This window comes from Anolis sagrei, chromosome 5, assembly GCF_037176765.1.
Source record: "Anolis sagrei isolate rAnoSag1 chromosome 5, rAnoSag1.mat, whole genome shotgun sequence".
NCBI lineage: Eukaryota > Metazoa > Chordata > Lepidosauria > Squamata > Dactyloidae > Anolis > Anolis sagrei.
The window spans coordinates 195,475,522-195,536,469 of record NC_090025.1 but is presented as its reverse complement, the minus strand read 5'-3'; the positions used below and the strand labels follow the sequence as shown (position 1 = coordinate 195,536,469).

The 60,948-nt window shown below is 45.2% G+C and overlaps 2 protein-coding genes across 2 annotated transcripts in view; both read left to right on the top strand.

The window, feature by feature from the left end:
• Window positions 1-228: 228 nt before the first annotated feature.
• Window positions 229-30,103, top strand: SMO (smoothened, frizzled class receptor). The gene is made up of 12 exons (XM_060776368.2): window positions 229-1,378; window positions 10,752-10,957; window positions 11,099-11,308; window positions 14,533-14,705; window positions 14,848-15,067; window positions 17,489-17,612; window positions 18,574-18,666; window positions 21,452-21,560; window positions 23,559-23,744; window positions 24,941-25,089; window positions 25,212-25,346; window positions 29,444-30,103. The coding sequence occupies exons 1-12, from the start codon at window positions 1,069-1,071 to the stop codon at window positions 29,986-29,988; spliced, it is 2,460 nt and encodes an 819-aa protein (XP_060632351.2). The 5' UTR covers window positions 229-1,068; the 3' UTR covers window positions 29,989-30,103.
• Window positions 30,104-44,982: 14,879 nt separating this feature from the next.
• AHCYL2 (adenosylhomocysteinase like 2) overlaps window positions 44,983-60,948 on the top strand; it is a 175,830-nt gene continuing 159,864 nt past the window's right edge. Inside the window, exon 1 of the mRNA XM_060776372.2 lies at window positions 44,983-45,534. Within this exon, the coding sequence (XP_060632355.2) occupies window positions 45,175-45,534 (360 nt within the window). The 5' untranslated portion in view covers window positions 44,983-45,174. The remainder of the gene's footprint in view (window positions 45,535-60,948) is intronic.

Genomic DNA, 60,948 nt, shown 5'->3' with positions numbered 1-60,948 from the left:
CAACAGATCTCACAACCTCTGAGGATGCTTGCCACAGATGCAGGCGAAAGGTCAGGAGAGAATGCCTCTAGAACAGGGGTCCTCAAACTGCCATAGAGCCCGGAAAAAAACCTACAACAACCCAACAACAACAAAGCCAGGAAGAAAAACCGTGCTGCATAGTATTCCACCACTACTCCTTCCTCTTCTTGGGCTGCGCTTCGCCTTGGAGGCAGGAGGGGGAAGCCTCGAGTTCTCTCCGGCGGGGCTGCTCCTCTCCTCTCCTCTCTCCTCCTCCTTCCCTCGGTTCTTTCTTCCTTTCTTCCTCCCCTTCTCCTCCTTCTCCCCTCTTTTTGGCTCCCTCCTCGGCCGCATTCTTGGGCGAAAAGGAGGGCAACAAAGGGGGCCTCCCTCCTTCCTTCCTTCCCTCCGAGGCGTGCGCCTTCGCCTCCTTCTCTCCTTCTCTTCTCTTCTCTTCTCGCCTTTTGTTCCAACCGAAGTTTGGGCAAAGTTTTTCCTCCCTTGATTTCTTGGATCCTTTTTTTGTTTGCTGGAAGAGAGCCCAGAGGAGTGGAAAACTCTCCCTCCTCCTCGCCTTCCTGCTTTCTTTCTCTCCCAACTTTTTGGAGTGTCGGGAAAGCTCTCCAAAACTCCGAGAAGGCGCAAAGGAGAAAGTTTGGACAAAGTTCTTTGGGAGGAGAAATTTTCCTTTTTTTTTGGGTTCTATTTTGGGGAAAGAGTTGGGGAAACTCGGCCGGGCCTCCATTGGTTTCCTCCCCCCGATTTTGGATGCTTTTCCTCCCCACTTTTTGTACTTTCCTCGACTTTTTTGGGGTGCCCCCAAACCTCTCCAAACTCAGAGGAGGAGAAAACGCACTCCGGAGAGGGATTTGGAGGCGGAATTCCGAAAAGGAAGAGAGGAAGGGGACTCGGGGGAGGATGGCGTCGGAGCCTCGCCTTCCCTTGGGCCACTTCACCCCATCGCTGCCCCGTTGGGTGGGTCGCAGAGCCCCCTTTTGTCCCCCGACGCGACTCTGTGCGCCCTAAGGAGGAGGAGGAAGCGCCAGGGAGCGAGGGAGGGAGGGAGGGATGGGCCGGCCGTGGGGTCTCTTCTCCCTCGGGGTCGTGGCCTGGCTCTGCCTCTGCCTCTGCCCGGGGCCCCTCGCGTGGAGTGGGGCCGGGGGGTCCTCCGTCCCGGCCAATGGCACCTCCGGGCGGGCTGCCCCTTCGAGGGAGGAAGGAGAGATGGAGGCGCGGTGCAAGCGGGAGGCGCCCTGCGAGCCTTTGGAGCAGAGCCTCTGCCTGGGCTCGCCGCTGCCCTACGCCGCCACTTCCACGCTCCTGGCCGAAGACTCCGACACCCAAGCCGAGGCCAGGCACAAGCTGCTCCTCTGGTCCGGTAAGGAAGGCACCCCCCCCAAAGAGCCCTTTCTCAGCCCCCCAAAAAGGCTTCTTCCCTGCCCTCCACTTAGAAAGAGACACTTGGAAAGAGCTCCTTGCCCCACCCCAGCCATTCCACAGATATATAAACCCATTGTCCTAATTCCAACAGACCTCACAACCTCTGAGGATGCTTGCCATAGATGCAGGCGAAACGTCAGGAGAGAATGCCTCTAGACCATGGTCATACAGCCCGAAAAAACCTACAACAACCCAGTGATTCCGGCCATGAAAGCCTTCGACAATACTTGGAAAGAAGTTTGCTTTGGGCAGCTTCTTTCCTTTCCTTGCATGCCTCCAAGCAGGGAAATCTCATCCAAGCCTCCCCAATGGATGGCCATGCAACCTCTGCTTAAAAGCCTCCAAAGAAGGAGCCTCCCTCCACCACACTCTGGGCAGGCTTCTTCCCCCCAAAGGAGCCCTTGCTCAGTCCCCAAAAAGGCTCCTTCTCTGTCCTGCTGCACTTGGAGACACTTGGAAAGAAGTGAGCCTTGGGCAGCTTCTCTCTTTTCCTTGCATGCCTCCAAGCAAGGAAATCCCATCCAAGCCTCCCCAATGGATGGCCATCCTGCCTGTTACAAAGCCCCCAAAGAAGGAGCTTCCATCACACTCTTGGACAGGCTTCTTCCCCCCAAAGGAGCCCTTGCTCAGCCCCCAAGGCTTCACCCCCAAGAAGTCTCCTTCTCTGCCCTGCTGCGCTTGGAGACACTTGGAAAGAAGTTTGCTAAGCTCCTTCTCTGCCCTCCACTTGGAAAGAGACACTTGGAAAGAAGTGAGTTTTGGGCAGCTTCTTTCTTTTCCTTGCATGCCTCCAAGCAGGGAAATCCCATCCAAGCACCCCCCAAGAGATGGCCATCCTGCCTGCTACAAAGCCCCCAAAGAAGGAGCTTCCACCACACTCTTGGGCAGGCTTCTTCCCCCCAAAGGAGCCCTTTCTCAGCCCCCAAAGCTTCCCCCCAAGAAGTCTCCTTCTCTGCCCTGCTGCACTTGGAGACACTTGGAAAGAAGTTTGCTTTGGGCAGCTTCCCTCTTTTCCTTGCGTGCCTCCAAGCAAGGAAATCCCATCCAAGCCTCCCCAACGGATGGCCATGCAGTCTCTGCTTAAAAGCCTCCAAAGAAGGAGCCTCCACAAAACTGCAGGGCAGAGAGTTCCACTGCTGAACAGCTCTGACTGTTCTTTCTTTTCCTTGCATGTCTCCAAGCAGGGAAGTCTCATCCAAGCCTCCCCAATGGATGGCCATCCTGCCTGTTTCAAAGCCCCCAAAGAAGGAGCTTCCACCACACTCTTGGGCAGGCTTCTTCCCCCAAAGGAGCCCTTTCCCAGCCCCCAAGGCTTCACCCCCAAGAAGTCTCCTTCTCTGCCCTGCTGCGCTTGGAGACACTTGGAAAGAAGTTTGCTAAGCTCCTTCTCTGCCCTCCACTTGGAAAGAAACACTTGGAAAGAAGTGAGTTTTGGGCAGCTTCTTTCTTTTCCTTGCATGCCTCCAAGCAGGGAAATCCCATCCAAGCACCCCCCAAGAGATGGCCATCCTGCCTGCTACAAAGCCCCCAAAGAAGGAGCTTCCACCACACTCTTGGGCAGGCTTCTTCCCCCCAAAGGAGCCCTTTCTCAGCCCCCAAAGCTTCCCCCCAAGAAGTCTCCTTCTCTGCCCTGCTGCACTTGGAGACACTTGGAAAGAAGTTTGCTTTGGGCAGCTTCTCTCTTTTCCTTGCATGCCTCCAAGCAGGGAAATCTCATCCAAGCACACCCAAGAGATGGCCATCCAGCCTCTGCTTAAAAGCCTCCAAAGAAGTAGCCTCCACCACACTTTTGGGCAGGCCTCTTCCCCCCAAAGGAGCCCTTTCTCAGTCCCCAAGAAGGCTCCATCCCTGCCCTGCAAAGAGACACTTTGTGTGAGCTTTGGGCAGCTTCTCTTTTTTCCTTGCATGCCTCCAAGCAGGGAAATCTCATCTAAGCCTCCCCAATGGATGGCCATCCTGCCTGTTTCAAAGCCTCCAAAGAAGGAGCTTCCATCACACTTTTGGGCAGGCTTCTTCCCCCAAAGGAAGGTGAAGCCTTGGGGGCTGAGAAAGGGCTCCTTTGGGGGGAAGAAGCCTGCCCAAGAGTGTGGTGGAGGCTCCTTCTTCTCAGCCCCCAAAGCTTCACCCCAAAAAGTCTCCTTCTCAGCCCTGTACTTGGAAAGAGACACTTGGAAAGAAGTGAGTTTTGGGCAGCTTCTTTCTTTTCCTTGCATGCCTCCAAGCAGGGAAATCTCATCCAAGCCTCCCCAATGGATGGCCATCCTGCCTGTTACAAAGCCCCCAAAGAAGGAGCCTCCACCAGACTCTTGGGCAGGCTTCTTCCCCCCAAAGGAGCCCTTGCTCAGCCCCCAAAAAAGGCTCCTTCTCTGCCCTGCTGCACTTGGAGACACTTGGAAAGAAGGGAGCTTTGGGCACCTTCTTTCCTTTCCATGCATGCCTCCAAGCAGGGAAATCCCACCCAAGCCTCCCTAATGGATGGCCATCCAGGCTGTTTCAAAGCCTCCAAAGAAGGAGCTTCCACCACACTCTTGGGCAGGCTTCTTCCCCCCAAAGGAGCCCTTTCTCAGTCCCCAAAAAGTCTCCTTCTCAGCCCTGTACTTGGAAAGAGACACTTGGAAAGAAGTGAGCCTTGGGCAGCTTCTCTCTTTTCCTTGCATACCTCCAAGCAAGGAAATCCCATCCAAGCCTCCCCAATGGATGGCCATCCTGCCTGTTTCAAAGCCTCCAAAGAAGGAGCCTCCACCGCAGTCTTGGGCAGGCTTCTTCCCCCCAAAGGAGCCCTTGCTCAGTCCCCAAAAAGGCTCCTTCTCTGCGTTCCACTTGGAAAGAGACACTTGGAAAGAAGGGAGCTTTGGGCAGCTTCTCTCTTTTCCTTGCATGCCTCCAAGCAGGGAAATCTCATCCAAGCCTCCCCAATGGATGGCCATCCTGCCTGTTACAAAGCCCCCAAAGAAGGAGCCTCCACCAGACTCTTGGGCAGGCTTCTTCCCCCCAAAGGAACCCTTGTTCAGCCCCCCAAAAAAGTCTCCTTCTCAGCCCTGTACTTGGAAAGAGACACTTGGAAAGAAGGGAGGTTTGGGCAGCTTCTCTCTTTTCCTTGCATGCCTCCCAGCAGGGCAATCTCATTCAAGCACCCCCAAGAGATGGCCATGCAGACTCTGCTTAAAGGCCCCCAAAGAAGGAGCCTCCACCACACTTTTGGGCAGGCCTCTTCCCCCCAAGGAGCCCTTGCTCAGCCCCCAAGAAGGCTCCTTCTCTGCCCTGCTGCACTTGGAGACACTTGGAAAGAAGTGAGCTTTGGGCAGCTCCTCTCTTTTCCTTGCATGCCTCCAAGCAGGGAAATCTCATCCACACCTCCCCAATGGATGGCCATCCTGCCTGTTTCAAAGCCTCCAAAGAAGGAGCTTCCATCACACTTTTTCGGCAGGCTTCTTCTCCCCAAAGGAGCCCTTTCTTAGCCCCCCAAGGCTTCCCCCCAAGAAGTCTCCTTCTCTGCCCTGCTGCACTTGGAGACACTTGGAAAGAAGTTTGCTTTGGGCAGCTTCTCTCTTTTCCTTGCATGCCTCCAAGCAGGGAAGTCTCATCCAAGCACCCCCAAGAGATGGCCATCCAGCCTCTGCTTAAAAGCCTCCAAAGAAGGAGCTTCCACCACACTCTTGGGCAGGCTTCTTCCCCCCAAAGGAGCCCTTTCTCAGCCCCCCCAAAAGTCTCCATCTCTGCCCTCCACTTGGAAAGAGACACTTGGAAAGAAGTGTGCTTTGGGCAGCTTCCTTACTTTCCTTGCATGCCTCCAATCAGGGAAATCCCATCCAAGCACCCCCAAGAGATGGTCATGCAGCCTCTGTTTAAAAGCCTCCAAAAAAAGGAGCCTCCCTCCAACACACCCCAGGGCAGAGAGTTCCACTGCTGAACAGCTCTGGCTGTTCTTTCTTTTCCTTGCATGCCTCCAAGTGCTGGAAGCCCCTTTTTGTGTGTGCCATAGAATTAAAACACCATAGAAGTCTTTTAAACCACTAAATTAAAAGAGACCCCCAAAGGGCATCCAGTCCAACCCCTTTCCAAAGCCTTCATGCAGGAAAAGCAACAATCCTAAAATCCTAGAGTTGGAAGAGACCTGGTGGGCCACCCAGTCCAAGCCCTTTCTGCCAAGAAGCAGGAAAATCTCATTCAAAGCACCCCCAACAGATAGCCATCCAGCTTGTACAATGTGAGTGCATCCAAAATTTTCTCCCAACGTTTTGGAAAGCAGGAAGAGGAAGATGACATATTGTTGTTTTTTGCATTGGTTTTCAGTGCCAGATATTTTGGGCTCTGTGGGCTTGCATGGAGAGCTGCATTCATTCCACAGTGCAGAGGCACCCTCATATTATTATTATTATTATTATTATTATCATCATTATTATTTGAAACACAACAAGATCACTCTGCTCGCTGTCGGACCCTTCCCAAATGTCTAGGACTGTGTGATGTATCGACTATTAATGCGTGCAGATCCCAGTAAGGTGGCCTTCTGCAGCTGGCAGGTGGTAATCTTGTCAGCGCCTATTGTGTTCAAGTGCAGGCCAAGGTCTTGAGGCACTGCACCCAGTGTGCCGATCACCACTGGGACCACTTTTCCTGGCTTGTGCCAGAGTCTTTGCAGTTTGATCTTTAAATCCTCATATCGTGTCAGCTTTTCCAGTCGCTTGTCATCAATCCTGCTGTCACCTGGGATTGCAACATCGACAATCCATACTTTGTTTTTTAACACGATTGTGAGGTCAGGAGTCTTGTGCTCCAAAACTCTGTCTGTCTGAATTCAGAAGTCCCAGAGTAGCTTATACAATCATAGAATCCTAGAATCAAAGAGTTGGAAGAGACCTCCTGGGCCATCCAGTCCAACCCCATTCGGCCAAGAAGCAGGAATGTTGCATTCAAATCACCCCTGACAGATGGCCATCCAGCCTCTGCTTAAAAGCTTCCAAAGAAGGAGCCTCCACCACACTTCAGGGCAGAGAGTTCCACTGCTGAACGGCTCTCACAGTCAGGAAGTTCCTCCTCATGTTCAGGTGGAATCTCCTCTCTTGTAGTTTGAAGCCATTGTTCCATTGCGTCCTAGTCTCCAGGGAAGTAGAAAACAAGCTTACTCCCTCCTCCTCCCTGTGGCTTCCTCTCACATATTTATACATGGCTATCATATCCCCTCTCAGCCTTCTCTTCTTCAGGCTAAACATGCCCAGCTCTTTAAGCCGCTCCTCATAGGGCTTGTTCTCCAGACCCTTGATCATTTTAGTTGCCCTCCTCTGGACACATTCCAGCTTGTCAATATCTCTCTTGAATTGTGGTGCCCAGAATTGGACACAATATTCCATGTGTGGTCTAACCAAGGCGGAATAGAGCATAGGGAGCATGACTTCCCTAGATCTGTTGATGCAGGCCAACATCCCATTGGCTTTTTTGCCGCCACATCACATTGTTGGCTCATGTTCATTCTCGTGTTCATTCTCTGAAACTTTTTCCGGCTTGTGATCCCACCCGTTCTTTGTCGCAGACAGTGGTATTTGTGGCACAAGTTCCAATGAGTCGTCTGAGCAAGGGTGTTGTGCCTCTGCTTGGAGTCTGTCTGCGCAATCTTCTTGCAGCAGCTGAGGATGGGATCTGTTGTTTCATCTGCTTCCTTGCAGAGTCTACACTTGGGATCTGTCGTTGACTTTTCAATTCTGGCTTTGTTATTATTAATATTAGGTTTATTTATAGCCCTGCTTTTCCTCTCTGCAAAAGAGATGCATCTCCTTTGATCAATACATCAATTTTCCCTTGAAGACTCTTCAACCCAAAGCCAAGAAGAAATGGAAATTAGTTGAAATCAGAAACATGCAAAGGGGAAATGGAGTTCAGGCCATTATCTGGATTCGGAAGAAGGTGTGATCAATGCACTTTGAAGCACGGCTGCTTCTAAATGCTTGAGGAGAAAGGGTGATGAAAAGGGCAACGTGTCCTCAAAACAGAGATATAATGACTGGGGATGATGGGAGATAATAATAATCATAATAGAATCATAGAATCATAGAATCCAAGAGTTGGAAGAGACCTCCTGGGCCATCCAGTCCAACCCCAATCTGCCAAGAAGCAGGAATATTGCATTCAAATCACCCCTGACAGATGGCCATCCAGCCTCTGTTTAAAAGCTTCCAAAGAAGGAGCCTCCACTACACTCCGGGGCAGAGAGTTCCACTGCTGAACGGCTCTCACAGTCAGGAAGTTCTTCCTCAGGTTCAGATGGAATCTCCTCTCTTGTAGTTTGAAGCCATTGTTCCATTGCGTCCTAGTCTCCAAGGAAGCAGAAAACAAGCTTGCTCCCTCCTCCTCCCTGTGGCTTCCTCTCACATATTTATACATGGCTATCATATCTCCTCTCAGCCTTCTCTTCTTCAGGCTAAACATGCCCAGTTCCCTAAGCCACTCCTCATAGGGCTTGTTCTCCAGACCCTTGATCATTTGAGTCGCCCTCCTCTGGACACATTCCAGCTTGTCAATATCTCTCTTGAATTGTGGTGCCCAGAATTGGACACAATATTCCAGGTGTGGTCTAACCAAAGCAGAATAGAGCATGGGGAGCATTACTTCCCTAGATCTAGACACTAGGCTCCTATTGATGCAATAATACTAATCTTATTTCTTATTGCCTCTCCTCGTGGCATAATAGTAATCATAATAATACATAATTATTTTATTTCTTATCCACTTCTCCTTGTGGCTCAAACCAGGTAACGACATCACTGAAAACACGTAGTCATTATGTCAAATGCACACATTAAGCCATACTTCTACAAAATACACAAGAGTAAAATACACAGGACAATGATTAAAATATGGACACAACTGTGTCCAGAGGAGGGCGACTCAAATGATCAAGGGTCTGGAGAACAAGCCCTATGAGGAGCGGCTTAAGAAGCTGGGCATGTTTAGCCTGAAGAAGAGAAGGATGAGAGGAGACATGATGAGGGCCATGTATAAATATGTGAGAGGAAGCCACAGGGAGGAAGGAGCAGATCAGGGGTCTGGAGAACAAACCCTATGAGGAGCGGCTTAAGGAGCTGAGCATGTTTAGCCTGAAGAAGAGAAGGCTGAGAGGAGATATGATAGCCATGTATAATAAATATGTGAGAGGAAGCCACAGGGAGGAGGGAGCAGATCAGGGGTCTGGAGAACAAACCCTATGAGGAGCGGCTTAAGGAGCTAGGCATGTTTAGCCTGAAGAAAAGAAGGCTGAGAGGAGATATGATGATAGCCATGTATAAATATGTGAGAGGAAGCCACAGGGAGGAGGGAGCAAGCTTGTTTTCTGCTTCCCTGGAGACTAGGACGCTGAACAATGGCTTCAAACTCCAAGAGAGGAGATTCCATCTGAACATGAGGAAGAACTTCCTGACTGTGAGAGCCGTTCAGCAGTGGAACTCTCTGCCTCAGAGTGTGGTGGAGGCTCCTTCTTTGGAAGCTTTGAAACAGGCTGGATGGCCATCTGTCAGGGGTGATTTGAATGCAATATTCCTGCTTCTTGGCAGAATGGGGTTGGACTGGATGGCCCAGGAGGTCTCTTCCAACTCTAGGATTCTAGGATTCTATGACATTCTTCAAATCACATCTAGGGAATGTTCCTTTTGGAAGGGACTACGGTGTTGCACTCCAGACCAGGAAAAAGCCCTCTGATCTTAAACATCACACAGTTGAGTAGGAAAACAATCATTTTTAAAGATAATTAAAAATCAGAAAAGTAAAAAAGCACTTTAAAGGAATAGATAAATCCAATTAGGTAGGAAGATAAGCCGGAACAAAGTAGTCCAAGGTAATAATCCATCAAAGTCCATGAAAAACAAAGACAAAAACTTCTCCAATAAAATCCAAGGAACCAGGAAACATGAATCAAAGCATGAATATAAAATCATGTTGTTGTTCATTCGTTCAGTCGTCTCCGACTCTTTGTGACCTCATGGACCAGCCCACGCCAGAGCTCCCTGTCGGCCGTCACTACCCCCAGCTCCTTCAAGGTCAGTCCAGTCACTTCAAGGATGCCATCCATCCATCTTGCCCTTGGTCGGCCCCTCTTCCTTTTTCCTTCCATTTTCCCCCATCATCATTGTCTTCTCTAGGCTTTCCTGTCTTCTCATGATGTGGCCAAAGGACTTAAACTTGTCTCTAGTCTCCTTCCCTCCAGTGAGCAGCCGGGCTTTATTTCCTGGAGGATGGACTGGTTGGATCTTCTCGCAGTCCAAGGCACTCTCAGAACTTTCCTCCAGCACCACAGCTCAAAAGCATCTCTCTTCCTTCGCTCAGCCTTCCCTAAGGTCCACCTCTCACATCCGTAGGTGACTACAGGGAATACCATGGCTTTGACTAGGCAATGGATCTTTTGTTGTAATAAAATCATAGAATCCAAGAATCAAAACCATGAAACAAGACACTTAAGCAAGAATCTTTCCAAGCAAAGCTTCCATGAAACAAGGAAACAAGGACTTAACTTGGACTTAACCATGAAACAAGGACTTAACTTGATTCCAAACGATGCTTCATCTGACTACATCTCCTGTACTTGAGACTTTTATCTCCTCGTTAAGCTATGTCCCAAATGCACAGAAATTGGTTTCGTTTTAGTTTAGAGTCGCTTATCTTTCTCTCTCTGAGCCTGGTGGAACGCCGAAGCCACTGTTCGGCTTTTCTGTTTTGACTAATCTCCTCCCGTATATCTATTTGCTCATTAATTTCTGCAGCTGGGCCAGGTGCCGAGGTGTTCTCAAGCCCCAAATCCTGGGAACTCTCTGATAGCAATTCAGGGAGTACACCATCATCCCCACACCCTTCAGGGACACTCTCATGGGAAACTACACTTTGAACAGGGTCAAGAGACCTCATGGGCCATCCAGTCCAACCCCATTCTGCCAAGAAGCAGGAATATTGCATTCAAATCACCCCTGATAGATGGCCATCCAGCCCCTCCTCTGTGCTGTTCCTACCTAATTGGATTTACCTATTCCTTTAAAGTGCTTTTTACTTTTCTGCTTTTTAATTATCTTTAAAAAATGATTGTTTTCCTACTCAACTGTGTGGTGTTTAAAATCAGAGGGCTTTTCCCGGTCATTCTCTGCATCAGTATCATTGACCAAACCATTGCCATCTTGAAACTCGTTGTCATCACTCCCCACATCTCAAGCACCCTGGTCCTTAAACACAATCAAAGGCTGAGCTCCAACATACGATCCTCCTCACTGCTATATAATGCATATGTCTTTGCTGGAAATCATTGTGTTTGTTGTTCTCTCCCCTTTCTTTGCAAGGCCTGCGCAATGCTCCCCGTTGTTGGGACGTGATCCAGCCCCTCCTCTGCGCCGTCTACATGCCCAAGTGCGAGGGCGGCAAGGTGGAGCTGCCCAGCCAGACCTTGTGCCAAGCCACACGTGGCCCTTGCACCATCGTGGAGCGGGAGCGCGGCTGGCCGGACTTCCTCAAGTGCTCCACTGACCGTTTCCCGGAAGGATGCCCGGTAAGGAATCACTATTACTCCCCCATTGCACAGGGATCATAGAATTGGAAGGCACCACTTGAGGTTATCTAGTCCAACCCCTTCCTCTAGGCAGGATGACACAATGATGTTGACGTGGGTGCTGCCGGCTTCCTCTTGCAGAACGAGGTCCAGAACCTGAAGTTCAACACCTCAGGGCAGTGCGAGGCGCCCCTGGTCCGGACGGACAACCCCAAGAGCTGGTACGAGGACGTGGAGGGCTGTGGCGTCCAGTGCCAGAACCCCCTCTTCACCCTCTCCGAGCACCAGCAGATGCACCGCTACATCGCCGCCTTCAGCTCCCTCACCATCTTCTGCACCTTCTTCACCCTGGTGAGATCCACGGGGACTGCATTGTTGTTGTTGTTATTGTTGTTAAAAGTATGGATTCTCATGGTTTAAAACAGGATGCATGTTCCTTCTGCTGTTGCTATTATATGTTGTTGTTGTTGTTGTTGTTATTTTAAGCATGGTTTCCCATGGTTAACAATGAATGGGATGCATATTGCTTTTGCTGTTATTGTTATATATTGTTGTTGTTGTTCCTTCAAGCGTGGTTTCCCATGGTTAACAATGGGACGCATGTACCTTCTGCTGTTGCTGTTATATGTTGTTGTTGTTTTAAACATGGTTTCCCATGCTTAACAATGAGATGCATGTTACTTCTGTTGTTGCTCTTATATGTTGTTTTTGTTGTTGTTTTAAGCATGGTTTCCCATGGTTAACAATGGGATGCATGTTCCTTCTGCTGTTGTTGTTATATGTTGTTGTTGTTGTTGTTCTTTTAAGCATGGTTTCCCATGGTTAACAATAGGACGCATGTTGCTTCTGCTGTTGTTGTTATATATTATTGTTGGTGTTGTTGTTGTTTCAAGCATGGTTTCCCATGGTTAACAATCGGATGCATGTTGCTTCTGCTGTTGTTGTTATATGTTGTTGTTTTAAGCATGGTTTCCCATGGTTTAAAACAGGATGCATGTTGCTTCTGCTGTTGCTGTTATATGTTGTTGTTGTTGTTTTAAACATGGTTTCCCATGGTTAACAATGGGATGCATGTTGCTTTTGCTGTTGCTGCTATATGTTGTTGTTGTTGTTTCAAGCATGGTTTCCCATGGTAAAAAATGGGACGTATGTTCCTTCTCCTGTTGTTGTTATATGTTGTTGTTGTTGTTGTTTAAGCATGGATCCCCATGGGTAAAAACGGGATGCATGTTCCTTCTGCTGTTATTGTTATATGTTGTTGTTGTTGTTTTAAGCATGGTTAAAAATGGGATGTATGTTCCTTCTGCTGTTGTTATATGTTGTTGTTGTTCTTTTAAGCATGGTTAAAAATGGGATGCATGTTGCTTCTCCTGTTGTTGTTATATGTTGTTGTTGTACTTTTAAGCATGGATCTCCATGGGTAAAAACGGGATGCATGTTCCTTCTGCTGTTATTGTTATATGTTGTTGTTGTTTTAAGCATGGTTAAAAATGGGATGCATGTTGCTTCAGCTGTTGTTGTTATATGTTGTTGTTGTTGTTCCTTCAAGCATGGTTTCCCATGGTTAACAATGGGGTGCATGTTGCTTCTGCTGTTGCTGTTATATGTTGTTGTTGTTGTTGCTTCAAGCATGGTTTCCCATGGTTAAAAATGGGATGCATGTTCCTTCCGCTGTTGCTCTTATATGTTGTTTTTGTTGTTGTTTTAATCATGGTTTCCCATAGTTAACAATGGGACGCATGTTCCTTCTGCTGTTGTTGTTATATACTGTTGTTGTTGTTGTTGTTTCAAGCATGGTTTCCCATGGTTAACAATCGGATGTGTGTTGCTTCTGCTGTTATTCTTAAATATTGTTATTGTTTCAAGCATGGTTTCCCATGGTTAAAAATGGGACGCAAGTTCCTCCTGCTGTTGCTGTTATATGTTGTTGTTGTTGTTCTTTTAAGCATGGATCCCTATGGTTAAAAATGGGATGCATGTACCTTCTGCTGTTGTTATATGTTATTGTTGTTTTAAGCATGGAATTCTATGGTTAAAACGGGATGCATGTTGCTTCTGCTGTTGTTATGTATTGTTGTTGTTGTTTTAAGCATGGAATCCCATGGTTAAAAATGGGACACATGTTCCTTCTGCTGCTGTTGTTGTTATTGTTGTTTTAAGCATGGTTTCCCATGGTTAAAAACGGGATGCACGTTGCTTCAGTTGTCGTTGTTATATGTTGCTGTTGTTTTAAGCATGGTTTCCCATGATCAACAAACTTCACGACTTCTGAAGATGCCTGCCACAAGTGCAGGCGAAACGTCAGGAGAGAATGCTTCCAGAACATAGCCATATAGCCCGAAAAACCTACAACAACCTACAACAACCCAGGAATGCATGTTGTTTCTGCTGTTGATGTTATATGTTGTTGTTGTTGTTGTTATTTTAAGCATGGTTTCCCATGGTTAAAAATGCGACGCATGTTGCTACTGCTGTTGCTGTCACTATTACCGTATATGTTGCTGCTGCTGTTGCCATTATTATTATTATTGTTATTATTGTTGTTGTTATTATTAGCATGGTTTTCCATGGTTGCAAATGGAACACATGCTACTCGTGTTGTTATATTATTATTATTATTATTATTAACCATTCTGTAGCTGTGATTATATTATTATCATCCATGGTTAAAATTGGATTATTATTATTATTATTTGCATGGTTTTCCATGGTTACAAATGGAACGCGCATGCTACTCCTGCTGTTATATTATTATTATTAATTATTCTGTAGTTGTGATTATATTATCGTCATCGTCATCATCCATGGTTAAAAGTGGATTATTTTTATTTATTTATTTAGAGCTTTAATACCCGGTCTACTCGACCTCCAAATAACAACAGAGAATCAATATACAAATAAACTAAAGCATAATAACATCATGGTACATTAATACATTAAAACACAGTAAAATACAGATCAAGAATTTCTCATGGTTAAAAATACTACAAATGTTGCTGCAGAATTTTGCTGTTGTTGTTGTAATATTATTATTAGTACTATTAATAATATCTGTTTCCCATAGATGAACAAGGGATCTGTGCTGCTGCTGAATTCTGCTGTTGTTGTTGTGTTATTGTTATTGTTATTATTGTTTGCAGTTTGATAAACTTTTTTCATTTTTAATGATAGAACTAATTAGGAAAGACATCGTATGTGTTTAATTCTGTTTTAATGTTTGCATTTTTGTATATTTTTAAATTGTATACTAATACTTTTATGTCAATATGCCAAGCCACTTTGAGTCCCCTTCAGGGGAGATAAAATGGGATACACACACACAATAACAACAACAACAACAACAATAACAACCCAAGAACAGAACTCGTGTTAGATAGTGTAATAATAAAAACAGTAAGGGTTGCTGTGAGTTTTTCGGGCTCACAGCAACCCAGTGATTCCAGCCATGAAAGCCTTTGACAACACAATACTACTACTACTACTACTACTACTAATAATAATAATAATAATAATACGATAATGATTTGAAAAGGAGAGGGGAGAGCAAATCTTGGAGCCTGTCCTTTCGCCCTTAGGCCACTTTTGTTGCCGACTGGAAGAACTCGAACCGCTACCCGGCGGTCATCCTCTTCTACGTCAACGCCTGCTTCTTCATGGGGAGCATCGGCTGGTTGGCCCAGTTCATGGATGGCGCCCGGATGGAGATCGTGTGCCGCGCCGACGGGACCATGCGCCTCGGAGAGCCCACGTACGTCCCTCCTTGCCATAAAACCATACAAGCCAGACGGGGCCCCCAGAGGCCATCTAGTCTAACCCCTGTTCTGCCAGGCAGGAAGGCACACTCTAAGCCCTCCTAACATCTTGACCAATCCTTCCCTTCTTCCCTGCAGCTCCAACGAGACGCTCTCCTGCGTCATCATCTTCGTCATCGTCTACTACTCCTTGATGTCGGGCGTCATCTGGTTTGTGATGCTGACCTATGCGTGGCACACCTCCTTCAAGGCGCTGGGCACCACCTACCAACCGCTGCTGGGCAAGACCTCCTACTTCCACCTGATCACCTGGTCCATCCCCTTCGTCCTCACCGTCGCCATCCTGGCCGTTGCCCAGGTAAAGCTCTATCAGTGCAATCCTGCATGCATGGCTTCATCCCCTTTACACACCGTAGAATCCTGCATGCATGGTTTCATCATATTTATACAACATTTAATCCTGCATGCATGGCTTTGTCACCTTTGTACACCATGCAGTCTTGCATTCATGGTTTCATCACTTTTACCCATGATGCGATCATGATTTCATCACCTTTACACACCATGCAATCCTTCGTGCATGTTTTTATCACTATTACACACCATTCAATCCCCTTTGTCCTCACTGTCGCCATCCTGGCCGGCACCCACGTAATGCTCTGTCAGTGCAATCCTGCATTCAAGGCTTCATCCTCTTGACACACCGTGCAATCTTGCATTCATGGTTTTATCACTTTTGCACACCTGTTGCTACTCAGGGCAGTTTTCACCTTGTGCTGTAGGTTTGGAAAATGCCAATGTTCCTGAAATTAGTGAGGAAGGAACTTCTGTAGATTTGGAAAATGAAAGTACCAGTGTTCATGAGAATGTTTCAGAGGGAAGCCATGACCATTCCCTCCCTTCTGCACCTGTTAACTGTAATGACAACAGAAGGGGCCAAATTTGGGAAGACAGAAGTAAATCACTCAGTTTGCGTCGATCCTCCCGAATTCAAGAATTAAAAACATTGGCTTCAAAGAAGAAGGGCGGTTCACGGAACCAATTCTTGAGCTTTAATTGCCTTACGCTGGGCTGACTGTCTCAGTTCAGGCATCGTTTCAGAATTGATGAAGACCTTGCCAGTTCTCCCGGTTCCCTGGCCATAGTTTGGGAAGATTTCTAGGATATCAAGTACGGTTAGTGGATTGCTAACAGGTTCCAGTATTTCCCAGTGAGGCTTTTGGTTTTGCTTTGTCCATTTAAATTCATGTTTGCTGATTTTGCTGTGGCTTTTGACTTGCATTTTTCCTTTATTTTGTAACCATTTTTCTTCAATAAAAAAGGATTGTTTTTCACAGCCAAGTGTGGTGGATAGTTATCTTAGGGCCTTGTTCCCTGCTCTGGATTGCAACACCTTGCTCCAGACACCACCACACCAAGGCTGTAGGTTTTTGTAATTATTGAGAAAAGCAAAATCAAAACAAAGAAATAGAAATGCAAAAGCTCCATAGGCAAAACAGAGACTTAAATGTAAAGGCAAAGTTCCTAAGATCCGAAGACAAAAACATGAAGCATGATCCTTTAGCAATGGTCAAACAAAAGTCCATGGTAAACAGTTAAAAACAAGACCCAAATCCCAGACTCAGGAAGCCAGAAGCATGCTGCTAAAAGACAAGGAAAATCTCCAGAAGTTAACATGGGAAGAGAAATGTTGAACTGACAATAACTGCCTGTCAGCTACAAGACTAAATACCCTTTGTGAACATGAAAGCATTGCATTGACCTTGGGCACCTTTGGCTTCTCGCTTGCTGGCCAAGCGAGTGCTTCTCCGAATCCTTAATTGAAAACGATCTTGTCTGCTCATTAATTCATTATCTTCAAGGCTATACAATCCTTTATCTGGGTCCAGCTGGGACGGATCCTCCACCTGGCTGTGTGGGATTTCACTCTCGCTATCAGTCTCTCTGATATCAGTCTCTCTGATATCAGTCTCGGTGGCGCAGTGGGTTAAAGCACTGAGCTGCTGAGCTTGTTGATCGAAAGGTCGCAGGTTCGATTCCGGGGAGTGGCGTGAGCTTCCGCTGTCAGCCCTAGCTTCTGCCAACCTAACAGTTCGAAAACATGCAAATGTGAGTAGATCAATAGGTACCGCTCTGGCGGGAAGGTAACGGCGCTCCATGCAGTCATGCCGGCCACATGACCTTGGAGGTGTCTACGGACAACGCTGGCTCTTCGGCTTAGAAATGGAGATGAGCACCACACCCCAGAGTCAGACATGACTGGACTTAATGTCAGGGGACTACCTTTACCTTTACCTTTATCAGTCTCTCTAACTAAAGGAACATTCCTTTCCCCGGGGAACTGACTTGTAGTTTCTCCTTCAGCAGCCACACTATCAGCCCCGCCTGAAACATGTACAGGAATCTGTAAACCATCAGCCTCCTCGTCATCCTGCAGGAAGTCAGGCTCAGACCCAAAGTCAGGCTCAGAAGACCCAAACAGCTCAGCTTCAGACTCAGACAACACACCATGCAATATTGCATTCATGGTTTCATCCCCTTTATACACCATGCAATCCTGCATTCATGGTTTCCTCACCAAACTGCAAATCCCAGGGTTTGATAGCATTGAGTCCAAGTGGTGCCAAAGTGCTCTGCGTTACAAAGAGTAAATGTCTTGTTTTTTACTGATCATCTGCATGGCACATTTTCTTTCCCTGAACTCGTAAAACGTTATCTATGTGTGATTTTCTTTCCGCCACAGAGCTATCTAACACTTCTCAATCTCTGACCTCCGCAGGTGGATGGAGATTCAGTCAGTGGCATCTGTTTTGTCGGGTACAAGAACTACCGCTATAGAGCTGGCTTCGTCCTGGCCCCCATCGGCCTGGTGCTTCTCGTCGGGGGCTATTTCCTGATCCGAGGTGGGCTTCGTTCCCCTTCCTGTGACCCTTCCACCCTAATGGTTGGCCCTCTCAATTGGCAGGTTTATGTTTTGCTACGTTCAGCAGACATTGACCATAACGTTATGCTGAAGGACCTAGAACGTCCTAGGGATAATACTTTTCTAGGTATTTGTAGATCCTCCACTGAGATTCTGTGGTCCGTATCCAACAGAAGTTAACCATAGAATTGAACTGGAAGACCCAGAGATTCCTAAGGAGTTCACTCGGCAACTTTGCATCCTCCAGTATGGTTGTATGGTCTACTTCTTGCCAAAGTTCATCACAATATGTTCAGGGACCTAGACATTCCTAGGAAGAACAGTTCTCTAGACATTTGTTGGTCCTCTAGAGCGATCCTATGGTCCACCTCTTGCAGAAGTTGACCATAGAATACTTCTCTAGGCATTTGCGAATCGTCCATTGTGATTCTGTGGACCAAGTTCAACAGAGCATTTTGAACCCCACCAATGATAGAATTGAGCCAAACTTCCTACACAGAACTCCCATGATCAACAGAAAATACTATATGGTCTTCGACGACCCCTCTGACACCCCCTCGCAACCCCCACAGGGGTTGCGATCCCCAGGTTGAGAAACACTGTGTTAGCCTCTGAATCTGCCGCTAAGTGAAAATCCACTGCTGGCCTAACATTCCCAGTATCCCCAGCTCCATCAGCTACAGAACCACCCTCCTGTGCATCTACAGAGGCTTGTTCAATGTCCTCTGAAACCTCAGGCAGAGAAACAATCACAGGATGAACCACAACACTGTGAATGAACTCTGCTATGTTTTGCTTGCCTTTGTGGCATTGTGTCTGTCCAGTGTGCAGTTTTTCAAGGAGGGCATGATTACAAAACTCTTAAGTCACGCACCTATCTTGTGACAGTTTGCATAATGTGGACTAGGGGCTAACCAGATGTTTTGTCACCTTCGGTCTAGGTGTGATGACGTTATTCTCCATTAAGAACAACCACCCGGGCCTTTTGAGCGAGAAGGCTGCCAGCAAAATCAATGAGACTATGCTACGCCTGGGTAAGTGGGGCTGATCTACACTGCATCTATTTATTTATTTACAGTATTTACTTACTTACTTACTTAGGCGATCCCTCGCTTTCCGAGGATGATTGTCTTCCAATGTTCTTGTGGGTCCGTATGTGGCTGTGGAGCCCTATTCTTGCTCTGCATCTTCTTCCGCAGGGAGGGCATTGGTTTCCAGGTGGAAGGCGGTCTCGGCCGGGGTTGGCTTGACGTGCCTTCCTCTTGGCACGTTTCTCTCTTTCACCCTCCACTCGTGCCTCCTCAAATTCTACAGCACTGCTGGTCACAGCTGACCTCCAGCTGGAGCGGTCAAGGCCAGGGCTTCCCAGTTCTCAGTGTCTATGCCAGAGTTTTTGAGGTTGGCTTTGAGCCCATCTTTAAATCTCTTTTCCTCTCCTCCAATATTCCGTTTTCTGTTCTTGAGTTCGGAGTAGAGCAGCTACTTTGGGAGATGGTGGTCGGGCATCCGGACAACGTGGCCGGTCCAGCGGAGTTGATGGCGGAGGACCCATCGCTTCAATGCTGGTGGTCTTTGCTTCTTCCAGCATGCTGACGTTTGTCCGCTTGTCTTCCCAAGAGATTTGCAGGATTTTCCGGAGGCAGCACTGATGGAATCGTTCCAGGAGTTGCATGTGACGTCTGTAGACAGTCCACGTCTCACAGGCATATAGCAGGGTTGGGAGGACAATAGCTTTATAAACAAGCACCTTGGTCTCCCTACGGATGTCCCGGTCCTCAAACACTCTCTGCTTCATTCGGAAAAATGCTGCGCTTGCAGAGCTCAGGCGGTGTTGTATTTCGGCGTCGATGTTGACTTTGGTGGAGAGGTGGCTGCCAAGGTAGCGGAAATGATCAACATTTTCTAATGTTACACCATTAAGCTGTATCACTGGCATTGGAGAGGGGACAGCTGGTGACTGCTGGAACAGCACTTTGGTTTTCTCGATGTTCAATGACAGGCCGAGCTTCTCGTATGCTTCTGCAAAGGTGTTTAGAGTGGCTTGTAGATCTTCTTCTGAATGCGCACAGATGACGTTGTCATCAGCATACTGGAGTTCTATAACAGATGTTGTTGTGACCTTGGTTTTTGGCTTTCAGTCTGCTGAGGTTGAATAGCTTGCCATCTGTCCGATAGATGATTTCCACTCCGGTGTATTTATATTCTGACTTTCTCACCCCGCAGGGGACTCAGGGTGGATTACAATTCACATATACACGGCAAACATTCAATGCCATAGACACACAACATATATAGACAGACACAGAGGCAATTTGTTGCAATCCAGAGCAGGGAACGAGGCCCTAAGATAACTATCCACCACACTTGACTGTGAAAAACAATCCTCTTTTATTGAAGAAAAATGGTTACAAAATAAAGGAAAAATGCAAGTCAAAAGCCACAGCAAAATCAGCAAACATGAATTTAAATGCACAAGAACAAAACCCAAAGCCACACTGTAAAATACTGGAACCTGTTAGCAATCCACTAACCGTGCTTGATATCCTAGAAATCTTTCAAGACCATGGCCAGGGAAACCGGGAGAACGGCCAAGGTCTTCATCAATCTGAAACGATGCCTGAACTGAGGCAATCAGCCTGGCGTATTGCAATTAAAACTCAAGAATTGGTTCCGTGAACCGCCCTTGTGTTTTGAAGCCAATGTTTTTAATTCTTGAATTCAGGAGGATCGACGCAAACTGAGTGTTTTACTTCTGTCTTCCCAAATTTGGCCCCTTCTGTTGTCATTACAGTTACCAGGTGCAGAAGGGAGGGAAAGGTCATGGCTTCCCTCTGAAACATTCTCATGAACACTGGTACTTTCATTTTCCAAATCTACAGAAGTTCCTTCCTCACTAATTTCAGGAACATTGGCATTTTCCAAACCTACAGCAGTTTCTTCCTCACTAATTTCAGGAGCATTGGCATCAAAAGGTACATTTCCACTAGCATCAGTAAATATACTTTCATTAGCATCAGGAGGAACAAACAGAGAATTAGGTTCAAGTTCAAACTCAGGCTGAACCCCAACAATGGCAAACATTCAATGCCATAGACACACAACATCTCCAGCTCATCCCTTGTTTGGGTGACATCTCCAGCTCATCCCTTGTTTGGGTATCAGCCAGCACGTCAACGACTAAAATCTAGAAATAGTTTTCTAAGATCTACAGAGACACTCGTTGGATCATCTCAGCAAGCGCGAGTCCAAAAGTGGCAGGCTCAAACCCAGAACCTCAATCAATGGCTGATACCAAATGAGAGACTCCTTCCCAGGCACGCAGAAGACTGGGCGACTTGGAAGGCGCTGAACAGACTGCGCTCTCGCACCACGAGATGCAGAGCCAACCTCAAGAAAGTGGAATCCTCGACATGCGAGTGCGGAAAAGCGCAAACCACTGACCACCTGCTGCAATGCAACCTGAGCCCTGCCACATGCACAATGGAGGACCTCCTTGCAGCAACACCGGATGCACTCCAAGGGGCCAGATACTGGTCAAAGGATAACCCAGGAACAAAAATCATAGTGTGACGTAGTGCATGGTAGACTTGAGATGATGTTGGAGGCTCCATTTGAAGACCATGGCACAGTCAAAGCCCTCTTGACAGATGGCCATCCAAACTCTGCTTTAAGATAAAATCCCAGAGAAAGAGATTTTACAGGACTCAGTTTGACAGATGCACGCTGAGGATAATTTGCAGCCCTTTCCTTGACCATCCGTGCACTTGAATGCCTGACCGTCTCCTTTTTCCTCCCGTTTGTCTCTCTCTCTCTCTCCAGGGATCTTTGGCTTCCTGGCTTTCGGCTTCGTCTTCATCACCTTCGGCTGCCACTTCTACGACTTCTTCAACCAGGCGGAATGGGAACGCAGCTTCCGGGAACATGTTTTGTGAGTAGTTTCAGGAGGAGAGAAACACTGCTTTGAAGGGATTGTGTCCGCTCTGGGTTCTACTCCAAACTTTACAAATACATCATCCGAGATCAACCGAACTCAGTCCTCTCATACATCATAAGTGGGTTTGAGTATTACCAGTACGCTGATGACACTCAGCTTGTGCTGAATTTATTTATTTATTTATTTATTTACAGTATTTATATTCTGCCCTTCTCACCCCGCAGGGGACTCAGGGCGGATTACAGTGTACACATATATGGCAAACATTCAATGCCAATTTTTGACATACAAACATATACAGACACACACAGAGGCTATTTAATTTTTTTCTGGCCGCCAGGGGAGCTGTCGCTTTCATCGTCCATCTGCGACGCTGATGAAGCACTTCCACATTCCCCGCATGCTTCCCCGCTGGAATGCTTTGCTGGAGTCTTCCTTATGGCCTCATAAATCAGTTAATTTAGCCTCCCCACACTTTAAGGTGGTACCTAATTTTCCTACTTGATAGATGCAACTGTCTTTCGGGTTGCAAAGGTTGACAACAGGCTACACAATTGGTTGGAAACTCACTCCAAACCGGGCTGGCTTCGAACTCATGACCTTTTGGTCAGAGTGATCTTAATGCAGCTGACACTCAGCCAGCTGCGCAACAATTCTGAAGTTGGAAGGCCGACTGGACTCTGTACCTGATTGTTTCCATCAGTGCCTCATTGAGGCCGTGACTGGATGGCTGCGTGCCAGCAGGTTGAGGGTGAATCCGGCAAAGACAGAGATCCTATGGCTGGGTCGACCGGGCAGTGGGGACATCCAGCTGCCTACCCTGGATGGCGAGGCGCTATGCCCGTCATAGTTGGTAAAGTGTCTGGGAGTCCTTTTGGACCCTCTGCGGACAATGGAGGCCCAGGTCTCCGCCGTGAGCAGAACCGCCTTCTTTCACCTGCGGCTGGCCCCCTCCCTGTCCAGGGACAACCTAGCTACGGTGATCCAGGCCACGGTCATCTCAAGACTGGACTACTGTAACGCCCTCTACATTGGCCTCCCTCTGTCGGTGATCCGTAAGCTCAAGTTGGTACAAAACGCAGCTACTCGGCTTCTTGCAGGAATTCCAATGAGATGCCACATCACCCCAATCTTACTACAGCTGCATTGGTTACCAATTGAGCACCGGATCACTTCCAAAGGGATGGGACTCACCTTGAAGGCCTTGCATGGTCTGGGGCCGATGTACCTGAGGGACCGCCTCACCCCCTCCCAACCCCAGAGATCCCTCCGTTCTGAGGACCAAGATTTGTTGGAAATTCCCAGTGTCAAGACCTTGCGTCTAACAGCAACCAGACGCAGAGCCTTCACAGCAGTGGCACCATCACTCTGGAATACTCTGCCACCTGAAGTCTGTGCCTTGTGGGACCTATCAGCTTTCCGCAGGGCATGTCAGACATCTCTGTTTCGACAGGCCTTTGATCTTTGATATTGCTGTTTTTAAATTGTTTTAAATTGGTTTTAAATTGTGTTTGATTTTAGCTAATCTTGTAAGCTGCTCCGAGCCCCAGGGGAGTGGCCGCATATAAGTTTGAATAATAAAATAAATAAATAAGTAATTATAAGCAATTACTAGTAATTTGCTTGTGGAGAGAAAAAGTGGGGTATAACCAGGAACAAAAAAAATGTGTTACATAGTGTAATATATAGGTTCAATGTTAAATCGATCCTAAAGGTTTTTTTTATTGCTCTATAAAGTAACCTAAAGGCCATTTACACTATAGAATGAACGCAGTTTGATTTTAAGTGCTATGGAATCTGGAAGCTGTAGTTTGCTGATTCACCAAAGAGAAGGATAAGGACCTTGCAAAACTATAACTTCCAGGGTTCCATCGCATTGAGCAATGGCAGTTGAAACAGTACCAAACTGCATTCATTCCACAGTGCAGAGGCACCTTTGGAGAGAGGAAGGATTCCATTCCCAGCCATGTTTTCCTTTCTGTTGGTCTGCAGGTGCGAGGCCAACGTGACCATCGCCACTGAGACCAAGAAGCCAATCCCTGACTGCGAGATCAAGAACCGTCCCAGCCTCTTGGTAGAGAAGATCAACCTCTTTGCCATGTTTGGGACCGGCATCTCCATGAGCACCTGGGTCTGGACAAAAGCCACAGTGCTCATCTGGAAGCGCACCTGGGGCAGGTAAGGGAAGCACCTGGGGCAGGTAACGGACACACCTGGTGCAGGTAATGGAAGCACCTGAGGCAGGTAATGGAGACACCTGGGGCAGGTAATGGAAGCACGTGAGGCAGGTAACGGACACACCTGGGGCAGGTACGGGAGGCATTTGAAGCAAGTAAGGGAAGCACCTGGGGAAGGTAAGGGAAGCACCTGGGGAAGGGAAGGGAAGCACCTGGGGCAGGTAATGGATGCATCTGGGAGACAGGTACGGGAAGCACCCGGGGCAGTTAATGGATGCATCTGGGAGACAGGTACGGGAAGCACCCGGGGGAGTTAATGGATGCATCTGGGAGACAGGTACGGGAAGCACCCGGGGCAGTTAATGGATGCACCTGGGGGCAGGTAAGGAAGCACTTGGGGCAGATAACGGACACACCTGGTGCAGGTAATGGATGCACCTGGGGGCAGGTAAGAGAAGCACTTGAGGCAGGTAATGGACACACCTGGTGCAGGTAATGGAAGCACCTGAGGCAGGTAAGAGAAGCACCAAGGGCAGGTAATGGATGCACCTGGGGGCGGGTAAGGAAGCACTTGGGGCAGGTAGGGGAAGCACCTGGGGCAGGTAAGGGAACCATTGGGGGCAGGTAAGGGAAGCACCTGGGGCATGTAATGGATGCACCTGAGGCAGGTAAGAGAAGCACCTGGGGCAGGTAACGGAGACACCTGGGGCATGTAAGGGATGGGGCCTGACGCCCAGGATCGGGGGGAATCCTTGAGTTACAAACAAGATATATCCTACAAGTTTGTTCTTAAGTCAAGTTTTACATAAGTCAGAACAGGCACCTTTTTGAAGTGTTCAGAGTTCAAGGATGATCCAAAGTCCATAGTTAAGAGTCAGTCCAGGGGTTCAAGGTGCATCAAGTTCCACACAAGGTACAGAAGCAAACAGTGTCCACAAGAGGATCCTCACCAGGTTCCAAGGTTCATCAAGGAACAGGACGCCAAGAGTTCATAGTACAAGTCGGGATACCACAATCCACGCAACCTGGGGGAAAAACCATCAGCATCCACAAGCAGATACTTTTCTCCCAGTCCTGACCTATGTTCCCCATCTCAAAACAGCCAAGCATTCCATATACTAGTCACCATTAAGTGCGGGACATGACACGCATGTCCTTTGCCGGCCCTCCTCTGCCCGTGTCTTCTCCTTCTTCCAGGCTGACGGGACGGAGCGGGGACGAGCCCAAGCGGATCAAGAAGAGCAAGATGATCGCCAAGGCTTTCTCCAAGAGGAAGGAGCTGCAGAACAACCCCAACCAGGAGCTGTCCTTCAGCCTGCGCACCGTCTCGCACGAGGGTCCCGTCGGTAAGTGGAAGGGAATGGCAGGTGGGACACCGTGCCTATCTTGCAGGTAACAAGAATATTAAGGACATTGAGGAAATTAAAAAATCACTCAAATCTCTTCCCTTCCTGTCTCCCAATTCCAGCTGGTATGGTTTTCGATATCAACGAACCATCAGGAGATGTTTCCTCAGCGTGGGCGCAACATGTCACCAAGATGGTGGCCAGGAGAGGGGCCATTCTGTCGCAGGACGTCTCCGTGACACCTGTCGCCACACCTGGTAAGGCATTTCATATAATCATAGAATCCTAGAGTTGGAAGGGACCTCATGGGCCATCCAGTCCAACCCCATTCTGCCAAGAAGCAGGAATGTTGCATTCAGATCACCCCCGACAGATGGCCATCCAGCCTCTGCTTAAAAGCTTCCAAAGAAGGAGCCTCCACCACACTCCGGGGCAGAGAGTTCCACTGCTGAACGGCTCTCATAGTCAGGAAGTTCTTCCTCGTGTTCAGATGGAATCTCCTCTCTTGTAGTTTGAAGCCATTATTTCATGTCCTAGTCAATCTCCATCTACTTATCTATCTATCTATCTATCTATCTATCCAATCTCCATCTACTTATCTATCCATCCATCCATCCATCCATCCACCCAATCTCTATCTATCTATCCATCCATCCATCCATCCATCCATCCATCCATCCAATCTCCATCTACTTATCTATCTATCCATCCATCCATCCATCCATCCATCCATCCATCCACCCAATCTCTATCTATTGATCTATCTATCTATCTATCCATCCACCCACCCACCCAGTCTCTATCTATCTATCTATCTATCTATCTATCTATCTATCTATCTTGTCCATTCTATCTCTAGTATCTATTGTCTGTCTTTCTGTCTGTGTGTTGATCTATCCAGCCTCCATCTATCTACCCATCTATCATAGAATCATAGAATCAAAGAGTTGGAAGATCCAACCCCATTCTGCCAAGAAGCAGGAATATTGCATTCAAATCACCCCTGACAGATGGCCATCCAGCCCCTGTTTAGAAGCTTCCAAAGAAGGAGCCTCCACCACACTCCGGGGCAGAGAGTTCCACTGCTGAACGGCTCTCACAGTCAGGAAGTTCTTCCTCATGTTCAGATGGAATCTCCTCTCTTGTAGTTTGAAGCCATTGTTCCGTGTCCTAGTCTCCAGGGAAGCAGAAAACAAGCTTGCTCTCTCCTCCCTGTGGCTTCCTCTCACATATTTATACATGGCTATCATATCTCCTCTCAGTCTTTTCTTCTTCAGGCTAAACATGCCCAGCTCCTTAAGCCGCTCCTCATAGGGCTTGTTCTCCAGACCCTTGATCATTTTAGTCGCCCTCCTCTGGACACATTCCAGCTTAGAGTCAATATCTTTCTTGAATTGTGGTGCCCAGAATTGGACACAATATTCCACGTGTGGTCTAACCAAAGCGGAATAGAGCATGGGGAGCATGACTTCCCTCGATCTAGACACTATGCTCCTATTGATGCAGGCCAAAATCCCATTGGCTTTTTTTGCCACCACATCACATTCCTGGCTCATGTTTAACTTGTTGTCCACGAGGACTCCAAGATCTTTTTCACACGTACTGCTCTCGAGGGAGGCGTCCCCCATTTTGTATCTTTGCATTTCGTTTTTCCTGCCAAAGTGGAGTATCTTGCATTTGTCCCTGTTGAACTTCATTTTGTTAATTTTGGCCCATCTCTCTAAGATCATTTTGAACCTGCTCCTGTCCTCTGGAGTATTGGCTATCCCTCCCAATTTGGTGTCGTCTGCAAACTTGATGATCATGCCTTCTAGCCCTTCATCTAAGTCATCAATAATGATGTTGAACAGGATGTTGAAAATGTCAAGATTCTATTTTCCTCAAACTCCACAAGTATACACATTTGGGCATATTGAGTATTCTTGTAGAGTTTGATGGATCTGGACCAAACTCATATTCCAGCTTGTCAATATCTCTCTTGAATTGTGGTGCCCAGAATTGGACACAATATTCCAGGTGTGGTCTAACCAAAATGGAATAGAGCATGGGGAGCATGACTTCCCTAGATCTAGACACTAGACTCCTATTGATGCAGGACAAAATCCCATTGGCAGTGTTTTGTGTCCAGAGTGTCTTGTGTCCAAAGTGTCTTGTGTTCAAAGTGTCTTGTCTCCCAGTGACTTGTGTCCAAATTTGGTGTCAAATCATCCAGTGGTTTTTGAGTTATGTTAATCTCGCAAACGAACATTATGAAACCACCTTCCACACAGGAGGCAAAAACCCGCGAACCAGCAAGTCCACAAAAAGCGAACCGCGGAGGGAACACTGTATTTTAGAAATATTAACACATTGTTGTTAACATTCCAGACAATTTCACCCTAGGTTCACCAATTTCACCCAGGTTACTCACAAGAACGCCCATGAAATGCCATATCACACCAGTGCTGCAACATTTACATTGGCTGTATTGTCGAAGGCTTTCATGGCCGGAATCCATGGGTGGTTGTAGGTTTTTCCGGGCTATATGGCCATGTTCTGGAGGCAATTTTTCTCCTGACGTTTCGCCTGCATCTATGGCAAGCATCCTCAGAGGTAATGAGGTCTGTTGGAAGTAGGAAAAATGGGTATATATATATCTGTGGAATGACCAGGGTGAGACAAAGGACTTTTGTTTGCTGGGGCTAGCTGTGAATGTTTCAGCTGATCACCTTGATTTCAAATCAAATGGACTGCAAATTCCATTTGGTCATTCCACAGATATATAAACCCATTTTTCCTAGTTCCAACAGACCTCACTACCTCTGAGGATGCTTGCCATAGATGCAGGCGAAACGTCAGGAGAAAAATTGCCTCCAGAACATGGCCCTATAGCCCGGAAAAACCTACAACAACCCATTTACATTGGCTTCCAACTGAGTACCGTGATCTGTCTAAGATGCCAGTTCTGACCTTTAAAACTCTTTACAGCCAGGGTCCATTGTACCTTAGGGACCGCCTCTACTTCTCCCATCATCGGAGGTCGCAACGACCAGCCCAACGTGACTTACTCCATATACCGGGTCCTAGAGAAGTGCCCTTGGAAAGGACCAGGCACAGGTGGGCTTTCTCCATCTCTGCCCCTGCCTTGTGGGATTCCTTGCCGCCCTACATGAGAGCCATGCGTGACTTAGGGCCTTTTACTCTCGCACTTAAGACACCTGGCTTTTTACTCGAGCATTCGATCTCTGTTGATTTTTAATTTTTGTATGTATGTATTTTATCTTTTGTAATTTAGCTGTAAATCGCCTGGAGCATTCTCTTAGCCTGAAGAAGAGAAGGCTGAGAGGAGATATGATAGCCATGTATAAATATGTGAGAGGAAGCCACAGGGAGGAGGAGGGAGCAAGCTTGTTTTCTGCTTCCCTGGAGACTAGGACGCAATGGAACAATGGCTTCAAACTACAAGAGAGGAGATTCCATCTGAACATGAGGAAGAACTTCCTGACTGTGAGAGCCGTTCAGCAGTGGAACTCTCTGCCCCAGAGGGAGTGTGGTGGAGGCTCCTTCTTTGGAAGCTTTTAAACAGAGGCTGGATGGCCATCTGTCAGGGGTGATTTGAGTGCAATGTTCCTGCTTCTTAGCAGAAAGGGGTTGGACTGGATGGCCCATGAGGTCTCTTCCAACTCTTTGATTCTATGATTCTATGACTTATTCTTCAAATCACATCTAGGGAATGTTCCTTTTGGAAGGGACTACGGTGTTGCACTCCAGACCAGGAAAAAGCCCTCTGATCTTAAACATCACACAGTTGAGTAGGAAAACAATCATTTTTAAAGATAATTAAAAAGCAGAAAAGTAAAAAAGCACTTTAAAGGTAATAGGTAAATCCAATTAGGTAGGAAGATAAGCCAGAACAAAGTAGTCCAAGGTAATAATCCATCAATGTTCCTGCTTCTTGGCAGAATGGGGTTGGACTGGATGGCCCAGGAGGTCTCTTCCAACTCTTTGATTCTATGATTCTTTGATTCTATGATTCTATGGAGGGCGATTAATAAGTTATTAGATGATGATGATGATGATGATGATGATGATGATGAACAACATGTTTTTTAGGTTCTTGTGGGTTTTTTCGGGCTATAGAGCCATGTTCTAGAGGCATTTCTCCTGACGTTTCGCCTGCATCTATGGCAAGCATCCTCAGAGGTTGAGAAAGACCTTCTCAACCTCTGAGGATGCTTGCCATAGATGCAGGCGAAACGTCAGGAGAAATGCCTCTAGAACATGGCTCTATAGCCCGAAAAAACCCACAAGAACCTAGTGATTCCAGCCATGAAAGCCTTCGACAATACATTGAACATGTTTTTTCCCTCCGCAGTGCCTCCAGAGGAGAGGGCCAGCTTGTGGCTGGCAGAGGACGAGCGCCGGAGGAAGAAAACGAGCCGCAAGGCGAAGAAAACCAAGCGGCGGAAGAGGAAGGAAGTGTCTCCCTCGCGGACGGCGGCGGAAAACGGCGATCCATACGGCGGCCTGGACTTCTTCGTCAGCTCCGTCCCGCGGCTGCCCCGTCTCCCAGAAGCCAAGCGCTTCGTCTCCAGTCCGTGGGAGTCGCAAGCATTGAATGCGGTTTTGGCGCCTGCAGCCCACCATTGCCCAAACGAGCGAGTTCCGATGGATCATTTCACCCGGAGGAACCCCATCAGCCACCCGTTCTGCCCCGATGACGTGGGGCAACCAGAGGAAAGTGGTGCGTGGCTGTTCACCGGGAATCGGCAGCCAACGACGAGTCGGGGTCCCCTTCCACAACACCCCTCCACCTCCTGGTTCCAGCAGACGCAAGCGAGGAGAGGCCCGTTGCCTCCCATCCATTCCCGGACAAACCTCATGGACGCCGAAGTGCTGGACCTCGATTCCGACTTCTAAGGACGTGCCGAGAGGTCTCTGTGTCCCAATACGCTCAGGCATGGGCCAACTTCGAGCCTCCCTCCAGGTGTTTTGGACTCCAACTCCCACAATTCCTAACAGCCGGTAGGCTGTTAGGAATTGTGGGAGTTGGAGTCCAAAACACCTGGAGGGAGGCTCGAAGTTGGCCCATACCTGCAATAGGATGTAGTCTTTGCTATGTCCATCGCTCTAATGTTGGACTTTGTCCCTCCGCGGCAAAGCATTACAAACTACAACTTCCAGGATTCCATAGCATTGAGAAGTCGAACTACATTCATTCTTGTGTCGAAAGCACAGCCATAATTATTGTGTTATTGTGTGGTTGTATGGCCAAGGTGTTCTCGCAACATTTTCTCCTCCTGACGTGACACCTGTATCTTCAAAGGATCCCTTCATTCTTGGTTGTGTTTCCTTCCAAGGAGTTTCTCCATGCCTTCCTCTTGAGGCTGAGAGAGTGTGAACTGCTCACGTTCAACGATATGGGGACCCTGCTTGTTGTTGTTATTGTTGTTGTTGTTTTATTGTGTTGTTTCCACACTACAGCAACCCTATGCTAGGGTTTCCTTGGCAAGATGTACTCAAGAGGGAGTTGGCCAATGCCTTCCTCTGAGAAAGTGTGACTTGAGTGTGAACTTTGGTAGAACTATCCAAGGTGCTGAATCCTTGTTATGTTTTGCACCTTGGCTGGAAACTCGAAGCGGGTTGGCACAGAGACGCCCGGCATGAAAAGTCAATAAGATCTTTGCCATTTCCTCTCAGTTTCCTTCCTGGAGGTCTCTCCTGTCTCCAGCTTTTACTGAACGGTACATAGGTATGAATCCTAAAGTTGGAAGGGACTCCAAAGGCCATCTAGTCCAACCCCTTTTCTGCCAGACAGGAAGGCACAACCTAAGCCCTCCTGACAGATGACCATCAAGCCTTTGCTTTAAAATATTTATTCCAAGTGAGGTCTTTCCAAAGCAGAATAGAGTGGGACTACGAGGGTTGAATGAAAAGTAATGCCTCCACCTTCGTAACTCCTCAACAGATGGCAGTACTGGTATGCGGTAGGTACTGGCTTGTTCAGTAGACTCTCCTCTACAGTTCCATTTTGGCGGGAACCCTTAGCATTGAACAATTGTGTTGTTAAAGTGAAAAGTAATGCTTCCACCTTCGTAACTCCTCAACAGATGGCAGTACTTGTATACAGCAGGTACTGGCTTGTTCAGTAGACGCTCCTCTACAGTTCCATTTTGGTAGGAAGCCTTAGCAGAAAAAGTAATGCCTCCACCTTCATAACTCCTCAACAGATGGCAGTACTAGTATGCGGCAGGTACTGGCTTGTTCAGTAGACACTACTCTACAGTTCCATTTTGGTGGGAAGCCTTAGCAGAAAAAGTAATGCCTCCACCTTGGTAACTCCTCAACAGATGGCAGTACTGGTATGCGGCAAGTACTGGCTTGTTCAGTAGACGCTCCTCTACAGTTCCATTGTGGCAGGAAGCCGTAGCAAAAAAAGTAATTCCTCCACCTTCGTAACTCCTCAACAGGTGGCAGTATTGGTATGCGGCAGGTACTGGCTTGTTCAGTAGATGCTCCTCTACAGCTCTGTTTTGGCAGGAAGCCTTAGCATTGATTGGTTGTGTTGTTAAAGTGCAAAGTATGGAACCCTGTGCAGACGGTCTGTCAATGTGACTTAAGCAATGTATGCGGCAGTTACTGGCTTGTTCAGTAGATTCTCATCTACAGTTCCATTTTGACAGGAAGCCTTAGCAGAAAAAGTAATGCCTCCACCTTCGTAACTCCTCAACAGATGGCAGTACTGGTATGCGACAGGTACTGGCTTGTTCAGTAGACTCTCCTTTACAGTTCCATTTTGGCAGGAAGCCTTAGCACAAAAAGTAATGCCTCCACCTTCGTAACTCCTCAACAGATGGCGGTACTGATATGCAGCAGGTACTGGCTTGTTCAGTAGACGCTCCTCTACAGTTCCATTTTGGTAGGAAGCCTTGGCATTGAATGGTTGTGTTGTTAAAGTGTGAAGTATGGAACCATGCACAGATGGTCGATCAAAGCCATCTAGTCCAACCCCTTGTGCCAGGATTGTGCCAGGAAGGCACAATCAAAGCCCTCCCGACAGATGGCCATTCAGTCTTATAGACATTTAGAAGGTTCATGCAAGTAAACAGAGTTATTGAATCACGGGATCTTGAGAGTTGGAAGGGTCCCTTAAGGCCATCCAGTAAAAAACCCCTTTCTGCCAGGCAGGAAGACACAATCAAAGCCCTCCCGACAGATGGCCATCCAGCCTTATAGACATTTACAAAGTTCATGTCGGTAAACAGAGTTATTGAATAATAATATCTTGGAGTTCGAAGGGTCCCCAGGCTACCTCTATCCAGATACCCTCACTAATTGACTTTGCAAACTTCATGGCGACTCAATGTTATTTAAGTTTGCTAACTGCAAGTGTGAATGTTGCAAGTGACACTTCCCAAACAGAGGATGCCTCCAGGCAACAGAGGCCAGGCTACCTCTATGCAGATACCCTCACTGATTGACTTTGCAAACTTCATGGCTACTCAATGCTATTCAAGCTTGCTAAAGTGTGAATGTTGCAACGAACACTTCCCAAACAAAGGATGCCTCCAGGCAACAGAGACCAGGCTACCTCTATGCAGATACCCTCAGTGATTGACTTGGCCAACTTCATGGCTACTCAATGCTAATTGCAACATTCACGCTTGCCAGCCAACAACATGAAAAGGATCCCAAAGCTTTCAACGTCAACTCAAGAAGGAGACTCTATGTTTCACCCTTCCGTTGGTTGCTTTTTGTATCGGCGTTTGCACCGAGCCTTGCACGGACTGTATATAGTGTGACCTTTGTTGTCATTTGCAATGGACATCTATTTGGTCAACCAGCCCAGGCTGACCCTTTTGGACATTGGCACCACAACAGTGTTTTCCTACTTTGTAGAGGAAAAAGAGTTGTATTTTCAATATGCGGTTTTCAAATAAATATACGGCATTGTTTTATACTCCCGGTTCATTGCAAAGACTTGCACAGAAACCCCTTGCTGGAAGGGGCCCTTTGCGTTGTCACGTGCTGGGCCTGTAATAATTGTCTTTTGAACAAGACGTGCACTTTGTGCCCAGCGGGAAGCCAGGGTGCCTTGATAGAGGGGCCCTAAGGATTTTCCCCTGGAAGAGTCTTTAGAGGCTTGAAAGGTTTAACAAAGTCCTTTATTATTGAACAAATTAAACAAATACTTCTTCAGTTTTCAACGACAATCATACAAATGACTGATGGCTTTCTTAATCTTGTCCACAAGGGACAGGCAACAGGCTTTGAGAACTGTTTCTTTTCTTTTGAAAGGAAACCCTTTTTTAACCTCTCCCACGCAATCTACTATCTAGGCTTTGCTGATGTGGGTCCTACTACCGGTTCCAAACTACGTCTTGTGTCCCGAGTAGATCTACCGGTCAAGGCTTTGTAGATTCTCCAGCTGGAGTTCTTTGGGTTTGCAAAACTGTTTCCCCCAAATACTGCAAGGCTGAGAGGCTGTAAGTTCCCAGCCAGAGCTTTGGGACTATTTCTCCCCGGAAGCTGTAGGAAATGAAGCTTTTCTGCAGGTGGAGCTGGTCCACGTCCTGTAGCTTAATTTCCTTGTGTAAGACTGAACTAAAAATGGCTCCCTCTCCTCCCTTGGCCCTGGGGAAAGGGGTGGAACCATAACTTTAAAATGATTGATAGGTCATTGGCCCTGTTCTGTCACTTGCTGGACCTGTAATAATTGACTTTTGAAATAGGACGTGCACCTTGTGCCCAGCAGGAAGCCAGGGGCGCCTCAAAAAAGGCCTTTAAGGATTTTCCTGTAGAGATAGTCTTTAGAGTCTTTAATGATGTAACAAAGTCCTTTGTTATTGAACAAATCCAACAGATATTTCTCAAATCTTCAATAGGTCAAACAAATGCTTCAAGGCTTCGAATTAACTGGTGACTTCCTTAATCTTGTCCACGAGGGACAGGCAACTGTCTTCATTAACTGTTCCTGTACTTTAGAGGAAAACCCTTTTTTAACCTCTTCCAGGCTGACTATAATCTAATCCTTACTGATGCGGGTCCTACTACCGGATACAAACTGCGTCTTGAGCACCGAGTAGACCTACTAGTAAAGGCTTGCAGATTCTCCAGCTGGAGTTCTCTGGGTCTGTAAAGCTGTTTTCCCTTCGGAATTTCTTAGAGACTTCAGTTTCCCTGGATGGTCTTAAGAAATGAAGCTTTTGTGCAGGTGAAGCTTGTCCACGTCCTCTAACTTAGCTTTCCTCACTAAGACTAACTAAAAATGGCTCCCTCTTCCCTTCCCATCTCCCTGGGAGAAGGGGCGGATCCAAACTTAACAATGATAGACAAGTGGCTTGCCCTATGACTGCAAACCAAAGGAAGCCACCTCTTTGCAGAATCCCTGCATGCAAACACTTAATAGAAAGAAAATAAAGTTGGAGCTCCCGGTACAGACGTACCAGCACAGGTCCTATAATTGCAAACCAAGGGAAATCACTTTTGCAGAATTCCCGAAACCTTGGAATGCATGCTGACATTAATAGAAAGAAAAAGAAGCTGGAGCTCCTGGTACAGTCGTACCAGGACACTCTCCAAAGGCCATCTAGTCCAACCTCCTTCTGCCCAGCAGGAAGGCACAATCCAATCCCTCCCGACAGAAGGACATTTGGACACATTCCATTTTGTCTGATTCTATACACTGAATTGCTTTGTTGAAACTGGACACGGGGCTGTTATTCCAGGGGAAAAGTCCCAAGCAAAACTATTAAATATACGGCATCATATCTTACAAGAGACGTTGGCTTTAAGAGGCAAGCCCTCCAACTATTGTGCCATCCTGGGAAACTTTGATTATTAATTATGGTTAGCAATGCTTGCCAGGCAGACTTCCTCATTCTATTGGGGTCAAAAATCCGTATCATCATCACAACATTTTAAAAAAAGCAATACGATTTGAAACCTGCAACATATAAATATCTATTGAAGCCATTTAAGAAATATTTACAACAATTAAACAACAGTATACAGCAATGTTTTGTCGAAGGCTTTCATGGCCGCAATCACTGGGTTGTTGTAGGTTTTTTTCGGGCTATATGGCCATGGTCTAGAGGCATTCTCTCCTGACGTTTCGCCTGCATCTATGGCAAGCATCCATGTCTGTGGATGCTTGCCATAGATGCAGGCGAAACGTCAGGAGAGAATGCCTCTAGACCATGGCCATATAGCCCAAAAAACCCTACAACAACCCAGTATACAGCAACTCAGCTGCTCATTCTTTTTTCAAAGCTTTCTTTAAAAGCCACAGGAAATTCTGCAAAAGAAACGCAAACATACAAATTGAATGTAGGATCAATTCCCAATTATTATTGTTGACACAGTGAATCGCAGCGCTCTCTGGGCAAACTGGGTTTTTGTTTAGTTCATCTCTGCCTCTGTAAGGGCAGACCATCTTCCAAAAAATCGGGTGCCCTGACAAATTTGTGAACATCCTGCGGCTCCTCCATGATGACATGATGGCAACAGTTTTGGACAGCAATGGCTCCCAAAGTGACCCATTTAAGGTGGAATCAGGCGTCAAACAGGGATGTGTTATTGCCCCAACTCTATTCCCCATCTTCATCACTATGATACTTCACCTTGTTGATGAGAAACTTCCCACCGGAGTGGAAATCATCTATCGGACAGATGGCAAGCTATTCAACCTCAGCAGACTGAAAGCCAAAACCAAGGTTACAACAACGTCTGTTATAGAACTCCAGTATGCTGATGACAACTTTGTCTGTGCACATTCAGAAGAAGACTTACAAGCCACTCTAAACACCTTCGCAGAAGCATACGAGAAGCTCGGCCTGTCATTGAACATCGAGAAAACCAAAGTCCTCTTTCAGCAGACACCAGCCAATCCCTCTCCAATGCCAGAGATACAGCTTAATGGTGTAACTTTAGAAAATGTTGACCATTCCGCTCCCTTGGCAGCCACCTCTCCACCAAATACAACACCGCCTGAGCTCTGCGAGTGCAGCATCCTTCCAAATGAAGCAGAGAGTGTTTGAGGACTGGGACATCCATAGGGATACCAAGGTGCTTGTTTATAAAGCTGTTCCCCTCCCAACCCTGCTATACGCCTGTGAAACGTGGACTGTCTACAGATGTCACATGCAACTCCTGGAACGATTCCATCAGCGCTGCCTCCGAAAAATCCTGTAAATCTCTTGGTAAGACAAGTGGACAAACGTCAGCGTGCTGGAAGAAGCAAAAACCACCAGCATTGAAGTGATGCTCCTTTGCCATCAACTCCGATGGACTCAACACATTGTCCAGATGCCCGACCACCGTCTCCCAAAGCAGCTGCTCTACTCCGAACTCAAGAACGGAAAACGGAATAGGTTCTTGTATGTTTTTTCGGGCTATAGGGCCATGTTCTAGAGGCATTTCTCCTGACGTTTCGCCTGCATCTATGGCAAGCATCCTCAGAGGTAGTGAGGTCTGTTGGAATTAGGACAATGGGTTTATATATCTGTGGAATGACTGGGGTGGGGCAAAGAGCTTTTCTCTGCTGAAGCTAGGTGTGAATGTTTCAGCTGACCACCTTCATTAGCATTTGAAGGCCTGACTGAGCCTGGGAAAATGTTCTGTTGAGAGGTGTTAAGATGTGCCTGGTTGTTTCCTCTCTGCTGTTTTGTTGTTGTTATTTTAGAGTTTTTTAATACTGGTAGCCAGATTTTGTTCATTTTTATGGTCTACTCCTTTCTGTTGAAATTGTCCACATGCTTGTGGATTTCAATGGCTTCTCTGTGTAGTCTGACATGGTGGTGTACAGGAAAAGAGATTCAAAGATGGGCTCAAAGCCAACCTTAAAAACTGTGGCATAGACACTGAGAACTGGGAAACCCTGGCCCTTGAGCGCTCCAGCTGGAGGTCAGCTGTGACCAGCAGTGCTGCAGAATTTGAAGAGGCACGAATGGAGGGCGAAAGAGAGAAACTTGCCAAGAGGAAGGCGCGTCAAGCCAACCCCCACCAGGACCGCTTTCCACCTGAAAACTGATGCCCTCACTGCGGAAGGGAGAAGATGCTGGTCATCTACGTACCCACTGTTGGCATGTAGCAGAGAATCGCAGAAGCTCAGAATAATTGACTCTGGAGTCTCCGGTAAAAAGCAGGTTTTAGCTTTACTAAAGCAGCTCAAAACAGACAACATACACCATCAGCAGACAGACGTGAAGAACACAAACCGAAAGAGATAGGAACTAATGCAAACTGCAGCTGGAAGGGAGTTTATCTCTGGCACTCTCTAATCTTGCACACAGCAAGAACTCAGGGTCACATTCTCACAGCTTGTTACTTTGCTGTTTAAGCCTTCTGTGTGAAACTACATCCTGGCAATACAATTCTATTACAGTCACAATCCTACTACATAAAATTGCATTTAAACGTACATCATACATAAATCATACACTGACACCCACTGCCAGGACACCGAACTTACTCGGACAACGAGGGATCGCCTAAGTAAGTAAGTATTTATTTATCGTGTCAGATCAACCAGTCAGTTATATTACATTTCTAACAGAACAAAGCAAACAGATAAAATACAGCATTTGTGAGTTTGGTAGTTGGTTAAATGTCCTTTGACCAGTATCTGGCCCCTTGGAGTGCCTCTGGTGTTGCCGCAAGAAGGTCCTCTATTGTGCATGTGGTAGGGCTTAGGTTGCAGGTGGTCAGTGGTTTGCTCCTCTTCACACTCGCATGTCGTGGACTCCACTTTGTGGCCCCATTTCTTGAGGTTGGCTCTGCATCTCGTGGTGCCAGAGTGCAGTCTGTTTAGCGCCTTCCAAGTCGCCCCGTCTTCTGTGTGCCCAGGGGGGAGTCTCTCATCTGGTATTAGCCATTGGTTGAGGTTCTGGGTTTGAGCCTGCCACTTTTGGACTCTTGCTTGCTAGGGTGTTCCAGCAAGTGTCTCTGTAGATCTTAGAAAACTATTTCTAGATTTAAGTCGTTGACATGCTGGCTGATACCCAAACATGGGATGAGCTGGAGATGTCTCTGCCTTGGTCCTTTCACTATTGGCTGCTACTTCCCGGCAAATGTCAGGTGGTGCAATACCAGCTAAGCAGTGTAATTTCTCCAGTGGTGGAGGGCGCAGACACCCCGTGATAATGCGGCATGTCTCATTAAGAGCCACATCTATTGCTAGGACAAGACGTCGATAGGGCCTACAGGGTTCCAACCGGCTACGCCAGAAAGCATAATACACCTCGAGATGTAGTGATCAGCTTTTGTCGCAAGAGCACAAGAGATGAGATCTTAAAAGAAAGCGCAAAAAAATCTGTATGCTATAAGGACCAAAGAATAGTCATTATGAAGGAAATTACACAACAGACACTGGCGAGGCGGAGAAAATTCTCCTTCCTGACTGAAGAACTAAAGAGGAAGAAAATAAGGTTCAGGTGGGAGAAAACCGAAGGCGTCACGGTCACGTTGAATGATACGCGATACTGGCTCAAGACGGAGGCTGAAGCAAGAACTTTCTACAACGACCATATTAAAGACAAAGTAAGGGACCCTCCCCAAAGGAAATTCCATAACAACAAGGGAAAAGAACACCATAAGGATAAAAAGACAGAACGTGAGACAAGAAGAGACCGGGAGGATGACGATGACGGGGAAGAAGGAACGTTCAATTGGTCAAAGGCCACACTGGAGGAAAGAGAACGAGAGCAGAAGAGACTGAGGGAGATCTCTCCCGAAAACTATCAATTAGTTCTGCCACAGGAAATAATACAATGGGAAATGACCGAGTGCAATCAGGCAACTAATCAGGAATCCAACAATAAATAAAAACATAAAAATTTACTCAAATAATATCAACGGGTTAAACTCCCCCACTAAGAGAAAAAAGGTATACAACTTCCTCTACCAAAAGAATATAGATCTCATCGCAATCCAAGAAACCCATGTGGCAGATAGACATACGAGACTCTTAAGAAACGAGAAGTTGGGTAAGGAATTTTTTGCATCTTATAAAGAAAAAAAGAGAGGCGTAGTGATATACGCAAAAGAATGGTTAAACCCGAAGCAAGCATTTAAGGATACGCAAGGAAGATATGTTGGGATTATAATTGAAATAAAGTGCCAAAAAATTCTTTTTTGCAATGTTTATTGTCCTAACGGCCCCAAGGTCAAATTCATTAAAAAATTAAAAAAAGAAATAGATAAATGTGACTTTGAGGATCTGATCTTAATAGGCGATTTTAACGGAGTGGTTGATAATGAGCTAGATAAATCCCGAAACAGTAAAAGGAAAACAAAAAAACCCAGTAAAGTAGGCCTACTCCCCAAGGAATTTATAGCACAATTAGAAGCATTAAACTTAAAGGATCTGTGGAGATACCATAATGAAACAAAAAAAGATTTTACGTATTACTCGGGCAGACATGAGTCTTGGTCCCGCATTGATATGGTGTGGACCACGATCTCACTCAGTGTTATGATCAAACAGCTGAAAATAATCCCAAGGACCATGTCAGACCATTGCGCCCTTGAGTTGACAATCAAAGGGGAGTCAAAGTCCTTTAGATGGAGACTAAGTGAGAATCTACTGAGAAAAGAAGGGGATATTGAAAGAAATAGGAAACTTTTACTGGAATACCTAGACTTAAACAAAGGGGAGGAAACATCAAAAATCACACAATGGGAGGCGATGAAAGCCGTGATGAGGGGTTACATGATACAACAGGAGGCAATAAAAAGGAAAAGCAAAATCAAAGAATATACAGAAATAATGGAAAAAATAAATAAAAATGAAGATTTATTGAAAAAAACCCAAGTGATAAAAAATTAATCCTCACCTCAAAAGCCCTCAGAAAACAACTAAGCATATTACAAACAGAAAAATTAGAGAAACAAATGAAATTGGTTAAGGTAAATTACTTTCAAAACGCAAATGGTTGGCTAAAAAAATTAAAAAACGTAAACAACGGCAAATTATTTCTAAAATACATTCACAAGGGAAAACATATACAGAAACACAAGATATTGCAAACCAATTTGTACAATTCTATAAAGAACTCTATAACAAAAGGAAGGTCCCAATGGAGGATATTATAAAATACCTATGTAGCTCGAATATTCCTAAACTAAACGAAAATCAACGGGAAATTTTAAATGGACCAGTTTCCACACATGAAATTGACATAGCCATCAGCAAATTAAAATCAAATAAGGCACCGGGCCCGGACGGCTATACAGCCGTTTTCTATAAAGTATTCCGTAACGAATTAACTCCCCTATTAAAAGATATAATAAATGAGGCCTTAGAAAACAAAGTTATTCCAAAAACATGGGAAAAAACAAACATAACTTTAATCCAGAAGGAAGGAACGGACTCGACGGACGTTAGAAATTACCGCCCGATTTCGTTGCTTAATAGCGACTATAAAATCTTCGCCATCATTATGGCGGAAAGGCTTAAAAAATTCCTGAAAGACTGGATCTCCAAAGACCAAGCGGGTTTCCTTCCAAATAAACAAATAAAAGATAACACTCGGATATTAATTAACACATTAGAATATTACGAAAGGCACAACGAAAAACAATTGGCCCTACTATTTATAGATGCGGAAAAAGCCTTCGACAAGGTTAACTGGGACTTCCTGTTATCATTAATAAAGGAAATGGATATAGGCTACCACATGCAAAACGCAATAGAAGCAATCTACACGCGACAGGAAGCAACTCTTATAATAAATAATCAAGAAATTAAAAAGCCGATAAATATCACACAAGGTACACGGCAGGGATGTCCTCTGTCCCCCCTCCTTTTTATATTAGTTCTGGACGTGTTGATTAGAAACATAAATAGAGATTCAAATTTGAAAGGTATGAAAATTTATAAACACCACTTTAAATTGAGGGCATATGCAGATGATGTAGTATGCATAGTGGAGGATCCAATAAACAACATTGAAAATTGGCTGGAAAAAATAGAAGAATTTGGAATCCTGGCCGGATTTAAATTAAATAGACAAAAAACAAAATTCCTGGTAAAAAATATGGACCAAAAGGCCAAAACCACACTACAAGAAATCGCGGGAATCAAAATAGAAAATAAAATAAAATATCTAGGAGTCTACATAACGAAGAGTAATGTATCCCTAATTAAAAATAATTACGAGCCACTCTGGAAAAAAATAAAAAAGGACATGGACAATTGGAAATACCAAAATATATCCCTATTAGGCCGCATTGCATTAGCGAAAATGATAATACTCCCCCAACCACTATTCTTGTTTCAAACTCTCCCTGTAATTAGAAGCGACTTTTTATTTAAGAAATGGAACTCAGATCTCTCTAAATTCATTTGGAAAAACAAAAAGGCAAGAATCAGCATGAAAATACTAACAGACGACAAGAAAAGAGGGGGACTGAGCCTTCCAAATTTTAAAGCCTACTATGAGGCATGTAATTTAGTCGCCATAAAAGAATGGGTCACATTAGAAGACACTCAGCTCCTAGCATTAGAGGGCCACGATATCAGGGCCGGCTGGCACGGATATCTTTGGCAAAATAAGAGAAGAGTGGAAAAGGGCTTCAGCGACCACTATATTAGAGCGGCACTGCTGAAAACATGGGAAAAATATAAACCCAGACTCTGTAATGGAACACCACTATGGCTGTCGCCGGTCGAGGCTAAACACAAAAGGGAGCTAGGAGTGGAGAACTGGATGACATATCAACAATTACTGACAAAAAATGCGGAGGGCAACCTAATATTAAAACCATTAGTAGAAATTCAAAGTATAAATAAAAATATATCATGGCTAAACTACTATCAAATACAACAAGATTATAAAGAAGACGCAAAAATAGGTTTTAACCAGGCTCAGGGAGTATGGGAGAAGATATTAAACAAACGGAAGAAACTAATTAAGATACTTTACCAGCAGTTGCTGGCCTGGGATACAGAGGAGGAACAGATTAAAAACTGTCAGATAAAATGGGCAAAAGATGTGGGCCATACCATATTGCTAAGTGAATGGGAAGAAATTTGGAATCATAAATTAAAATATGTTGAAGCCAGCGATCTACGTGAGAACTGGTACAAGATGTTCTATAGGTGGCACTACACACCAGAAAAATTATCTAAATTCAATAAAACTATAACAGATAAATGTTGGAAGTGTAGAAAGGAAACTGGAACTTATTTCCACCAATGGTGGGCATGCAAAAAGATTAAAAAATTCTGGAAGGAAGTACACCAAGCCTCCCAAAAAATCTTGAAAATCAACTTCCCGCAGGTGCCCGAAACATACTTACTGGGAATCACAAATATAAAAATGGACAAGAACCAAGATAAGGTACTCTTTCTTCTGGGCACTGCCGCAAGACTAGTCCTCGCAAGAGTCTGGAAATTACAAGAAACACCAACCCTAGACGACTGGACTCTAAAGGTTTTAGATATTATTCAAATGGACAGTCTCTCGCAAAGATTGAAAGATACAAATAAAAGAACAAACTGGTTGGGATTCAAGGACTTTATCCAAACAAGGGAGATCCCATTGCCGATAGATCTGTCTAGCATATAAACCATGAACTTTAAAAGAAATTCGACTGGCAAGAAAACAGAAAGACACGAGATGAAGATGTCTGGAAGGTTTTTGGGAAGTCGGGACACTCCCCCCCCCAACCTCACCCCCCCTCCCCTCTCCCCCCCCAATCTCATCCCCTTACCACCCCCCCTCTTTCACACCCCCCCCACTCCCTTCCTCCCTACCCCGTACATAACCCTTTGTATATTCACAAAATTTCAATAAAAACTTATTTTTTTAAAAAAAGAGCCACATCTATTGTTTTAGCGTGGTGAGATGTGTTCCACACTGGGCATGCGTACTCAGCAGCAGAGTAGCATAGCGCAAGGGCAGATGTCTTCACTGTGTCTGGTTGTGATTCCCAGGTTGTGCGAGTCAGCTTTCGTATGATATTGTTTCTAGCACCCACTTTTCACTTAATGTTCAGGCAGTGCTTCTTGTAGGTCAGAGCACGGTCCAGAGTGACTCCCAGGTATGTGGGTGCGCTGCAATGCTCCAGTGGGATTCCTTCCCAGGAAGTAAGTAATTATTGTGGTTGGTTATGATTATTATGTTTATTTATATTCCACTTTTTTCCTCTGGAGGGGAAAGTTACTTTTCCATAGTTTGCATTGGCCAGAGTTGTTCAAGCCGACATAGTTGTGCTGGTTGGGGGATTCTGGGAGCTGGAGTCTGGAAAATATTAGGACTAATCTATGATTGTTATTAATTAATTGACTAATAATAATAATAATTGAGGCAGGGCTCAACTTTGTAAAGCAGAGAGATAAAACACAAGACTATCAAAGTGCATCAATCACAGGTTAAATGAAGGTTAAAATTCCCAAATAAGATTTTCCTTGCTAGCAAAGAGTCTACCGACAGGTGGCGCTGGAGATAGGCTTGCAATTTCGCTTTTCCTCGTTTGCCCAGCAGATGGCGCTATACAGCCAGAGGAAGCTCTCTTTTAGTGTCGCGCATGCGTACTATTCCTGAGGCGGCTCTGTGAGGCATTCTCTAATCATACTTTTGGCCACGCCTTTGGTCATCGTGGGCGGGGCATAGTTGCTGCGCATGCGCACTATCCTGAAGAATACTCTGAGGTAACCTTTTCACATCTTGGTCTGTGTGGGCGGGGATTTTGCCTTCGCGCATGCGTACTATCCATGTGGGCGGGGTTTTGTCTATACCTAAGACTTCGGCAAGCCGGGAATCTTCTTTAGTCACGCCCCTAGGCCGTGCTACGGGTCTGAGTGGGCGGGGTTTGGCCGCGCGCATGCGTACTATTCCTCAGCCGAACCAGATACTGATATAGCCACGCCCACTATACGCTTTGATTACACTGTAGCCACGCCCCTGGGCCGTCCATCCGGGTCTATGTGGGCGGGTTTTTTTCTCCACGCATGCGTGCTACACTCAGGCGAGCTTGATATTAACATGGCCACGCCCACTATTCGCTTTGATTATAATAGCCACGTCCCTGGGCCGTGCATCCGGGTCCGTATGGGCGGGGTTTTGTCTTTGCGCATGCGTACAATTACTGAAGCGCCTAAGGCGAGTCCTGATTCTTTAGCCACGCCCCTGGGTCGTTCACCCGCGTCTGTGTGGGCGGGGCTTTGTCTACGCGCATGCGTACAATCTATGGTGTGCCTAAGGCGTGTCCTGCTCATTCCTTAGCCACGCCCCTGGGCGGTACATCCGTCTCCGTGTGGGCGGGGCTTTATCTTTGCGCATGCGTACTATCCCTGAGGCGCCTAAGGCGTGTCCTGATCATTCTTTAGCCACGCCCCTGGGCCCTACACCAGGGTCCGTATGGGCGGGGCTTTGTCTTTGCGCATGCGTACAATCCCTGAGACGCTTAAGGCGTGTCCTAATCATTCTTTAGCCACGCCTCTGGGCCGTTCATCCGCGTCCTTGTGGGCGGGGTTTTTGTTTATGCGCATGCGTACCATCCCTGAGGAGCCTAAGGCGTGTCCTGATCATTCTTTAGCCACGCCCCTGGGCCTTTCACCAGCGTCCATGTGGGCGGAGTTTTTGTCTGCGCGCATGCGTACCATCCCTGAGGCGTCTAAGGCGTGTCCTGCTCATTCTTTAGCCACGCCCCTGGGCCGTTCACCCGCGTCCTTGTGGGCGGGGCTTTGTCTTCGCGCATGCGTACTATCCCTAAGGTGCCTAAGGCGTGTCCTGATCATTCTTTAGCCACGCCCTTGTGCCGGCATCCGGGTCTGTATGGGCGGGGTTATGTCTTAGCGCATGCGTACTATCCCCGGGGAGGCTCTGAGGCGAATCCTGATCACCCTTTAGCCACGCCCCCCGACCAATCCGACGCTCCCCGCGCGGTGCCTGCCGGGAAAGCGAGTCCTTTCCTCGCCTGGGCTGCGTTGCCAGCGTTGGTTCAAGGACTCCGCTTCCCGTGAGGCGCCCGGGTGCGTGTGGGCGGGGTTTGGTATCCGCGCATGCGTGCTGTCTCCTCCCCCTTGAGGCGCCTGTGTGAGGCGAGGAGCAGCCGTCGCCGAGGGAGTGTGCTGGAGCAGAGAGGACGACGACGACGAGGATGATGTCGGTGCGGGTGGCAGCGCCGCCGGCCGTGGAGCTGAAGGAGCTCGGAGGAGGAGGAGGCGGAGGAGGAGGAGGAGGGGGAAGCAGTGGGCCTTGCGTGGCCTCGGCTTCGGGGGCGCCCTCCGCCGAGCCCGCGGCCCCGCTCCCGGCCCCCAAGGCGCCCCAGGCCTCGGCCATGAAGCAGCGCAGCCCCACCGAGGCGCCCTCCGCCCTGGCCACCGCCGCCTCCTCCTCGTCGCAGGCCTCGTCCCGCCTGGGCGCCGCCGACGGAGGAGACCCCGGGGGGAGGCTGCTCGGAGAGGCCCTGCCCAGCCCCGGAGGCACCGTCACCGAAGCCCCACGCACCGTCAAGAAGGTAGGGCACCAGGAGAAGGGGGAGAGGAACCCTCACAGGAAAGAGGAGGAGGAGGAGGGGGAGCCAGCAGCCTAGACACAAGACAATCATAACAACAACAACAATAATGAGAAGTCACCACGCTAGCAAGAAGAAAAAGCAATAACACATAATAATAATAATAAGTCATAATAATAAGTCATAACAATAATACTGATAATACTAATACTAATGGGAAGGAATAATTAGGAGCAGGAGAAGAAGGGGGAGCCAGCAGCCTAGTCACCATACAGTCATAACAACAACAACAATACCAAGAATAATAAGCAATAACAAATAATAATAAGTCATAATAATAATAGGAAGCCACCACACGAGCGAGAATAATAAGCAATAACAAATAATAATAATAAGTCATAATAATAATGGGAAGCCACCACACGAGCGAGAATAATAAGCAATAACAAATAATAATAATAAGTCATAATAATAATGGGAAGCCACCACACGAGCGAGAATAATAAGCAATAACAAATAATAATAATAAGTCATAATAATAATGGGAAGCCACCACACGAGCGAGAATAATAAGCAATAACAAATAATAATAATAAGTCATAATAATAATGGGAAGCCACCACACTAGCAAGAATAATAAGCAATAACAAATAATAATAATAATAAGTCATAATAATAATGGGAAGCCACCACACTAGCGAGAATAATAAGCAATAACAAATAATAATAATAATAATAAGTCATAATAATAATGGGAAGCCACCACGCTAGCAAGAATAATAAGCAATAATAATAATAATAATAATGGGAAGTCACTACCCTACCAAGAATAATAAGCAATAACACATAATAATAATAATAATAATGGGAAGTCACCACTCTACCAAGAATCAGAAGCAATAACACATAATAATAAGTCATAATAATAATTCTGATCATACTAATACTAATGGGAAGTAATAATGAGGAGGAGGAGGAGAAGGAGGAGCCAGCAGCCTAGTCACAATACAGTCATAATAATAATTCTGATAATACTAATACTAATGGGAAGTAATAATTAGGAGGAGGAGGAGGGGGAGCCAGCAGCCTAGTCACAATACAATCATAACAACAACAACAATAATAATGGGAAGTCACCACACTAGAATCATAGAATCATAGAATCAAAGAGTTGGAAGAGACCTCATGGGCCATCCAGTCCAACCCCCTGCCAAGAAGCAGGAATATTGCATTCAAATCACCCCTGACAGATGGCCATCCAGCCTCTGCAAGAATAATAAGCAATAACTAGCAAGAATAATAAGCAATAACACATAATAATAATAAGTCATCATAATAATTCTGATACTACTAATACTAATGGGAAGTAATAATTAGGAGGAGGGGGGGGGGAGCCAGCAGCCTAGTCACAAGACAATCATAACAACAACAATAATAATGGGAAGTCACCACACTAGCAAGAATAATAAGCAATAACACATAATAATAAATCATAATAATAATTCTGATAATACTAATACTAATGGGAAGGAATAATTAGGAGGAGGAGAAGGAGGAGCCAGCAGCCTAGTCACAATACAATCAAAACAACAACAACAACAATAATAATGGGAAGTCACCACACTAGCAAGAATAATAAGCAATAACACATCATAATAATAATAAGTCATAATAATAATGGGAAGTCACTACACTAGCAAGAAGAATAAGCAATAACACATAATAATAAGTCATAATAATAATGGCAAGTAACAATCCTAGTAAGAAAAATAATGGGAAGTCAGAATTCTAGCAAAAATATATTACTGCTACTGCTAATAATAATAATAATAATAATAATAATAATAATAATGGGAAGTAATAGTAATGGGAAGTAATAATAATAATAATGGGATGTAACAGTCCTAGTAAGAAGATTAATGGGAAGTCACCATCCTAGCAAGAATATATTAATTCTACTACTGCTACTAATAATAATAATACTAATGGGAAGTAATAATAATAATAATAATAATAATAATAATGGGAAGTAATAATAATAGGAAATAATAATAATAATAATAATGGGATGTAACAATCCTAGCAAGTGTATATTAATAATAATAACAATAATGGAAAATAATAATAATAATAATGGGAAGTAACAATTCTAGTAAGAAGAATAATGGGAAGTCACCATCCTAACAAGAATATATTAATGCTATTACTATATTAATATATTAAGGAGAAGGGGGAGGTACCATCCTAGTCAAAATACAATAATAATAATAATAATGGGAAGTCACCATCCTATTAAGAAGAATAAACAATAACAAATAAAAAGTAACAATCATAGTAGTAAGAATAATCAATAAGTACTTATAATACTAATAATAATAATGGGAAGTAATAATCATAGCAAGACTAATAAACTTAATAATAACAATAAGTAACAATCATATTAAGAAGAATAATAGGAAGTAACAATCATAGTAAAAAGAATAATGGGAAATGACTATCCTAGTAAGAATAATAAACTAATAATAATAATAACAACAATAATAATGGGAAGTAACACTCCTAGTAAGAATAACGGGAAGTTACCATCCAAGTAATAAAAACACACAACAAATATAAGTAACAAACAACAATAATAATCAACAAGTAACAATAATAGTAAGCAGCAATCAGTAGTAATAATAAACAACAAATAGTAAGAATTAGAATAATGGTAAGTAGCATGCATAGCAATAATAATCAGTAAGTAAGAATCATAGTAGGAATAATAATAAGCTACAATAATAGTAATAATTATTATAAGTAATAATAATCTTCATCATAAGTAACAATAGTTGTAAAAATATGGTAAGCGATAATAATAATAATAATAATAAAAAGAATAAGTAACTATCATTATTATTTATTATTAACTTTATTTGTACCCTGCTAACATCTCGTGAAGGACCCGATGCGGCTTACAAAGGCCAAGGTCTCAATAAAACAACAGCATAACAATACACATAACATTATAAAGCAAATCAAAACGTTAAGCAATCATGGTAATAAGTAACAATAATGGTGATAATAATAAACAGCAACAATAACAACATGCTGCTGCTATTACGAAAATATTAATTGTTTGATTGCTTCCTCTCTCTCTTGAAACAACAAGGCCCACAATCCCCAGCTTTGCTAGTAGAAACTATTCTGGAAAATGTATAGATTTCGGAAATTGCAATCAATATAGCAATTATTGGCGATGTAAATTCTAGTAGCTGTAGTTTAAGGAAGCCTCAACCTGGTTGGAAGAGGGGTTTTGCCCTAAGGCAACAGACCAGGGGATTTTGGGAGCTGCAATGCAAACAAATATCTTACATTCCATTCGAAAATGTACTAAAGAGAATCAGGAGGGTTTCCAGAAAGCAGATACATCTAAATATTTGAGAAACATCTACCTATGATTTTTAAAATTGCATTTTATTAGTACTAGTGTTTTAACATTTGTTTTCTGTGTGTATGTATGTATATATTATGGCCCTCTGTTTTATCTATGCATTTTTAATAATGTTCTTTCCTGCTGTGAGATGTGAGGAGAAGTGGGTAACAAATAGCATAATATTATTACTATTTACTGTTATTGCTACTTGACAAGTTGACAAGTAGGACAAGTTGAGTATCCTTTGTCTGAAATGCTTGGGACTAGAAGTGTTGTGGATTTTGGAATACCTGTATTTGCATATCTGTACATATATTTGTGTTTCTTGGGGACGGGACTCAGATCTCAATGCAGAAGACATTTATCTTTCCTATACCTCTTATACCAGTGGTTCTCAACCTGTGGTTCCCCAGACAGCTGGTAAACTGCCAGGGATTTCTGGAAGTTGTAGGCCAAAACACCTGGGGACCCACAGGTTGGGAACCACTGCCTTATACGCATAGTCTGAAGGTAACTTTGTGCACAACATTTTTACTAATTTGCGTCATGAAATAAAGTTTGTGTAATTAACAATCAGGAAGCAATGGTGTCACAATTTAGAATTTCAGGATAACGGGACGTTCAAACTATACCAACAAGGAAGTCCTCTACCCCACAAGTTCTGCATGTGCCTGGAGGGTGGTAAGATTTGTCCTTTATTACCTGAAACATTTCAGAAAAGGATGAGGAAGAAGACGAGGAAATGGAGAGAAGACTTGCTTGTCAAGTTCCTTGTTTGGGTTAGAGGTCACAGATTCTCGTGCTGTGTTTAGAGTAGAGTTTCCAGAATCGTCACCAGCTAAGATAGAATCCTTAGAAGTGTATCTTCCTCTTTTCCACCCTTTGCTCATTATTTTTTTATTCCAAGGCAACAGATTGAGAATCTTGTACTTTGAATTTTTCATTCTTGTAGTTTGATTTCCATTGATTTTTTGTGGTTGTACTCCCTCCCTTGCTGGTGAATCCGGCATTGCTGGGCTGGTTAGTGGTTTTTCTTCGTTGAGTTTCTGAGGCTGTTGTGGTATCTGCTCCTTCACAATCTTGGCTATTCTTTGAGGTGAAGAAAATGATACAGGCAGTTGTGTGGGTTCATCATCATAATTTTATATACCATATGTACTTGAGTATAAGACAAGTTTTTCAACCCTTTTTTAAGCTGAAAAAGTCTTCCTTGCCTTATACTAGTCAATTTTATTTATTACTAGCTGTCCCCTGCCACGCGTTGCTGTGGCCCACATGGGGGTTCTGTGTGGGAGGTTTGGCCCAATTCTATCGTTGGTGGGGTTCAAAATGCTCTGTGATTGTAGGTGAACTATAAATCCCAGCAACTACAACTCCCAAATGTCAAGATTCTATTTTCCCCAAACTCCACCAGTGTTCACATTTGGGCATATTGAGTATTTGTGCCAAGTTTGGTCCAGCCATCATTGTGTGAGTCCACAGTGAACTCTGGATGTAGGTGAACTACAACTCCAAAAGGAAGGGATACTGCCCACCAAACCCTTCCACTATTTTCTGTTGGTCATGGGAGAACTGTGTGCCAAGTTTGGTTCAATTCCATCATTGATGGGGTTCAGAATGCTTTTTGATTGTAGATGAACTATAAATCCCAGCAACTCCAACTCCCAAATGACAAAATCAGTTTTTTTGAGTGAAGGACATACATTGGGTTGTTACATGTCTTGTGTCCAAATTTGGTGTCAATTTGTCCAGTGGTTTTTGAGTTCTGTTAATCCCACAAACGAACATTACATTTTTATTTATATAGATTTATTTGTACACTAGCTGTACCCTGCCACGTGTTGCTGTGGCCCTCAGATAAGAGAGGAATTCCAGTTGAAGCAATAGACAGAAGGGACAGATAGAAGGGACATTGATAGATGGAACAGAAGGTAGATAGAGAGAACATAGATAGGTTGGTAGGTAGTAGGTAGATAGATATGTAGATGGAGTGATTGATGGATTGATGGATTATTATTATTATTATGGTATATATATAATTTGGAGCAGCAGGAAATTGCAGCGTAATGAACTAGCTTTTCGGTTTTATAGACCATTTCCACGTGACTGAATGCAGAACATAAAAATCATAAAGGGAAAAGTGTTTGAAAATGATGCTTCCAGTATCAAAGAGATCTGTATCACTTGCTGGGAAATGTGAGAGGCAAGGCTCAGTTGACCTCCTGTCCTGCAAGTGAACTCCCCAGAGGCAACTTCCCAGCCCTGTGTGAAACGAAGGCTGGGCCACATAGACTTTTGATCCAGCATTGTTCTTGCATTGCTCTTAAAGATCATGTAGGGGCTTGACAGCTCAGCGTTTAGTTTTCAGTTCGAATATCTAACCTGAGGGAAAGTCTGTAAATCTGAAAATATAACCCCCATATCACCCATGGAAGGGTCTCTCACGCTTTCTGTTTAGGAGAATATGAAAGTGGTATGATGCTAGAGATTTGTTGCTGTGAGTCTCCCAAGTCAACTTTGACTCATTGCAACTTTGTCCTAGGGATTTCTTGGCAAGATTTCTTCAGAAGAGGTTTGCCATTGTCTTCCTTTGAGGCTGAGAGAGTGTGATTCAAGGCTGGGCAGCAGTTCGAACTCTCATCTCTTTCAGTGCTAGCCCAACACTCAAATCACTAGGCCATGTCACCTTTGCTTTACACTTTACATCCCCCTCGATGGACTGTCACCTTGTCGTGGTGAGGGGGCTTACGTGTTCCGATGAACCTGTAGGCACAACAACTGGAGTCGTGCACTCCCAGGAGTGGCTGCGGGGGAAGTCCCAGACCAAGCACAGTCCGAAGACCCAAAGACCTCAATGGCGGAGCAGGCGGAGGATAACATGGCACATGTTACAACGGCTGCGAAGGCGGAAGAAGGCTGCAACAGACTGAGAAGCCACGGTCATTGTGTTAAACTACATCACCAGTGGAACCTCACTCTGTGAAGACTGTGTGTTGATCAGTTGTGCACTGACCTCCACACATTAAAAAAAACCACGCACAGGCGTCTTCCAAAGAAAATAAAAACAAACCAACCAAAGTCCCATGGCGATCAGCGAGTGGCGACGGGGGCAGGACTGTGAAATCTGGAAGCCCCTAGTCACAGACTGGCACATGGGCGGTGGGTACGGACTCAGTCGTTCTACCTCAAGGTAGTTCGGCCGTGTGTATCCGCGACTGAGCAGCCCTATTGAGGACCCACTCTGCTCACCCCACATGGGGAGGGGCTAGAAAAGGTGCCCTAAACATAGTCTGCCTCTCTCATCCCTGACTGGACTGCCGCGTCCAGTGGGGTCACCATCCTGTGGCCAAAAAAGAAATATGAACTTCGGTACATGGAATGTGTGAACACTGATGGACAACAGTGACAGCAAACGTCCTGAACGCAGAACTGCCATCATTGCAAGGGAGCTGGGACGCTTTAACATCGATATAGCAGCCCTTCAAGAGACCCGGAGAGCAGGAGAGGGACAGCTGAAGGAAGAAAAAGGAGGCTACACCTTCTTCTGGAAGGGACTGCCTGAAGAAGACCAAAGACTGCACGGAGTTGGCTTTGCTATCAGGAATGATCTGGTGAAACATCTGACCGAAGCAACTGAAGCTTTACACTGGACTATTTTGTTGTTGAGTGCCTTCAACTTATTTTCAACTTATGGTGAACCTGTCCTTGGTGTTTCGTTTGCAAAATTGTTTCGTGGGGCTTTTGCCTTTGCTTTCCTTTGAGGTTGAAAGTGTGACTTGATTGGGGTTAACTGATGGTCTCATGGTTTCACTAGGATTTTGACTCATGATCTCACACTGACCTAATCCAATGCTCAATTTACTATACTATTCTGGCTCCTCTTTAAAACACACTTTCATTCAAGTGATGTTGCCCAAAAGTTGGTTTCCCAATCGGTGTCTTGTGTTGTGTGCAAGTCAAAGTGGAACCTGGGAACGTGTTGGATGGGTTAAAAATGATGTTATTTAGAATTCATGACTGATATCTGCTGTATCTCTTCCTGTTGCTGAGAGCCGTTGGGAGATTTGCATCTGCGTGTCTTTCTGACACTCTGCAATTTGGAAATACAGTGTTCCCTAACTTATTGCTGGTGTTACGTTCCAGGACAGTTACTTACTTACTTAGGCGATCCCTCGTAGTCCGAGGATGATGGTTCTCCAAGAGTAGTCACCTGGTGGTGGGTCCATAGGTGGCTGTGGAGCCCTATTCTTGATCTGCATCTTCTCCCGCAGTGAGGGCATTGGTTACCAGGTGGAAGGTGGTCCCGGTCAGGGTTGGCTTGATGCACCTTCCTATTGGCACGTTTCTCTCTTTCGCCTTCCAGGAGGAGGCAACAACGGCGGCAGGAGTAGCCACACAGACCTCAGCTCAGCCTAGTAGTAGTGTGAACGGTATCCAAGGGGCCTCCGAGGAAGAAGAGGGGAGCCAGGTGCTGGGCCTTACCCTGGGGTTTGTCTCTGGGCTGGACCTCAGTGTAGCCTTCTTCGGTGGTGGCCTTCTCCTCCTCGCCACCACCACTGCTCCCCACTCGTAGCCTTCTTCAGTGGTGGCCTTCTCCTCCTTGCCACCATCACTGCTCCCCACTCCTTCTCGGACGCCCCTTGGGTGCCGTTGATGCCACTACAGGCGGCAAGAAAGAGGAGGCTACCTCCAAATGTGCCGAGGCCCAGCCTGGAGACAAGCCCCAGGATAAGGCCCAGCTCCTGGCTCCCTCTCCTCCTCCTCCTCCTGGTTGCTCCCGGGAGGAGAAAAACCCCCGCGAAACAGCGAATTCGCAATAAGCGAACCTCAAAGTAGTGAGGGAACACTGTATTCGAAAGCCGGTACAGTATTCACTTCTGAAACTCTGTGCTCTGAGAGATTGCTGTCTCTCCATTATTCAACTTGCTGTGACCAAAACACTGACCCATACAAATGTATGAGTTTCTCCATGGAGGAAGCAACTTGGTGCCTTCCAGATGATTTGGACGACGTCTTCCATGCTGCTTGGTTCAGATTGAAATCAGTCTAAAACATTGAGCAGAGAGAAGGTTGCCTGCCCCTGTTCTACACTGTATACCCATTTGGTCTTGGATGTTTTTACTGAGACTCTGCTGGTTTCCTGCCCCATTTGGAATTGGCTGTTTGAAATATTTAGCAGCATTATTCACACTTGGAGGAAGTTGCCCGTTGGAGTTGTGCTTAAGTTGCTGTTCTGAGATTGCATGTTTGGTCAGAAGTCCAGTTCATGTGGAAACTTGACATTTATTGTTGAAGGCTTTCATGGCCGGAATCGCTGGGTTGTTGTAGGTTTTTTCCAGCTATATGGCCATGTTCTAGAGCAGGGTTCCTCAAACTTTTTAAACAGACGGCCAGGTCACAGTGCTCTCTGGATGTAGGTGACCTACAACTCCCAAATTCAAGGTCAATGCCCACCAAACCCTTCCAATATTTTCTGTTGCTCATGGGAGTTCTGTGTGCCATGTTTGGTTCAATTCCATCGTTGATGGAGTTCAGAGTGCTCTTTGATTGTAGGTGAACTATAAATCATATTTTTTGAGTGATGGTCACTCTTTGTGTTGTGAGACATGTTGTTGCCAAATTTGGTGTGATTTTGTTCATTGGTTCTTTTGTTTTAAGGTACTCATTATGCACAGAGCATTTATATATATATAGATGTGCTTGCCAGTCTTGCCAAACCGTGGTCTAGGACTAATGAGGCTTATTAAATGTTAAACATACCGAGAGAGAGGCCTTTGCTTGAAAAGACTTTGTGTCTTGGCAGCGTTTCTGCATTAACATATGCTTGCTCTCTCCCTCTCCCCAAGTGCAAGTGGGTGAGTCTCTCTTAATGGCCTCAGAACTCCACACTGTCCTTTCTGCTCTTTTAATATGGTCAAAATATCAAAATATTCTAGCCATAGACTAGAACAAGCATTTTCCATAGCTAGAGCCTCTGTGTTTCAATGGCACCTGCAAAAATGAGCTTTATTATTAAGTTGGTTAGGCACAAGGCAAAAGGAGGCCACATGTAACACAGTGTATCATGTAACAGAGATTAGCCCCTTAATTAAAAAGAGTGCTTGGTGCATCTTAATCTATGAGGTGGTAAATACATTTATTTCTTCTGAATCCCTTTGTTTATTTAACCCAGGCTCTTTTTTCAATATGGGTTTGAAGATGAGTCACAGCACAGATGAAAGCTATATACAGCTTTAAAACAAGCTGTTCTATTCAAAATAATGCCAATTTAAAACAGATTAAAATATTCCAAAATAGCACAGAGAATAAAAATGTTCCTACTTGATACCATATGGACTTTGACTTACGGCAACCCTATGAACGAGAGACCTCTGGCACTCCCTTTAGAAGACTTTTCTGCAACAATTAGTTAATCCCAAAAGAACAAGAACAGATAACCTAGGTTTCTGGAAGAACGAGTCCCCCTCGGGGTGATAAAGGTGGTATACAAATATTGTAAATACATAAATAAAATCTTGGGAACAACCACCAAGAATGCCTCTTAGGTTTGCACATCAAGTGGATTTGTGAGCAAGATGGGACAGAGAGAAAGGGCTCTGCCAAGGATCTAAATTTTAGATAAAGATCACATCAGGCAGACTGAGTCTAAGCCAGTCGTTCTCAACCTTCCTAATGACGTGAACCCTTAATACAGTTCTTCATGTTGTGGTGAGCCCCAACCATAACATTATTTTCATTGCTATTTCATAACTGTCATTTTGCTACTGTTATGAATCATAATGTAACTAAATATCTGATATACAGGGTGTATTTTCATTCACTGGACCAAATTTGGCACAAATACCCGATATGCCCAAATTTCAATACTGTTGGGATTTGCAGGGGGATTGATTTTGTCATTTGGGAGTTGTAGTTGCTTGGATTTATATTTCACCTACAATTAAAGAGCATTCTGAACTCCACCAACAATGGAATTGAACCAAATTTGGCACACAGAACTTCCATGACCAGCAGAAAATACTGGAAGGGTTTGGTGGGCATTGACCTTGAGTTTTGGAGTTCACCTATATCCAGAGAGCACTGTGGACTCAGACAATGATGGATCTGGATTAAACATGGCACAAATACTCAATATGCCGAAATGTGAACACTGTTGGAGTTTGGGGGAAATAGACCTTGATGTTTGGGGGCTGTAGTTGCTGGGATTTATAGTTCACCTACATTCAAAGAGCATTCTGAACCCCACCAGTGATAGAATTGGGCCAAACTACCCACAGAGAACCCCCATGATCGACCAAAAATACTTTGTATTGTCGAAGGCTTTCATGGCTGGAATCACTCAGTTCTTGTGGTTTTTTTTCGGGCTATAGGGCCATGTTCTAGAAGCATGCTTCTAGAACATGGCCATATAGCCCGAAAAAACCCACAAGAACTGACAAAAATACTTTGTTTTCCGATGGTCTTTGGCGACCCCTCTGACACCCCCTCATGACCCCCAGGTTGAGAAACTCTGGTCCAAGCTGTCATGGCCAGATTTTGAATTGTTGATTGGTAAGCCTTTTGTCCTTGGACTGCCAGAAGATCCAACCAGTCCATACTCCAGGAAATAAAGCCCGTCTGCTCATTGGAGGGAAGAATAGTAAAGGCCAAGATGAAGTACTTTGGTCATATCATGAGAAGAAATAAAAGCTTAGAGAAGACAATGATGTTGAGTAAAGTGGAAGGAAAAAGGAAGAGGGGCCGACCAAGGGCAAGATGGATGGATGGCATCCTTGAAGTGACTGGATTGATCTTGAAGGAGCTGGGGGTGGTGACGGCTGACAGGGAGCTCTGGCATGGGCTGGTCCATGCGGTCACAAAGAATCGGAAACAACTGAATGAATAAACAACAACAACAAGCCTTTTGCAACTGAGTTATGAGTTTCCTGTAACCAGCAGGGAACATAAAAAGATGATAAAACCAAGTATGATAGCTGTTGTATTTCTTTACCAAGGAAGGGGGTTAACCACCAAATCCATCTTGCCGAGTTGTTGAAAATGGCAAGTTCGGAAAAGGAAACCACAGTTTTGATTATTTCGGTTTGTGGGGAAAGAGTCAGAAAAATTGATTTCCCTCAGTTGCAAATGAATTTTGACTATGTGCTCACTCAGTTTTATTCTAATGGTTATCTCTATTTTTTATCACATGTGTATGTTTTATTTCTCCTTGCACTGAATCCCTAAGTGCTATCTCATGAGTTGGGTTGACTAGTGGAATCCTAACAAGATCAACAATCCTGACAATCACATCCTGCCTCAGCATGCAGAGACTGTCCTCTTTCAAAGATATGCAGGTTATTTTTATGCACTATCCCTGATGCATTTGCCACTGGGTGAACAGACTCTGGGAAGCAACCACTTTTCTTCTCCCTGTCACTATATGAATATAAAGCCTTTTAAGATGGGGAGATGCATATGGATAGGAAACGGAGGCTGAATCTGGATATCATTAGAAGTGTCATAAGTGCATAATTAGATATCTTGGAGATGGGACCCAAATCCAAATGTTAAAACCATTTTTGTTTTATATACACATAATCAGAAGATCATTTTAGCATTTTTAGTATCTTAGTTTTTATCTTGCACATGCGGCCCGCTCAGTGTTATGTTATTTTACTGTGTATGATTTTGCTTTATCGTCTTTGTACTCATATATTGTATGTATTTTACTGTGTTGTTATTGTGTTTTGGTTTTACTTTATTGTAATATGCTGTTGGGCTTGGCCTCATGTAAGCCGCCCCGAGTCCCCATTGGGGAGATGGTGGCGGGTATTCAATAAAGATTATTATTATTATTAATCTCTCACAACCTCTGAGGATGCTTGCCATAGATGCAGGCGAAACGTCAGGAGAAATGCCTCTAGAACATGGCTCTATAGCCCGAAAAAACCCACAAGAACCTAGTGATTCCAGCCATGAAAGCCTTCGACAATATATTATTATTATTATTATTATTATTATCATCATCATTTTATACAATATTTTAATAATGTTGTGTAATAAATGAAGTGTATGTACATTGAACTATCAGAAAGCGAAGGTGTCATTATCTCAGCCAGTTATGATCATTTTCGATGTCCTGAGTATTTTCAATTTTGTAGTGTTTTTGATTTTGGAATTCCAGATAAGGGATGCTCAACCTGGAATAAGATGGCCGGGGCAAAATAAACATGAAGGGCAATGCAAGCTTCCATTTATATCACCTGATTTCCGAAGGCTATATGGATCTCTAATATATCTTTTGCAAATGTTAAAAAGGACAAGTGAATAAATTGCAAAGATACAGAATGGGGGCAATGCCTAGCTTGAGAGCAGTACGTGTGAAAAAGATCTTGGAGTCCTCGTGGACAACAAGTTGAACATGAGCCAGGAATGTGATGTGGCGGCAAAAAAGCCAATGGGATTTTGGCCTCCATTAATAGGAGCATAGTGTCTAGATCCAGGGAAATCATGCTCCCCATGCTCTATTCTGCCTTTGTTAGACCACACCTGGAATATTGTGTCCAATTCTGGGCTCCACGATTGAAGAGAGATATTGACAAGCTGGAATGTGTCCAGAAGAGGGCGACTAAAATGATCAAGGGTCTGGAGAACAAGCCCTATGAGGAGCGGCTTAAAGAGCTGGGCATGTTTAGCCTGAAGAAGAGAAGGCTGAGAGGAGACATGATAGCCATGTATAAATACGTGAGAGGAAGCCACAGGGAGGAGGGAGCAAGCTTGTTTTCTGCTTCCCTGGAGACTAGGACGCAAAGGAACAATGGCTTCAAACTACAAGAGAGGAGATTCCATCTGAACATGAGGAAGAACTTCCTGACTGTGAGAGCCGTTCAGCAGTGGAACTCTCTGCCCCGGAGTGTGGTGGAGGCTCCTTCTTTGGAAGCTTTTAAGCAGAGGCTGGATGGCCATCTGTCAGGGGTGATTTGAATGCAATATTCCTGCTTCTTGGCAGAATGGGGTTGGACTGGATGGCCCATGAGGTCTCTTCCAACTCTTTGATTCTATGAAAAAGGCACGTGAAAGAATTAAAATGTGTGTGGAATTTAGTATTTACAAAAAAAAATTGCTTCCCTTCCTTAGCTCAGTTACTCTGAAATAGTTGCTCATGATTTTGCAGTTCTTTTATAAAATCATTCCTATACTCATATATACTCATAGTCTTCTGAAACTGACATTTGTTGTTGTTTCATACAGGGAATGTGCTTGCTAAATTTTAATTGGCTGCCTGCCTTAAGTTCTTCAGTTAAGAGTGTGCCATTTCCTTTTTGTGAATAAAGAGCTTTTAAAAGCATGAGCATGGCTTTATTGGTCTCTTTAACCCAATATCTTGTCTCTAACCGTTGCCTGCAATATAATCAGTAGGGATAATGACAAACAATTCAGTGTTTCCGCTGTAATAATCATATGTTGCTCTTATTTCCCCGTGGTTTAAAGTTGGGGGACATCTGCAGAGAAAAGGATATGTGTTGAGAGACGGTCTTGTTTAGCGATTATGCTTCTATTTTACTTGTCTTGTGCACTTACTTATTTAATTTATATGCTGCCTTTTCCATAAAGTGGGACCCAAGGCAGCTCACAGACAAAGAACATAAGGGAACATGGAAAGCCATTGAGCTGATAGAAAAACAATGGGCAATACCCACATTCCTAGTTCCTGACAGATCTCACAACATCTGAGGATGCCTGCTTACGTAGGCGATCCCTCGTTGTCCGAGTAGGATAATCTTCCAGGGTGGGTCCGTAGGTGACTGTGGAGCCCTATTCTTGACGTGCATCTTCTCCTGCAGTGCGGGCATTGGTTTCCAGGTGGAAGGCAGTCCCGGTTGAGGTTGGCTTGATGCGCCTTCCTATTGGCACGTTTCTCTCTTTCGCCCTCCATTCATGCCTCTTCAAATTCTACAGCACTGCTGGTCACAGCTGACCTCCGGCTGGAGCACTCAAGGGCCAGGGCTTCCCAGTTCTCAGTGTCTATCTATGCCAGAGTTTTCAAGGTTGGCTTTCAGCCCATTTTAAAATCTCTTTACCTGCCCTCCAACATCCTGTTTTCTGTCCTTGAGTTCGAAGTAGAGCAACCGCTTTGGGAGACTGTGATCTTTGGGCATTCAGACAACTTGGCTGGTCCAGCGGAGTTGATGGCGGAGGACCATTACTTCAAAGCTGGTGGTCTTTGTTTCTTCTAGCATGCTGACATTTGTCCACTTGTCTTCCCAAGAGATTTGCAGGATTTTCCAGAGGCAGCGCTGATGGAATCATTATAGGAGTTGCATGTGATGTCTGTAGACAGTCCACGTTTCGCAGGCATATAGCAGGGTTGGGAGGGGAATGGCTTTATAAACGAGTACCTTGGTATCCCTACAGATGTCCCAGTCCTGATGCAGGCAAAATGTCAGGAAAGAATGCTCTGGAACAAGAGATTTGCAGGATTTTCCAGATGCAGCACTGATGGAATCTTTCCAGGAGTTGCATGTGATGTCTGTAGACGGTCCACGTTTCGCAGGCATATCGCAGGGTTGGGAGGACAATAGCTTTATAAACAAGCACCTTGGTATCCCTACGGATGTCCTGGTCCTGATGCAGGCAAAATGTCAGGAGGGAATGCTTTTGGAACATGGCCAGAGAGCCCGGAAAACTCACAGCAATCCAGTGATTCCAGTCATGAAAGCCTTTGACAATACAATTGTCCACATTCCTCCAAAATGTTGATGGTTGGGCACCAAAACAAAATTCTGGCACAAAAAAGAAAAGAAATGAAAAGTGGCTAAAATGATAATGAAGAGAAAAGACTGTAGAAAGGTCTATAACCTGAGAAGGTGAGATCTTCCATTCTTTCTGACATCCATGGTGGAATGTTGAAATTGGAAGAGAAGGGATTACATACATTCTTTGTCTCAGAGAAAGGAAGTTGGCACAGACACTTGGTATTCACTACGTATTAAAGATTTGATGAGTGAAGGGAGATAGGAGTC

Excerpts from the sequence above, each read along its gene's own strand:
- SMO (XM_060776368.2), top strand. The coding sequence starts at position 1,069 with ATGGGCCGGCCGTGGGGTCTCTTCTCCCTCGGGGTCGTGGCCTGGCTC. Across the intron at positions 1,379-10,751 it reads CAAGCTGCTCCTCTGGTCCG|GCCTGCGCAATGCTCCCCGT; the intron begins GTAAGGAAGGCA and ends TTTCTTTGCAAG. Across the intron at positions 17,613-18,573 it reads GGGCTATTTCCTGATCCGAG|GTGTGATGACGTTATTCTCC; the intron begins GTGGGCTTCGTT and ends CCTTCGGTCTAG.